The 72,089-nt window shown below is 38.3% G+C and overlaps 1 protein-coding gene across 1 annotated transcript; it reads left to right on the top strand.

The window, feature by feature from the left end:
* The first annotated feature begins 28,263 nt into the window (after positions 1-28,263).
* On the top strand, positions 28,264-62,374 carry RAB11FIP2 (RAB11 family interacting protein 2). Its single transcript, XM_080401040.1, has 5 exons — positions 28,264-28,765; positions 40,090-40,532; positions 41,232-41,694; positions 53,960-54,005; positions 57,718-62,374. Exons 1-5 carry the CDS (start codon positions 28,413-28,415, stop codon positions 57,943-57,945), a joined length of 1,533 nt encoding a protein of 510 aa, XP_080257166.1. The 5' UTR covers positions 28,264-28,412; the 3' UTR covers positions 57,946-62,374.
* The last annotated feature ends 9,715 nt before the right edge of the window (positions 62,375-72,089 follow it).

Raw genomic sequence — 72,089 nt, 5'->3', positions numbered from 1 at the left:
AGGCTATTCCTTTGCCAGGCAAAGTGCTTTGCTGTCTATGAAACAGAGAGTGCATGTACTTGTCTTTTAAGAAGCATCTAAAGTGATTTAACCTGCCACAGTGAAATGAAGACTTCCATGAGTCCCAGAGGAAAAATTAGTGACCCTGAATATACCTGGGACAAGCACATGTCCTCCAGGGGACAGGCAGGCCAGGCTCTGCATCTGCCCAAGAAGTCTGAATACAAATCCTTGAAAACTAAAATTAAAAAGTAATTACCTGAATAAGGGTCACAGAATCCATTACTTTGTAGACATGGTTTATTAGAACAAGAGAATATCAGACAGACACAATGACCTGCCACAATCCAAGTAAGCCACAGCTGCATATAAAAATGCACTATTTTATTCTGTGGAGCTGCCTGCTTTTCAGAGCATTGTTAGCGCTGGAGTATAGTTTTACTGTGGGGCAAACAAGTGATTGCCTACCTTCTTCATAACTGGCATATAATGGGGGCTATAAATGGGGGAGACTAAACAGTTGGGACTCAGACCATTTGCCTCGCTGCATTTGCCAGTTGAGGTTTGGAGAGGGGAGGTTTTAAATATATTTTAGCGCCACAATTTTTCCTATTCAGCCAGGACTTTTTTCCGTAATTGCTTGCAGGTTAGAAGAACGTTTGGACCCTGACCAGACAAGGCTCATGAGTATTTACAAGTCAAGAGCTTGCAAGTCAACAGGATTACTCACCTACTTGAGGGCTCGAAGGAGCAAGCAAGGCAAGGTTTGTAGGGAAAGGTAATGCAGTTTATGAAGAAAACTGATATCACTGGAAAAAATCAACAAGGTCTCATGGTCACAAGTTCTAAGCCCGAGCCCTGCCAAAGGCTTTCGTTTCTGGTGTAGATGAACTACTTGGTTCACACCTTCTGTTGCCCTGAAATACCTCAGGGCCAGTTCCCTCCCATTTTCAGGCACTTGGCTGCGGAGCCCTTTTCCCACAGACTCATCAATGAGATCTGAACTCTTCTCTAGACTTTCCAATCTTTTTCTTTTTTTTTCCCCAGGGCATCTAAGGCACCTCCTAAATTATGTGCCTATGATTCAGGGGGATTTAGGACACCTGACGTGTCATGTAATGTTACACAATTACATCCCAGATCCTGGCTTTCAACATCTAAAATCCAGCAAACCTAGACAAGGTGATTTCAGGCTGAGTTTCTTAGTAGTTCCATTACGGGTTGGTGGGTTTTTTTTGGAAAATGATTAGCTGCAACATAAAGCAAATCTAAAAAAACTGGCTCTGAATTCTCTATATGCTCAATCTTCTAATCCACCCCCACGGAGGCTGTTGTATCATCCAGCCCTTGGTGTGGGTGTGTAGTTCAGCTCTGATGACTGAACACCATTATGTGAACACCCACGCAGCACTAGCAGACGAAGCGATGCTGAAGCTCTTCCTCCTGCACAGCAGTCAAGCACCACCATCCTCACCCCCACAGCCACCCTCCACCCCACTGATCCACCCCATCTGTGCTCTCCGCTTCAGCATACTCCAGTGCCAGGGAGTCAGTTTCTACAGACTGGTGTCTGTGCTCCACTCCTGGCTCGGAATCTGCTTCAGAAAGATGGAAAAAAGGTGCTTAACTTGCGCTTGACGTCACCAGAGCAGCAGGATCCCGGCTCTACAGGTGAGGGTGGAAAATACAATGTATTGCGCTTCGTATTGCGCAAAGCAATGAGCTGACGGTTAGTTGTGTGAAGATAAGCCAGAGAAGAGGGCAGGGATAAGGATTTCAGCTGCATGTTCCCCAGATATTTCACTGTATTTGACGTACAAGGTCTTAATTTAGTTCGGCTCCTGTAGGGGAGACTGAAGCCCTGCTAGAAGCTGCACTGGCAAAATAGCTGCTCTGACAATAGATGTACATGAGCATATTCCCATTTCTTGCTTTTGAAAGAAAATCATGCTTTTTACTTGCTCATTGTGGACATTCTTAGTGCCTTCCTCCCTCTCCATATAGCATTTATTCTAGAACTGCAACTTTGAAACCAAATGACTTCTTATAGCCATTTATATTTGGCAGCACTCACAATATGTGCTGAATGCAGAGTTCCTGAAAAACAAAGGGCTGGTGAACAAGTGCTACTGCCTGACAACAAAACAAGTTATGCTACAGAAACTTCATAGGAAGCTGGTTGAATGTTAAAAAAAAAAAAAAAAAAAATTCCAACAACTTCCACCCACCCAAATACTAATTAAACAAATTGGCCAAAAGCCTCTTATTCTTGACATAAATCTACTTTATTATTAAGAAAAGATGTACTAAGGAAGGTTCAGTATCCAGCAGGATGCAGCTTAAGAAATGGGGAAGTAGTAAAAAGGGCTTAGAAAGAGCAATGTCAGAGAGATACAGGACAATGGCAATACATCTTATAGATGTTATTTGTCTAAAGGAGACCCTTCCGATTTTGAAATCTAATTAAAAAATGTTATATCCCATCAGCTGATTCCAAAATCTGTTTTATCAGCTCAAAACTTTTTCATATCACTGGGACTGCACAGATGTGTACAAAGGTATAATTTGAATTTATTTCCAATGAAACAGCTCATAAGTAAAAAATACCCTGTTTTAGCTATTATCAGACATATTTTTCTAGGTGTCCATAATGGCAAAACTAGCATAAGCCATTCACATCGTTAAAGCTTTGGGAGCTGACCAGGCTTGATACACAGGCTCTGTGAGACCATAAAGAAAATGTCTGCGAGCTAATTCCTATCAAGAATGAATCAAAACTCTGTGTGAAAGGTGATTTCAGCATCTCTGGCTGAGCAAAGTAATGCCAATTTAAGTATGTAAGATAGGTCGTTTTGCACCCCTGGCCTAGTTGAGTCAACGTGACTTCTTAGGCCAGACAGAGGGGCTCAGAGAAGGAGGCTGGGTGCTAGGGAAAGAACGAACCAACCTGTGCCAGAAATCAGCTTTATTCTTACAGGAGCCAACTGCCGACGTTCCTCTGTGAGCTCTGGAGGTAAAACCAAAGCAGTCAAGCCCCTGTTTAGGCAGGTCTTAATCAGGCTGGCATATTTTGTCCAAGGACACACCACTGACCCAGAATCCCAGACAAATGACCAATGCCTTTCCATTCAGGTTAGCATTTCCAAGCAGAAAAAAATAGCATATGTCGTAGGAAACCTAAATGGGTATTAGTCTCTTTATGAAGGTTTGTTTTTGGGTTTTTTTAGAGTAATAGCACAACCTCATTCTAAAATTCACAATCACATCACTTAACAGTTGTAGATTGTGTCAGCTCTCTGGATTAGTAAATAAAAATAATGAAATTGTGAAATATCTTCCCTCCATCAAGAAAATAAAAATATAAGTTTTAGGGTTTTCCCAAGCTTTTGCAGTGATGAGATTGCAAATCAATTCTTGTTGTCTAGTGAGCAGAAAAGAACTAATTGTGTGACTTTTTTTTTTTTTTTTAATTTCAGTACAAAGAACATATAATAATTGTTTGTCCTGGAAACTTAAATATAGAATATGCTATAATCCAGAGTTCATTATGACTTGAGGGACTGGTAATAATAATAAGGTATTATGCAGTCCTAAGGAGCTTCATATCTAGAAGGTAAATACTTAAAAGCCATGGTACAACAGCAAATCCAGAGACAGGAATAGAGATTATTATGGCTTTAGGTGGGGGAACATTATAATTCTTGTTTTTAAACCAGCTTTAAATCTGATTGCAGAAGAGCTTGATTTCAAAAGGGAGATTTGGTGTTCAACAACATGGGAGAAATCTACATTTCAGACACTTTTTACCACTTGTTGGTATTCCACAGTAAAAAAAGACATTGAAAATCATTAGGAATCAAAGAAACTGAAGTTAAAAGCATTGGTCATGTAGTGAAAATAGGAAGCAGATAAGTGTGTAGTGTTTTCCTTTGTTGTTTTGCCCTCAGACCGGGACAACTGAAATTTAAATTCACTGTTTGCTGATTTTTTTTGTTTACACTTTATATGTATAACATTTCGATTGTCTCCATTCAGATCTTCATACAGAAGGATCCTCACCACAAAAAAAACCCAACCACACAACTGCCCTTGTTTTTGACAAGCTGCAAAACTTGGGTGGCTAAAGTTATTAAATGACCTCCTTACCCTTAAAGCAATTAATAGCATCTGAGCCATAACTCTACATCAATAATAACGTATAATCCATACTATATAACTCTAGTTATAGGGTTTAACTATAGTTCCTTTGCAACTCTAGTAAATATACTATTGGTAACTAATCAAGGGTTGCAGTGGGGTGTCCCCTCTCCTGAAGGGCTGGGCTGCCTTCAGCCACCTAGCCTGTGCTTTGCTTTAACCCTGAGTATCGCAAGCCTTGTTGAGGACAAGAGAGGAGAGATCACCTTTGGGGCACTTTGGATTTATATATTGGAAGCATCAGTGGTTTCATAGTCCTTCTCCAAATAAAAGAGAGGACTTCAGTCACAGGCTACCCATATTCCACTTACATACGCCAGCCACTGGACTATGGCAGAGAGGGACTAGTGGAAGACTTCACTTTGAAATACACATTTTGGTTAGAGATGAATCCTAAACAACTGGTTTTGCTATTGGTTGTGTTTCTGAGCTGCTTTAGCTAGCTGGGCTGCTGTGAATCCTCTCGTTAGGGTGCTAACTCTCCACCACTCTCCATAAATACCAGGAGTAGCACAGGTTGCAAAGCCCGTTAGCATAAATATTCTGTTTCTATAATGCTTGACATTGGCTGTAGGGTGCTTTCTGGATTTAGCACCCACGAATGACCTGTCGTCTTCCAGAAACGAGCCCGGTCCTGCAGCAAGGGGCTCTTGGGCAAACGCACTGTAAAACTATGGGTGGGAAAGACAAGATGCGAAAAGCATCCCAAAGAAGCCTCAGAACTGAGGGAAAGGTAACAGCTGGATTAGTGTTCAACGGCTTCATTTTGGGGTTTGCCATGAATAATTAAGTGTAATTAATAAATAGTGCCCTGAAGATAGGATCAAACAGACTTTGGGTGTGGTGCTTAATCCTTCCTGAGTTGGGGAGTAAGGCCAGCAGCCTATAATGGATTTAACTAATTCTCTTAATTGCAGCTTCATTTGCCTGATCTTTCTAAATGGTATTAATCTAGTGATTTGCAGAATAAGCACTTGGAAAAGACTTACCAAAATCACGTTAGGATCTCAAATATATATTTCTCTTCTTAGACTTTTTTCAGTGGGAGAAGAGATTTCATAGACAATGCAAATTCTATTAATTTGGCTAAGCATTTACAGTCTTTGTTGGTATAAAAGAAGAATTCAAAATGTCATTAACAAATTCAAACTTTGGAATCAATGTTGATAATGACAAATTGTGCAAGGCTCCTAATTAGTTATTTATAGATGAAATGCTTTGTAAAACACATAACTGCAGCATTTCACTCTCACTCACATGCTGGGTACTGAAGCATGGCACAGATTTCTGTCTCACAGATGCATTCACAAGAATCACCTCCTGCATGTTGGTGACCACACTGGGAGGCAAAGAGATAATCACATTTCTTTATCAGCCTTTGCCTGGACAACAACAAATCTGCATGAGAAGCCTTTAGCTCTGAGGAAATTCCAGCTAACAGAAGTTATAGCTCATATCCTCAGGTTTTCCATATCGGATCTGCCCTCTGCTCCCTCCACACACCACCATGCAGGTGTTCAGTTCCCTTCTCTAAAGAGCTCACTAAGTTGAGCCCAGCAGAGCTAAAACATTTAACAAAATCTTGAGGTGCAGACTACCGCCAACAGTTTTCCTCCTTGGGCACAATGGAAAATTTCTTCTCTGACAGCAGTTTGTTAGAGGAAAAGCTAATGAACTGCAGCTCACGTGGAAGAAACGAAGCTGAGCAAATGCCGTTGACTTGCCATAGGTGACTGGCTGTGCCACTTTTGACTCTTGAACCGTTTTGAGTCGAATCCCGTTCATAAGGACTGCAGAGGTAACTTCTGTTCTGCTTGCCTGAAACTCAACAACATCATTTGTGCTTTCACCCACGCAAATGAACAGCAAAGCTCCCGCTGGTTCAGCGGTGCACCACCTACCAGCGAAGTCTGGTTCTGCCGTGCCTTTAGCTCATGGGAAGGATTCATCTATCTTTTAATTATAAGCTATGAATAAGCTATATTCAAAAACTTACTCAAACATGAGTCACGTGGCCTGTCTGACCATGCACACAGCTCTGCTGGCTTAATGTAGGCCCACACTTTGTGTGGACAATGTGGACAAATGTTTGTCCTTTTCCTTCCTATGGTTTGCTGCCTCCATTGCTTTTTGCCTTCAGTTTGGCTGCAAGTTTTTAGGAAATAAATTTTTATTTTTTTATTTTTCTTTTACCTGTGTTTGCACAGCGTCAAGCACAGTGAGACTCCAGAGGCCTCTCACCCTATTGTACCATTAATAATTAAGAATAGTCATTGTTTTATTCTCATTATCAAATCAAAGAATGCTGCTTTGAAGCTACACATGCTGTTGCAAGTAGCAAAGTGCTTCTGATATCCATGGCCCTTTTGCTGCTCTTAGCTAGCCACTAACTCACTTAATTTTGTGTAGTTTAGCACATTACAAGATTGTTCAAGAGTGCCATAAATGATGTCAGGCACCATCAGAAACCACTTCAGAAAATCATTGCCTGTAGCCAGATCAAAAGGTGAACACCTGGAAACTTGCAGTTCTGGGAAAGCAGAATAAATCTTTTTTTTTTTTTTTTTTTTTTTTTCTCTTCCTCTTGCAGATTTGTTTCTTTTTGCCTTAAAGAATTTGAAAGGTTTATTTACAGCTTTTCAAATGACCCCTAATCTATTTAGAAAAACATAGCATGGCAAATTCATCTCGGGTGTAACTCCATTTGTTGACTTAAGCAGACTTGTGCCAGAAGGGAGCCTGGCCCAGGAGTTTCTCTGCAGAGAAAAACAAAGCATTTGAATACAACCCTTAATTGACTTGTTGAGTCCCATCACAGACTGTCCTGGAATATATTTATTAAAGGTAATTCTCTTATTTTGGTAAGATGGTATCAGTAACTGAAATTCACGGTATTAGCATTACACTTTGTCTTGTTCCCCAGGCTTCAATGCTTGAGGCTGATAATTTTCACAGCACCTGACAGCATTTAAAGAGGCATTGTATTATGTAGTTTAGTGAAATCTAAGACCGTAAATAACTGGGAAAGTTGCTTATTTTGTCAGATATCAGCAATATAATTAATTAAACAATCCATCAGGCTCGACTTTTGGGAAGTAATATAAAACGTTATTTACTGTGGCGCTGTAGAATTTAGAAACATGCTGGGAGCCTGTTGCAAAGACACACGGAGTCCATAAGTAATATTCAAATGATGTCTGCTATAGATAATTTAATCAAAAGATAATTAGTTTGATTAAGCTTACAAATTGCTGGCATTCCTCTCTTGACCAGGTTTATTTATCAATTCATTATTTTTCGCAGTGAGTTCTGAATACTTTTATGAACACATAAACCCCAGAAGAAGAGTCTGGGGCACAAAGAGTCCGATCAAAAATGGTAGCTGCTGCTTATTGTGAGATACTGTGCTAAATTCACAGCATGAAGCTGGCTGCCAGGGCTCCCTCTGTATGCTGCATATGGAGCAGGGGCATGGCGGGGTGGGGTGGGGGTCAGGGATGGGGAGTGGAAGGACGTTGGGGGAAAGGATTGAGAAAAAAGGTAAGGAAAAAAGACAAAGCAAAAAGCAGGGAGAAAATTAGAAAGGGGGAAATACAGAGATGTTCTGCAAAGCAGAAATTGGCAAGTGAGACTGGGAGGTAGAGACAGGGCCAAAGCGTCAGTGGACAGCCAGCCCCCTCCCCTGCATGGCTGTTGAGTAGATATAACAGTTTGTAGTATGAATCCTCCCTGTCCTGTCTCCAGAAGAAAGCCTTTATTAACAAACCAATGATGAAGTCAATAGAAAACTAGTAAACAACTTGTGTATATTTTGGAAGAACCAGTTGCTTTGCTTTCATTTGGATTCTAATGACACGATTGCATCAGGGTAAGTTGGTTTTTGGTTCTCTGAAGTACAAAAAAATCTGTGCAGTCTTAATTATTTTACTATGAATGAGTTCACTTTAAAGAGTATCATGTTGTGTAGGTTTGTAGAAGATCTCCATCCCTTTTTTTCTGACTTTAATATACCAACATGAGATTTGTGCTCACTGTACTATTCTGGCCTTTCACCGTGACTTTGGTCACATAGTTTAACAATTTATAAGAAAATCCTGAGGCCACAGAGCATATGCAAATGTGTATCAAGCTGAATTGATGGAGACAGTACTAAGAGAGAAATGTATTTCAAAAATGAAAATTACCTTCCACGTGCAAGCAAACTGATTTGCAGAAAAAACTAATAAAACAGAGTCTTTTAATAAGACAGCCAAACAGGGGTTTTTTTTGCAAACCAACTTCTTGCTAAAGAAGCTGGCTGGGCATATGCACATGCATTACTGTTAAAACCAATTGGTTTACTATAAATGCTAATAATACATATGTATTATTAGCAAATATATATGCTAATAACTCAGCCAGGGCAAAAATATTAAAAAAAAAAAACAAAACCAGTATTCTGTAGAAAGCTGGTTTGATATATCCAAGAAACTTTTGAATTTATACACTGTGTGAGAGAAAAAGAACATTTTTTTCTTAAAATAAACAACAGCAGGTCATTTAAAAGCAAATTATAAACAGTATCAAACCCCATAAAATTATTTTGAGAAATGTAAATGAAATGCCAAAATTATTTCTGTTTATATATCTGATCCAGCATCATTGAGATTTGAAAATTGACTTAATGAGAGCAAGGTCAAGCTCTTTAGCAACAATGATATTATAGCCACTATTTTGATCTGGAATTGCATTCTGAAAACTTTCGGGTTTGTTCTGGTGAGCTCTCCTGTATGAAGCCCACTTACAATCCTTTCAGTGGCTCCAGGTTGCAAACAACAAACCTAATCCGAAGAGAAGCATTTATATGTTTGATGTTAACTGTAGTAGCAGCTATATTCAGTTAGACCTCTTAAACCTCTTAATAAAGCAGATACTTGACAATAGTTTTTATTTTATCTTTGTAATACATGTACCCCCCAAAAGTTCGAAGTGATAAATCTGAATATAGAGTAATATTTCTCAGTATGTGCCATGTAGTTTGTACGTATTACCATTGCATAATAAATAGATGTTTTAAATATTTGTTCGTAGAGGTCTTTCCTTGAACTTAAGCATAAGTTATCTAAACAGTTGAAAAAAGATTTATAGTTATGAAGAGGCCTATATGTCAAGCAAAGTTTTATGATATGTTCCATAATAAATTAGCAATAAATGGATACAGGTGACTATGGAATTTATGGCCTTTAATGTTTTAATGCTTCACTAAAGAAAAACCTATTATTAAGGTCCTAAAGGGTAATACAGGAATACCATCTACAAATTGTCAAATTAAATAGTTGTTGCCAGGTATTTGAACAGTGGAACATTTTGGCTTGACCAGCAGCAGGGGTAGACAGCAAAGAAAGTAACAGGGAACTCCATCATTTCAGAAGTGCAAATGAAGATTTCACCCTGCAAACCATTCTCACGCGTGTCACCTCTGCTCTGGTCATACGGAAAATGACAGCCCTGATCCTTAACAACCTTGCATTTGAAAAATCTGTAATTACCCAGGTGATCTAAGTCTACTCATAGGGCTCCAAATTACTGATACAGGTAAAGGCTGCAGGATTCACCCCAATTTAATCGATGGCCGCAACCCAGTGAGTGAAGTGCCGTGCCCAGCTTTACTTGGCAGAGACCTTTCCAAATCTTTTTATCCACATGAAGACTATTGCTTGAATCCAAGAAATACATTGTGAGAAAGAAACAAATTTCACTGTCCTACCACTGTGACCTCAGGTAATTGCCCAAAGACACATTGGGACAAATGCCAGAACACCACCAATGCCTGTGAACCCTTTCTGCTGACATCTCTTGGGTGGGTAAACTCCATCAAAAGCTAAAAATATGGATAAAGCCGATGAGAATCCAAGCAGAAGATCAATCAAACCTTTGGGTCAAACCAGGGATGGTATTTGGTGGGGTAAAGGGAGACAGATTTACCTTTGAAGGGAAATCAGACCTGGCAGTAAGGAGTTAAGATCCCGAAGCCACTTGGCAGCACCGGCTGCTCATGGGAAACAGCCTCCCCAGAGACATAACACAGACCCAAGCCAGCACTCGAGAAAAGCCTGGGTCAAAGTTACTTTTTAGGATTAGGCATATCCATGCCATTAGCAGGATGTCTGCACGTTAACACATCAGCACAAAGATAGGGCAAGGGGGAGGGGGAAAGAGTTATGCAAAAGTGCTCTGCGGCTGCCGTTGGGGCAGTTCATCTCTAAAAGGAAACACATGTTATCCAACCCTATGCCTAATAGGGTTGGACAATAATTAAAAAATATCTTTTTTTTTTTGAGAGCTGGGTCTTGAAACTACCAACTGGCACCATCAATCTTTTTGATCTACTGCAAAGCTCTGCAGCAAGGGTCAGCGAGCGGGATCTCTGCCATTTGTAGAGGGACGAGCACCCTGACAGGACAGCGAACTGTAAACCAGATAGAGTCATTACACCACGCTATCGATTAACAGTGGTTGGGAAAGGGATCGGGTGGTAACCGGGACCTGATCACATCCCCGTCTGCACTCATGTCGCTGAGCTGCCACTGGTAAATCAACTCTGAAACTAGCAGCAGCTCCTTAGAAATAAAATTCAGGTGAAGCAGTGGCTCAGGGAAATGGTTTGAAATGTATGGGAAGCAGGAAGAGGGCTCGGGAAGGTGTCATGGCCCTCCGGCTGCCTTGCTCTGCTCGTCAGAGGTGGCAGAGCAAAACCTACTGCTAGGCTGGAAATCTTGAGATTTGCTCAAGACATTTACACTGTCACATGTGCATGTGTAAACTGGTCATCTAAACTTCAGGCTGTACCATGTTAACTGTGCCACAAGAGTTAAAGCAGCAAACCCAACTCATCTGTCCCATGCTACACACTTTCCTCCCAGCATTAACACAGGTCTGCTCCACCGCGTGGTTACGCCGGTCCAGTTTGCCCCAGCTGGGGAACGCTTCTGTTCTAAAACGCCTTGACATCCTTTATGAATAAAACTAAATCCCCAGAAGGGCTGCTACTGGTATAACTAGGCACAGTTTGTGGTCAGAGGACAATCTGTCCATAACCAGAACAGTCACCACATACCAGTTTGCTAGCAGAGCCTGGAGGGCAGCAGTTTTAGCCAGCTTCTAACAACATCTCCAAAGAAGTGTCAGTTTAAGCCCTGTTGTCATTCAATTAATCTCCAGCACGGCTTCAGTAAAGAGAGAAGTTCTCCACTCCAGATAACCAGGATAATCGTTAATTAACCCATTAGTCTTGCTCACTTCACAGTTTCTTTCCTTTCTGTGCTCTACTGTCATGACACCACTAGATGTTTCACTGTATTTTGACAGGGCTAAGAATCCCTTTTTGGTGGGTGGGGGTTTTTTTTTAGATTTTGGGGTGGTTTTAAAAATAATTTGATGAACACCTGTGATTTCACCTGGAAGTTTTTACCCTCGTGCTGTGAAGAGCTGACTTTCAGATCACCTTCCCATCCATATGTCTATCAGATGTGGTCGTGTGGTGCTAGGTTGGGTGGGGGGTGGGGGGGTAGGGGGTGGGGGTTCACCATGAACTATGAGATTATTTGACCCTTAGTAATGACTGCTGCAGGTGAGCTGTAAAGCTATCTGCTGCTCAGATAAAACTCAAATGCTATGCTATAGGTACAACCTCTGTTCCCAAGAGCCTTCTGCTGTGTGCTGCCCAAAGGGTCCCCAGTTATTGCTCCCCAGGGAAGGCACCTTTGCCCCCAGGGAGCCTTACTGGCCACAGCGGAGTCAAATATTATGGAAACTCTAAATAACTGCTGTGTTTCCTCATGCTTTTATTTGTTTTTCATTGCTTGCCCTAGAAATTCTGTATCACTATAAAAGATAGGTTATTGAATAAAGATCCCCTGATTATTCCTTTGAATTCTTTCTCCCTCAGGACAGAACAAACTAAGATGACTGTGTGAGCAAAGGATTAGTTTAGCTTGAGCAAGTGTCCCCAGATCGGGCTCTAGGATAATATCACCTTTCAGTTGTCTCTGAAGTACATCCACCCAGGAAATATGGGGAGAAGGACACCCTCCGATATATTTTATTTTTCTCCTTAGACAACAGATTGTGATCCCTCTTAGGTTAATAGTGGGTTAGTGACAATCTTCAGTAGCTGTGGTGAAAAGTCCACATACCAAAGTGCTCTGGGAAAGTCAGTTCTCAAGAACACTCAGATTCTGGGGACAGGGCAAGCAAAACAACTCTTGTGTAAAGACAGCTCATATCTTCTTCTAAATAAAAAGTAAAAAAAAAAAAAATAGGAGAGAATTCCTGGTTCAAGCCAACATTTATTTAATTTACATATTTAGCTAGCATACTTGCACAAATAAAATAAAACCCCTACGCTATTACTTTACAGCAGGTAAGGTTCTTCATTATAACTACAGGCTTCTAAATACTGGTTTTCAGGCTATTCTGCCTCCATCTACTATTCCACCGTGATAAATCTTTAAACATATTATATAGCTATGTTTCTTGAGATTTCCAATGCATGGATATTTTAATGGCATCTACGATGGTGTTTAAATGGATATAAAAAAATTAAAATTTATGGATTTCAGATGCTTCAGAGTTTAAAAGCAGACTAAAAAATACGAAAGTGAGGAAGTGATGAGATATAATGAACCACAATTGCTTTGCATTTGGGATTTTCAAACATGTTTAAACCATTGGAATCTCTTCTTGCACTCAGATATATTTCAAAGACTTTTAAAGATTCTTTCCTCATATAGATGCTGTGCATTGGGAATTGGTGTGAACCAAAGCCCTACCCTGGACGCTCCTGTTCCAACCTGTGGCTCTGCATCACAACATGAATTCTGCAGCTGAAGTCCCTCCCTGTTATGTCCAGCATTGCCAATTCTTGTAACGCTTTGTGTAAGGCAACATTTCAAGTACTAAAATTATATGTGACCTCTGAGGGCTACAGCTGGGAAGGAAGGGATGTTAACCTTCAGCTGCAGCCTCCAAACTGCTGCTTGGAGACCGCAGGAGCAGATAATGTTTCCAGTGACTACCAGTGGAAACTGCAGCATCGCTTGTCACATCCTGAAAAACGTGATGGCTCTTCTGCCTGAGCAGTGTGTACTGAGCTAAAAACCAGTGTGTGCTGATGTGAGTAGAGATACAGGAGGTGTCTGTTTTTCGTGCCTGGGTTGCTGTAGCCACTGTCAGAGTGACTGGGACCAGAGGAAAATTGGAGCAAAGTCTGCTTCTAGACACAAATGTAAAGTGAGCTGGATGCAAGCCGGAGGTCTTCTGTCAGAACGAACGGAGAAGGTGATTGAAGAAGCACAAGACTGAGCCATGTCCAAGTAAAGACAAAGAAATTAAAATGGGGATTTTTCTTCTAGAAATATCAGAAATATCAAGAAGAGGTTAAGCCTACTCAAAAGACAGTGTTGCTGTTTGCAAGATGAGGAGGAAGATGCCGAGACCTGTGTTCAAAAGAGTTGCTGAAGATATGGTATATACCATACTGATGAAAAAGAAATAAAAGAAAAAAAGGGGTGTGTCAGTTCATAGGATTTTAGACATGTAGAGTCTGCACAGAAAAGTAAAAGGCAACAATGTTGAAAAAAAAGAAAAAGAAAACAAGACAGAAAAGTGAATGAATTAGGTTCGGGATCTGTGACATTGGTGATACCTTCCACATGCTCAACAGGGGCTTCCTAAAAAGCAGAGTGTCTTCTAACACTGAAAGAGAAACGTGTAAGAAAAGCACCAGTAATTATGAATATACCTCCATAAAATTTAAAGGTACACTTGCACATAAGATATAAACAGTCTAAAAGGCCTGGGTTACTGTCTGACTTCCTGGGTTAATTTATTTATAATCTATTGTTTCATATTAAATATTTCCGAGTCGGTGATAATGGAGCACGATGCTTTTTTTTCTTCTTCTCTCCTAAAGGTATGCAGCAAGCTGAGTTTTGTATCCAAATATGTGTGTCTTATTTGATAGTGGCTTAATGGCTACTTTCCCAAACACAACAACGCCTAGCCTCAACAGCATTGTTCCTGTGATTTATATAACAGCCAAGTTCAGGGCCATTCCTCTTTTTTTGCTTTCTCTGACAATATCTCTTTGTCCTTTTTGTTTGTTTGTTTGTTTATTTCAACTCAAGAGGGGCTCAGCAGAAAAAAAAAAATGAAGTGGAAGTTATGCTAATGAAATTCTGCATTTTCCTTTTAAAGATACAAGCATAACCCACTAACGTGCTTATTGCAAATTCAAGCCTGCAAGATCAAAATTCAAAATTATTCTCCCTCTGAAAAATAGAAAAAAATACATAAAAATCTCTAGAATGCAAATTTAAAACACAGCAAAGAATACCACACCTTGAGATCAACAGCCGGGTTCAAATATAAAGCTGAAATTCCACCACTACAGGCAGTGCACGGTGAACCTTGCCCCAGCTTTTGTCTGTTGATGCACTTTGTCAGACATCCCTGCCCTGGGACTGGGAGGATGCAGGGACAGCAGGGAGTCACCTCTCCAGGAACCACACCGACTGCAACTTGTCTGGTGTTGGCTGTCTGGTTCTGGTTTTACTGCTACAGGGCTGAAGTTAAACTATATATTCTTGCCCTCTGTCATTTGACAGAAGAATGTACTCAGCCCTCTAACATTTGCACTGCCTGTCTTGCTGCCATTGTTAAGAGAACCTACTGCCTTGTAAAAATGTAACTACACGTGTTTCATAAAAATCAATATAAAAACAACAACACTAGGGTACTTAGATCTTTGCGGAACAATTGAATTCTGAAACAAGCATCTCTGGTTCTTCCTCCTGCAAATGGATCACATTACATTTCACTAGGTAATAAAGCGTGGTACAATAGCCTGGCCAATCTGTTTTCATCTTGTCTTGTACAAAGTCTCAGATGTACTTACTCATTATTCAACCTAATGGGCCTGCATTTGGCATATATTGAACATTAGTGCTCTCCTTGGAAGTTGCAGAGGTTAACTGCTCCTAACAGTCTCTTTCCGTCCTTTCTGGGCATGTTTTCACCATGAATAATAGAAACAACAGAACCAAATGTCATAATACCCTAAAATGAAGGTGCTGGTAAAAACCACAGAGATGAAGTAATGGTAGCAATTTTTTTGTCCTAATCCCTGATCATCCCACTGGAATCTAGTCCATACCTGGAAATATTCTGAAATGTATCAGGGAAAGAATCTCCTCGTGCCAAAATGCTTGCAGATTTGAAGGTCCACATTATTAAGCATTGTTATCATTCTTTGCTCACTTTATTGGTAGTGTTTGCATGATTGTGGCTATGCATGACGGGGGGAAAAATGCTGTCAGAAGTGAAACTGGAGATGTTACACCCTTCATTCAATTATTATTTCAGAGGAGGAAAAAAAAATTTCTAAATACAAATGACCTAATTGAATGTTAACTTTGAACTCACGGTCATTGTAGTCCTGTCAGTGGTCCTGCTGCAGCAAGTTAAAAACAAAATTACTTTTGAAAACAGAAGATTGAAAAATGTTTGTATTTAATTCCTAAGCTCTATAGCAAGGAATTACACAGATTGTTAATCATGCACAAAAATGAATAAGCTGTTCATACAGTTGAAATATTTTCTTTGCTCTCCTTTTGTACTATAATATTTTTCCAGTCCCTGCACTCAAAGTAGATACATCCCATTTTGATGTAGTTAGGCTTTTTTCAAGGTGTGAAATTGGTAAGTACCAACACCAAAGGAAAAAACATTCCTTTAATACTGTGCTGTGCCACTTGAAGCAGTATTACCCTTTGGCTTTGAGCCAGCAAACTCCAGTGAGAACTATTTTATAGCACATGACTATAATAAAAGATACTTAAACATGGCCTAACAATGGATTAAACTAGTAAGACATAGTTTGTGTTAGATCCCAAGGATGAATATCAAAAATAGAGGCAATAGTTTTGAAACAACAGCCAGCAGTGAAAAGTTTACTTCTAATATAAACCAGACAGTCCCCAAAATAATTTGTGGTTTATTTAATTCTTACCGTTCATCTTGTGTTCTTTTGAGTAAGCTAAAGTAAGACACCCGCCTGAAAACACCAGCTGGTTTAGATTTTGATTCTGGATCTCTAGTGAGCTGAAAAACTGTAATCTGCATCTGCAAGGGTGGGGAGTCATTTCTGTAAACAGGAAAAATAAGGATTTGCTGGGGTGGGGGTGGGTGGCAGCTTATGAGAAGGTGCATTTTGGGAGAAGAGAGAAAAACCAACCTTGCTAAAATATTAGAATAAATTACTGTTTTGTCATTATCTTGTTATATTTCCAGAAACATCAATTGCATGAGCCCTGCAAAAGAATGTCTTATTGCCTTTAATATGTACTGCAGTGTGCACCCATACAAAATCATTACTGTAACAAAACCAGCTGCGTATAATAGAAAGCAAATGATTTACAATGTCACTATAAGAAACTACTTTATTTCATATTATCATAAAAAGAACAGCACTGAAAATTTGCATGACAAACACAGGAATCCAGGAAATTCCAAATCTAAATTCATTTTTAGGTTTTAATAGGTATTAACTTAGGGAGGTGAATTGTTAAGAACATTTCTTGAAGAATATTTCCAGACAGTTTAGCTGCAATATTGGAACTCATATTTAGTGAAATGCAAACTAGTCTGGTAGGTGAAGAGAATGCATAAGACTTAAATAGTGGATTCACTGCTGGACCTAGAAAAGCATATTTATTTTTATCACCATGCTATGGCTGAAGGTTTGGGTCTATCAAGGATCTCTCTAAGTCACTGGGACTGCACCTCTCGAATACAGACTGCTGGATTAAATGTTGTTCTTAAAATTTCAGTTCTGTTCTCAACCTACACAGTTACAGTTTTCAGCTATTGTGAAGTTATTGCAAATAGACATGAGCAGTTTCAGACCCATGTTCTGCCCAGTTGTACAGAGTAGTTGGGTTACTCAACCCATCTGGCAGATTATGAAGGATCAACTCCCAACTCTGTCTCACACCAGTCATCAAACAAGTTTCCATTGTAACCTGGCAGGTAAGCCTATTTTATGTAACTATCGAAGGAGATAACAGCTGTTACCAAAAAGGTGGCAGGCATGTAAAACAAAAACTAAAGTCTTGAACAAATGAAGCTTTATAAGACCCAGGCTGGACTCAAACAAATGTTCAATGAAAGTCACTTTTATGGCTTTACTTTGGTTTATCGCAAGGCAGTAATAAATGTGTCTCATTAAAAGCCAGTAAAAGAACACCACCTACACCACCAATTGCTGTAACTGCAGATACAGCAGATCTGGAATAGTTACCTAAAGACCCTCATTTCCTAGCATTTAATGCTTCCCTGTCCATATAAACTAGCCTTCTATGGATTTAAAGACTGTTGGATGCTAAAAACAGCAGCTGTTGCTGGGAAAACGACACTTTCAAAGCCCTGTTTGTTTCTCAAGGTGAAGTTAGAGGGAAGCTGAATGAACACGGAGCTCCCCTTCGCTAAAAAATTTGCCAGAGGAGAACATGCCAACAGAAAGACAAGCAATTCCCCCATTCCAGCTAGAGCGTAAGTGTTTTGCCTCAGCTTTATTGCTCAGCGGGTCAAATTCATTCCTGGTGAAATGGCAGTTCCCATGGTGAAGCCGCAAGAAAATTCTGAAACCTTCTGGCACCTGTCAAGAAATGGGGATGTGAAAGTGGGGGGAGAAGCTGGCATGTAGAAGCTGGGATTAAGGGTGGGAGCCACCACATAAAAGGTTATTCTTGTTCTAGTTGTTAGAACTTTTTTATTGCGTAGAATTTACATACATGCTTATTAAGTGGTTTAAAAAAGAAGCCTGACAGATATTAAACAGCATGCCACACTCTTTATGCTGCTGCCATACAGATGTGTCCAAAGCATAAACAGACTTACAGTCAGCATTCGGTTGCTCTGTGGGAGAGTATCTCTGCAGTAAATTTCTCCAAACTTTTCAGGACAATTAGCTTGAGAATTGGAAACTTTTTCCCCCCAGATCTGTTCCTTTGCTTGATCTCTCACTGCTTTCCAATTATGCAGGGAAAATATATAGCAAGTGTTTTAATACCCTAGATTGAATTTCCTAAACCTAAGCTAGCAGCAGAATTACTGGGCCAGGGATTCTGGCACAAGAAGTACAGCTGTGTGTGAGCTGGTGGGAAAACTACTGGAATATCATGACTAGTCTTGGTGTTCACACTTCAAAGAAGCCATGGAAAATTGAAAATAGATCAGAAAAGAATGATTTCAAGATCTGCAATATCTGCCTTGTAGGGATAGATGTATGCAGCGTAATCTGTTTACTTTATCAAAAGAAAGGTTAAGGGACTTGATCATGATATATTAATACCTACATGTGGAGAAGATTTGTAATGGCTCTGTGATTTAGCACATGAAACTGAATCAAGACCTAGAGGCTGAAAATGGTCAAATTTGGATTCTGGATAAAACAGGCAGGATTAACAGCGAGGTTAATTAGCCATCAGGAAAAATTCTACAAAAGGATTGTGGGTTCTTCACCCCAGAAGCTTTTCAGTCAAGACTGGATGGCTCTTTGACGTAAGGAGATCTGTGAACTGGGCTGGGTGCAGGATTCCCAGGTGAGGCACTCTGGCTGGGGCTTGTCTGTTAATCGTGATGATCCCTGGGACCAAGGATGTGCTGGGGAAGGTCAGTCTTATTCAGTTGAACTAGCTGGCAAAATCTACATATGAACCACAGAATAACCTACATCCTGAACAGCCCTCTCTTCACAGCAATGCTGATGCTCTTGGGAAGCCCTGTCACCTGCGCTTGGCTTGGTGTGCAGCTCCCTCTAAATACCCTCCATGACCAGACTTTTCTGTAGAAAATATAAAAATGGAACCCGATAATCTGCCTTGTCCAACCCCACCGGTGCCATGCACAGCCCAGCTGCTCTAATCTTTCCTCTACCTCTCTTCCTCCTTTCTCTCACAAACTCCTAAATTTCAGGTTTGCCACTGGATAGAAAAGTCTGGAAAAATGTCTTATATGGGAACATATATTGAATACGTAAATGTTGAAGTGAATCTCTGTTTCTGTAATTTAAGTAATTTCAGGGTTGAGTCTGAAAAGTGGTATCTTGGCTGGGATGATATTGAAGTTAGTACTTAAAACTGCCTGTGAGTTGTGCTGAGTAAAGGTTATTTGCACAGCAATGTTAGTCTTGTGCCTCTTTAGTCAGCACTCTCTAGGCATTCTCATTCTGCTCAAACCCAGCAATGGTGCAATTCTGAATGTCTTATCTAAAAATTTCCGTGACTTCTTGATATTGTCACTAGGGATGGAAGGACCCAGGTAGTGGCAGGACACTGTACAAAAGATGGTGAGATAAATTAATAAGCAAAAACATCTGATTGCCCAAGTAGAGCATATAGTTAGATAGCCTTTTCTATCACTGAAATTAAGGTGGACATGCTGTTGTGGTAGTATGGACGAGAGAAAAAAATAGATTGAGCAGCACCAAAGAAACAAAGGAGAAGCTGAAGGAAAACAAAATGTGGAGATGATTTAAAATCACTTATGAGACCTGTGCCTGCTAATGCATTTTTTCAAATGATTATGACTTACATAAAATACATTCAGACATCTTCTTCTCATTAGAAATACTGAGTTGAAAAAGATACAACCGGTATCCCAGTGTGTTCCTCTTACATGAGCTTTTCAACCACAGCTACGAAGTTGCATCCAACATTGGTATGCCTCAACATCATATGTTGCTTGATGATGAGACATCTGTGTTCTAATATGGACAGTCATATTTACTCCAATGTCAGTGAGAGTGTTTCTAGAGAAGAATTGCTGATGTGTTAGCATGGTTTCTATTTTTCTATTGAGACTAGTATCTTTGATTTCATATTTTTCTAGCAGAGGAAAGTTTCAGAAGTGCTGCTATAGAGATCTTTTACTGTTATTTGATGCTTTTTCACAGTTAGATGGACAATGCTGTCAAACATTAATGGAAAAGGAGGGAGCACCATTGGTTTAATCCATGAAGATACAGTGAAAACCCTATGGTAATGACCAAAGTAAGAAAACAAATCACTTTTGTTAGGTCCATTCAAAGCGGTGGGTGAAGAAGCTCTGAGAGTGACATCTATATCCTAACACTCCTAGGACTGACTTTTTTAGAGAGGCTCAACCAGACATGGCTCCAGTGGCAAATTTCCACAGCAGTTCCTCTTTTGGAAGTAAAGACGAAGGAGCGTGACAAAGCTATATATCCAACAAAAGATTGTAACACTAGGTAGCTGTTTTCATTTTTATTTACTCAGACTCCAAAATCAACTAAATCTGACTGCATTGCTTTATTTTCATAAGCAGGCACGTTTTCTGAGCACAATTCTAAAGTGATAGTGGACAAAGTGACAGAAGAGCCTCGGCAGATTTCTAGCATAGGGGAAAGGGCTTTAGAGCTGCAAATAATAATCAGAGGCTGAATTCTGCTCTGTAACACTGGAGAAAAGTCAAAGTAATTACCCCACTGACTTTGGTGGAGTGATCCTAGATTTATATTACTGTAAACGACAGCAAAATTTGGACCCAATATAGAAATAATTTATCTAAGGCCATAAGTATAGTTGCACAATTCAATCTGTAAATAATGCCACTAATGCACATATGGCTAATTTACATCCAGACTATGAGAACATACCCAGTGCTGATTTCCAGGATGCTTGAAGCACTAGGCAGTGCCAAAATAAATGTGCAGTATCCCCATAGCCCTCACAATCCTTCCAACTTTTGGTGTTGGGAAGATGCACTACAGATATTTTTGAAAACTGAAATTATATCTTAAATGACTGGGTATTGGATAATTCTTACAAAAAAAGGCATAGAAGGCTGTCAAGCAGCACTCCACATCTACTTGCATGAGCTCTGCAAGCTCTCTCCTCTCAATAAGTTGTTTTTATCTAATTTGTCTCTTACTGGGAGCAGAATTTGAGGAGCAGCTTGAGTTTTCTAAGAATAAGCCACGCTTCAAAGAAAGGAGGTTTTTAAGTAACATTGGAAAAGAGTGCTTGGAGTACATACATTTAACACACATAAAACTTAACTACAGCAATTTAATTTAGATTCCTTCTCTAATCACATATTTATATTAAGACCTTGCTGAAGCCAAATTGAAATTTATATTGCTAGGAGACAAAGTTGATATAAAATCTGAGTTATTTATCAACTCAAATAGAAAAAAAAAAAGTCCCAAAATATCAAATATTGTTCTGGCCTTTGTATCAGCTCTGCAATGTGGGGTAAAGACTTAGAAAATCCACGCCTTGGTTTACCAGGGCTTGAAAGAAGACATGTTAAGTCTAAGTGTAACAAATACATCAATCCTCCTTCCTTCCTTCCTAAAATATTTTATATTATGTTATTTTATTTTACTTTTTGTGTGTGCGTGTGCATGTGTGTCATCAGGGAAGAAGTGTTCTCCTGTTACCAACACACAGGAGGTGTTGAGACCCTGCAGTTAACTGCAGATTAATCACGGCTGACTCAGTGCTGCAGGTGGATTCCATTAGACCCTTCAACAACAGAAAAGACATGGGGTAGTCCTCTGGTAGAAGAAAATCCCTGGGAAGAAATTTTCAGGGCAGCTAAGCCTGGGAAAAAGTCTTGGGAATGAGCAGGAAGTTTAAATGTGTTGTTTTAGTTAAGAAGACCAAACTTCAAGGAGGACTTTTCACTCATTTCAGGGAGCACGCTATGTTTTAAGGTGGGTAGGTATTTCACCTGCTTGCTGCAACTGCTGACTTAGTACACAAAGGAATGATGTAAGTATAACAATTTGCTCTTCTTACAAATAATTCCCTTTTGTTTGCCCTCATATGGCAGCCTACTGATGTTAAATATGTAGGACCTGTAAAGCACTTTGAGGTCCCAGAGAGGGAAAAGAAGTAGAGAAGTTCAAAACTTCCATTGCTAAGAACTCTTCTTTCAGGACATAATTTTCTGGTATTTGCTGAGATTCTCCTTAAGAGAGTTGATAACTTCGCATAATTTCTGAGGTAACAGTCTCTGAGATCCTTAGAGACCTATAAAGAAAGAATAAATGCATGAATTATTTAAACCCAGGAGTAATACCTCTGAAGAAGCCTCATACTCAGACAATGATAAAAATCTTTTTTTTTTTTCCACTCTCCCAGTGCATTACAAAACCAGAAAGAAAGTTATAATTTTTAAGTTGCTTGTCTCCATTGCTAATGTTTCCTGGGTTCTGTCAAGCACGAGAAACACTGTTCTCTGCAGAGATGGCAAAATTATCCTTGACTCTCCTTATATTATTTATGTCCATTTCCAATGCATAAAAGTTGTTTGTGATCTTCAAGCATTGGACCTGTACTGAAAACACGAAAAGAATGCACATATTTAAGTCTAAAAATAGATGTCACACAGCCAATTTCCATTTCTAATATAACTCTTTAGTTTGAGCCCTGGTTTGTGTTTCTATGATTTTTGAACAGCTACTTCTCTAAGGGTCAGCTTGGAGGTTTCCATGAAGGTTTTGGAGAGCCAATGACAAATCTGAACCCAGCCCTCAGCGCTTAGTTCTAGAAGAGTTGCATGTGACTGGTTCTGTCCCCTGTGGAGCTATTGCTGAAGACAGTCTGAACCCTACCTAGGCTTAGGACAGGGCAATTGCCCTTCAGTGTGCTTGAGGTATCCCATGGCTATTTCAGATTAGAAGTGCCCAAGGATTTTGTGTGATGTGTGCCTTTGACATAAGAGTAAAATGGATTGCTTGCTTATAATTTGTGCGAAAGATGCCGAGAACCCAGAGTTTTCACATTTTTAAAAGACGGAATTGAAATCTAACCCAGACAGCTGACTGACGTCTTGAGACACAGGCAGTTTGGGTCAAGTCTGAATGACTGGCAAGTTTAATTATAGCATTTGATGACTGTTGTACAGCATTTAAGCCTCTTTGAACTTCACAATGGATGGCAGTGTTGAAAGGCTGTGAGACAAGTTCAGCTAAAAATGAATAAAAAAGATGATGTTTTCAACATTCTTAGTGGTACCTGGGGTTTATTTGAAGTCTGATATTGCATACAGTTCTACCGTATCTGTGACTCCAGGTTTCTGCTTGAAAAGTACCAGATTTGTATCAGAACAATGGACGATTCCATGGGCCTTTGCCTGATTTCAAACCCCTGCTCCCCTCTTTAGAAACACATTTCCTTTGCTGTCTTTTGTGTGATCTTGTTTATTACAGTAATGCAAGAAAAACAGTTGAGAATGAGGCAGAGGAGAGACTTTTTGCACCCCAAAATTGCACCCCAAGCAGAGGGTGGGATAAACCCATAGCTGGCTAGAGACAGCAACAGCACAGAAGCAATGAGAGTGGCGGTACCCAAGAGCTCAGTACCAGTGAGGTGTGTGTAAGGCTGTCAAGAGCTATCGGAGAAGATTCAACTCTTGTGTTGAGGCCAAATGCCACCTCGTTCTGAGGAGATATTCCGTAAAAGTGAATGCGAAAGGTAAAAGACAGCACATAGAGCAGGACAGTGCCTAACTCACCCACCCTCAGAAAACCTTGAACATTTTGCGATGCAAAATTTGGGTTCAGGAAAGAAATGTGATGAATATTCATCTAGCTTTTAATATTTACATCATAATACTTTCAGCTTAATGAATTCTTCTCAAACCAAGAGAGCAGACAAAAACAGTAGCTTGAGAAAAACCTTCCAATTCACAGTGGTGGGTTTGAGCCCAGCTATTTGATTTCTGCAGTCAATTAATTCCAGTGAATTCCTGAAGAAGTCACTAATTGAAAAAATAACAGCAGCTAAGATAAAGTTAACAGACAACAAAGTTCAGTCTCAAAATTTGCATAGTCTTTCCAGAAAATGTGCAATCTGGACAGTTGAAACAGCTACTGAAAGCTAGTCAAAGAGGCAGAAAGCAGAAGCTTGTTACGTGTCTAGACGAAACCAGCCTGTGCCTCACAATGACACAATGTTCAAAGCAAAGGCATCACCAGAGATCTGCCAAGGAAGAATTATTCAGCAAAAAATGTCAAAGAAGAGATGGCAATTTCAGAAAAAATAACAAAATGCTTCCTATTTCATAAACAGAAATCAGGGAGAAATTAAATCACCAAATTATCTCCTATAGTTTACCACTGTAAGCATAAATGCTCTGATCCTCTTTAGCAAGTATGCAACTGGAAATGAGAAGCAGAAGATGAAACTGTCTCAGCAGCAGAGGGAAAATACTTTCTTGCATTTTCTTTTGCAAGGGCAGCCAGAATATCAAGCCTGATGTTTAATCAGATGTACTGTTGGCTCAAGAGGGAGAATTGAGAGGGTATTTCAAATTACTGAAATCGGAAAAAAAATCCCCCATAATGCTTGGAATTCCCTCTTTAAAAAACAATGTAAGTCTCCTGGGCCAGAAATGCCTGGAAGAACATGTAATACAGATAGATGGCACACATGAGGATTAAGGTTCCGTATTAAATACACCATAGATCTGCACTGTTGTTCTGTGATAAACAATCATTTTTTAAACTCTCTCTCACCACTGCCTACAAGGAGAGGGGGTGCTGGAGCAGCCACCAGGAGCATAGCACAGATGCTGCAAATCAGAAATGTAGAAACGGTTTTCTGAGGCCAGAGGTTACAGCTCTAATGGCTTTTTCTTCAGCAGCAAGAATTCTGGACTTGTTTTTCTCAGATGTCTTTCTCCAACCCTACGTGGGTGGTGGGAGGACAGAGAAAAGGGACAAGGCAGAGCACATACAGGAGCTACCCACCATCCTCTGGGAGAAATCCTTTTATGACAATATAGCACTCAAGGGGAGCTACTTTTGATAGCAGACTCCAAATGTAATGTTCTGAGCTTAAAATCTTCTAAAAGAAACAAAACCAAGGACTGAAAAATTTGTGGTAGAACATCCTCGGAGTGAGTGGACTTGGACAGAAAGCACAATACAGTGACGAGAGTGAGTTTTAAAAAAATATTATCACAGAACAACAGTGCATATCTATGGTGCATTTAATATGGAACCTTAATTCTCATGTGTGCCATTCATCCGTATCACTTGTTATTCCAGGCTTTTCTGGCCCAGGAGACCTACATTGTTTTTAAAGAGTTTGTCCTGCATCTACAATGCTTGATCTCAACATGAGGAGGAAAAGGAAAAGTGAAGGAACAGTATGGCCTCATAACCAAAATGGTACACAGAAAACAAAATGGATTTTCTAATGTAATATTCACTAAATCACAGACAGCGATGAGCAAAACCTACAGTGCATGCAGCCACTGAGTGGTGGCTGTGGTTTAGTAAATGGGAATCTGAGTCGTTTCTGGATTAACACTCTAACACAGTGCCAGGGGACACTGTGCTGCTGGAGATACCATTATTTCTCTGAGATGTTTTGTCATTTATATCGCACATTACATTCAAGAAGATGACAATGTCCCTATTCCAAAGAGGACCAAATCAAAAGGCCAGATTGCATCTTGACTCTAGAGGGGTATGAGAGGGACTAAAATGTATCTGGTGCACCTTTGAGCAGAATTCACTTCAAGCACTGGGGTGGGCGAGTTGAGAGGGCATCTCCCCAGTGCCCACTCCACCAGCTAAGCAAAGAGAAGAGACGTGAGAAAGGCTCCTCTCTCCTCTTCTCACATGCCAGATTGTGCATAAGGGGTAGAGGACTAATAAGCTGCTTATTTTTGAAAGCAGGAAAGGCAGATTGGGTGTTGTATTGATGTACTGTATGCAGAGGTACAAAAGTTCTTCCACCTTCCCCTGTTCAGCTGTGTCCATATGTATTCCAGTCAGCCCCCGTTCAGAAAGAGAGAACAATAAATTATAGAATACCAATAAAAGGCAAGGAAAAAGCACAAATCCTGCCTGTTATAAGAACTCATAAAACTTTTCCTAAGACACAGCATGCAAGACATGATGTTTGACTCAAATTTCTGACTAAATAAATACATTCTGCCTACCTAAAATTCATTTCTTGTTTTGATTTGATGAGTGCATCATGCTTGGTTTCTATTTAGTGTAATCAAGAGTATTCTATTAAAACAGAATTTGCATGTGGTAAAATTCATTTAAGAAATAATGTGATGTACATATGTCTCCCTGGTTTCCAACAAGAACCCCGTGGCTTTCCCCCATGGCCTAAGTCCCCTGCAGAACACTGTCACCATAACGCTTCCCGGCTCTTCCAGCCTGAAATACTGCTACTCTTTTCCCAAGCACAGCAGTTCGCCCTGGGGGCTTCATTGACAGCTCATTGCGAAACATTTGGGAAAGATACCTGAGGATGTGGGACACTGGCAGCTGCAGAGGAGGGGAAGTGATTTTCAGGTGAGTGGGATGGTGATGCATCCCAAAGAATTGACACACAGCCTTAATTTGACCATTAGTATCTCACCAGTCCAAACTAAGGCGGATAATAATAGCATCAATAAATCTTGAAGAACTTATTACCCTAGATAATCATTTACATGCTTTTGTCTAAATATGATCCCAAGACACGTTCTGAAGTTATCGTTTCCAACCAGACCATCTACTTTCCAACGTCAACAAAATTCAGATACGATGTGAGAAAGAAGTGCCGGCACTGTGTTAATTATTGCAGCACACAGTCTTAGGGGGTCATTTAAGTAGTTACTTGTGTGCAGAGGTAACATGAACTGGGAATCAGACTAATGATTCTGCATGGACAGGTGATCCCCAACCTTCTCTGACCCTGGACAATAACTTGCTCAGCATTAAGTGTTGTGGGCAGTAGGATATTTAATGGCCTCCAGCTTTAATTTCCTCAGCAGTACAAGAGAAGGTCTCCCAAGCTTTTTGTTGCTCACTAACCCACGAGCTGTGGTGGATGCAGTATTATCTGACCTGGCTGCTGATTTCCCTGCCTGTGATGGTTCATGGGGGTGGGACACCCAGCCTTGCAACCCTCATTGCCCGTGGGCTTCCTTTAGTTTTTTGTGGAGGTGAAGTTAATACCTGCGCTTCTGCTTACAGGTGTGCACATACACACACATGCGAAGCCTCCAGGTGTACCATCAACAAAATTATGTATCCACAAAACACCTGACAATTATTTTCAGCCTCTCATTGAAATCCAACAGGATTGCCACGGGCGGGTGGATGAGGTGGAAAATAATTTCCCAAAGCAGCTCGCAGCAGGATGGGCCAAGCGGGGGCTTGATGTGGGGGGTCTACAGCCACCCTCTCAGGTACAACATAAAATAATGACGATACTAATAACAACAATAGGCGTCCATAGGAGATGCCTCCTCTCCACAGCTCCAGTAGAGATCTCTCGCCCCTCTACAAATAAAAATGAGCTAATTGCCCGTGAGGGGATTTCGGGGGGGAGGCCCGGCCTCTCCCCCCTACCCTCGGGCAGCCCCGCCAAGCGCGGGAGCCGGTGCCCTCGGCAGCGCCAGCGCCGGGTGACCGGCAAAGTGAGGTGGCCGCCCGCCCCGGCGGGGAGGGGGCGAACCCTGCCCTCTGCCCTCTGACCGCCGCGGAGGCCGCCGCCGCTGGCAGCATGGGGAAGGCGGAAGCGGCGGAGCCGGCCCGTCAGGCCGGGCGGCGGCGCGGGGGGAGCGCGGCGAGAGGCTGAGGCGGGCGGGAGGGAGGGCAGCGCCGTGACGGCCGCGCCGGCCGCGGCAGCCCGGCCCGACACCCCCGCGAGGAGCGGGGCGGCGGCGAGCCCACACCCCGCGCCGCCCCGCCGCCCTGAGGCACCGAGGCGTGCGGGGCAGGGAGGCGGCCTGCGGGGCCCGCGCCGGGCCGGGCCGCGCTGAGGGAGCCGCGGCGCTGCGGGCCGGGCCGGGCGGAGGGGCCCTGCCCGGGGGATGCCCTGGGGGCGGCGGGGAGCCGGGCCGGCGGCAGCGGCGGGAGGGGAGCGGGGCCGGCGGGCGGGGGCAGGCCGGGAGCAGGGGGAGTAGTGCCGGTGGTGCGGCGGGGGGGACGGCAGCCCCAGCCATGGAGCCGCAGGTAGGGCTGCGCGGGGAGGGGGGAACCTGAGGGGTGGGCAGTGCCACCCGCGGCGGGCAGCGCTGCAGGAAGGACCGCGCTGAGCCCCTGGCAGGTGTCTGCCCTAAGTGCCCTTAGACCGCAGCTCGACGACTTGCAGGCTTGGTGTTTGTTATTGCTGCCGCGATCTTCAAAGATGATGTTGGCAGAGCAAGCCCAGAAGTGGTTCCCAACTCACGTGCAAGTTACGGTCCTTCAAGCCAAAGGTCTGAAGCCAAAAGGTAAAAATGGCAGCAACGATGCCTACACCATCATACAGCTGGGCAAGGAGAAGTACTCCACCTCGGTGGCTGAGAAGACCCTGGATCCCGTCTGGAAAGAAGAGGCCTCCTTTGAGCTCCCTGGATTACTCATGCAGGAGAATCCAGAAAAATACATCCTGTACCTGATTGTCATGCACAGGTCGCTGGTGGGGCTGGACAAGTTTTTGGGACAGGTGGCGATAAGTCTGAATGATGTATTTGAAGACAAGGAAAGACGGAAAACAGAGTAAGTGGTGGTTGGTTTTTTTCACTATAATTTGCATTCCTTGTACACTTATACTTGGAGCGGGTGGGAAGCAGTAGCCTCACTATCAGCATACTTCGAAATGGAATTAGGATGTTTCTCTCTTCTGTGGTGTGTTCAAAGCCCTTAACATATGTCATTGTGGCCTGACCTTTTCCAGGGAGGTTTACTGTAATCACAGTGGTCACCCTGCACGGGGAAGGACTGTCAATAACATTAACGTTTTTTGACAAATTCTTGTGTGTAACATGAACTCATTACATCTGTTTTTCTAAAAATTTGTCTTTGTTCTGCTCAGGGACATATCCCCATTCAGCTCCTTCCTCAGCTTGAACCATGTATGAGACTCAGACCCCCTCGAAGCCTGGTGTCATTCTCTTTAAAAATGTTTTCCCTCTGTTGCTGCAACCAAGCATTTTAAAATATTTTATATTTATGTTTTCATGGTCAATGAACTGTGACTTAGTCAATGCTTACCACAACAGCACAGTGCTGTTCAGGTCCTGATTAGTCTTAGGCCGCAGTCCCGCAGGCTGCTCTGTACAGGAGGCCTCGGCAGAGAAGACTGAAAGTTCTGCTGTTGTAGTAGCCTCCGTCATTACCTACGTAAGCATTTGTCAAATAAAATTGCCATTTGCCAGCAAATTCTGGTACTGGAATATTGGGGGGGGAACAACCCAAAGGAAAAAAAATATAAGCATCACAGCAGTTTATTAGGCTGAATTGTAAATATTTCTAACTCTCTGGGTTTTTTCAACTAAATCAGAAAAAAAAAATGATTTCTGGTTTGGACATGGTTGCACAAAGATTTCTGGTACCAGTGTAATTTATCCTCCAAAATGTATGGGAATAAACTGTAGGTGTACTGTGTACTGCAGGCATGCCTGTGACTGTGTGATTTGTGTGTGTCTTACCTATGCTTGTCCCACGGAAGTAGTCCAAGAACAGCATGGAGACCTCCAAGCCAGCTGTATAATGTATAAGCGCTGACAAATCTTTCTGCAGTGGTTAAAAAGCCCCTGCCCCATGTGCCTTTCTTCCTCTAGTGTCTGTTCAGTAGAGTAGAAAGGTTCCTGTGCCCAAATCTCAGCTGTTAAAGTCTGATATTCTTTCCCTTAGTAATGGTGGGTCTGTGCTAACTTGCTGGACTAAAGTGACCAAGAGGCTGGTGGCATCGTTCGTCTGCTGCTGACTGTGCTGGGGAGGCGTGAACCTCCAGCAGACTCGCAGCAGGCAGCTGGAGGTGGGAACCAGTACAGCCACACCAGCCAGGTCTTGTTGGGCAGACAAGTGTTTCTGCACAGACCATCTCAAAACCTGGTCCTGCTTCTATGTGCAGTGGCTGAGGTTGAAGGAGCACCAAAGACAAGTCAAAACTGTCTTCGCCTCGGTGTTTTGTGTGCGTGTGTGTTTGGGGTTTTTTGTAAACTATTTTTTTTGCAAAACAGTATGTTTATTAACCGTATAATAGGAGAGAACATGTCCATGCAGAATCTGTTGTGTGTTCATGGTCTGAAGTATTATACTTTTTAACTGCTTACCTTTCTAAGGACAAACCAGTTATCTTGATGCAATACATGGTAGTGCCTGTAGCCTTAGGATCCCAATTTCTATTTACATTGATTCAGGAAGTTTCAGTGCTCTTTAGACATGCATCTTAAATATTCTTTAACCATCAGTTGTAATTATCTTGCAAGTCAGTAGCAGCTGCCTTGGTTTAAACACCTAGCTGCTCTACAGGAAAAAGGTGAATGAACGAAGTAGAAATGCTACTAACTGTAAGAACTTTGTAAATCTAGGTAGAAACGTGTATGCCGGAACTGGAGGAAATAATGTAAATTATTCATGTATTACTGTGAGTAACACCACCTCTTTCTCTTTGAGGAACCATATGCTTTTGCACCAATTTTAGCAAAGTAGTATTGGAGTCTTACAAAATTACTGCAAAAATTTGTAAGTGGGGTAATTAACGTAGTCCTTGTGCTACTTAAATAAACATTGAGATCTCTTCAGTATTTTCATATGAAGTTCTATTTAGCAGGGCTTCATAGGTGGTGTTTATTTTTCCATTGCTTTCCTCTGAAGTATGAGAGAGGAACTTTGGCGAAGCGTGCAGTGGTGCTTCCCTCCACCACTGCTGAAATTATCAGGGCTTCCCGAGGAAGCTGTGCTTTGCCTGCGAGCTGTACTGCGGAAGATGGGGGCCTGTGGGGAAATTTTTACACAAACAGTCTTAAGTCCTATTTTCAGAAGTTACTTGAGCATTTAAGATGCAAATCTTATTAAAAGTTGATGTGTGTTAGGCTTCTAGAGCTGAACGGACATACTTGTAAAAGTCTTATATAAGTGTAAAAGTCCAGATAGGTGGTTAGTGGGAGTTTTGGCAGCACATATTCACTTAATGCCGATTTAAATTCTTACAAGAGAGGAGCTACTAAAAGTCCAATTTTCCTGGCCATGTCTTTAGTGCTTAGAAACCTAGAAAATCTCCTTTTTGAAACTCAGTTTTGAAAAAATAATTCAGAGTCCTTAAGTGCTTAAATGCTTTTGAAAAGTTATTGTGGTTGTCTACTTGTGTGCCTTCATGCAATGTGGGTATGTCGTTGCTGTCTCCTTTAAGCGTTAGTTGGAGATGTGGATGCGGTTTTTTTATGTGTATGTACATACAAAGGGAGGAGGACAAACTTTCAAGAATATATTTGCAAATGCGATCTCAAACAAAACACTCCTTTTTTTTTTTTTTTTTTCCTTTTATTAAATCCTTTTTGATACTTAATATTCCTAGTCCTGTGTTGGCAGTAAAATAAGGGTAATATATTTGGACCCAAAGACCTTCTAGCCGTGACTATGGTGTGGGAACTGAGACACCCAATGCCTTTCAAGACCCAAGTCCAATGTCTTTATTACCAAAGCATTCTGATGGTTGAAAGCTATATTCATTGTTTCAGAAACACTAATCTGTTTTATTAAGCAATGTTTTTACTTTCAAATATGTTCAACAGGCTTGTGGTGTTATTAAATCCAGAGTTATTTTCTTATGTTGATGTAACCTTAACATTTCTTGCTTTGTTTGGGGATGAATGGGATCCAGTTATTTGATGAAGTGTCTATTGGTAATATTTCTACTTTTTAATATATTTAATAGCTTCCTCTTTCCAACACAGCTGTACATATGGTGCTGTAAGAGACAGACTCAAGAGTCACCAGGGTATTGCAAAAAAGATATTTAATATTCTGCACAATGCTGAACCCTGTCAGCAATTCCCTAGTGCTTTTTTAGTAAGGAGGTATGAGAAGTGAAGGCTACCAGCTGATTTTGAATTCCTAGGAAGACGGTGGGGTGTGTGACATTTGGCTTTTTGTGTATTTTTTTTTATTTAATAATTTACAATTTGGAAGAAATAAATTTAAAAATTTACTGCAGCTTCAGAAACATTATGTTAGGGAAAAATAATCCTTTCTGTATGGCTTTTTTTGTTACTTGTACATCTTAAGAAAAATACTCTCTGCAGTAAAGTTTTCAGGCAGAGGCCTCATGATAGGATTTGCGCATCTTGTGTTCTAATAAACTTCCTCTGGCACAAGACTTAATGAAATAAAGCAGTATATTTACTAAAATTTGATAATGAAAATTTTGTACGTACCATCATGCAGTCTCCTTTCTCTTTCTTTCTGAAACTGACATTTTTTTGAATTCTTAAAAATGAGAAGTCCTGGAACGGTTAGATCCAGATGTGGCTCAGATGGTCCATAACTAGGTCTCTTCCAGAGACTTCAGCCAAAGCATCTGTAGGATCGTAGTCCATTTTTTTTCTGTCTTAGTGCAAAAATGCCCATCACACTGTGCTAACTTTGTAAATTTGTGTCTCTGGCATCTCTGCTGTAGTTGGAAATGGACAGGCTCTTTTAACTTCTGCTCTTTTCTCCAGAGTTGAAAACCAGGCTCCAGATGCGGAGAGTTTTTACGGAGTTTTTTTAACAGTTCAAAAAGCTAGAGAGATACTGCTTTATTTGAAGTATATTTAGCATAACTTTTTATATCATAGATTTCTAACATGGTTTTTATTTTTTGCAGTATAATCATGTGGGTTTTTTTTGTAATTCATCCTGAGAAATACACGACAATTTTGGGGATCTGCTGTTGCAGAATAAATATACCTCTTTCGCTTTTGCAGTTTAAATGTAAATGATGGTAAATTATTGTGTTGTTTTAAAGCATAAATACATTTTTGTAATAATTTCAATTCAGTTTCAATTCATAGTTGCCTTAATCCTGCTGATAGTCTGACAAGGTGTAACATCAAAACAACTTTTTGAATTATAACAGAATAAAAAATACTCATTTACTGACTTTTCTTAATTTACTGAAGTATTTTTCAGTAGTTTTTCGTAATGACTTTGCTTAGGTTTTTTTCTCCTGTGTGCTAAATGAACACAGCAATAGAAGAACACGTTTCCGTTAGCTTTCTCCATGATGTTACTTATTTCATCAGCATTTGCTTTGTCCTTGTTGTTCTCTAATTCCAGTCTATTTATTGTCCATTCCTTTATTAGCTTTCCTGGAGAGCTAATTTTATTGTATGTTCAGCTGATTTAAGATGCAGCACTTGTCTGGAATGTTATAAATTTGAGGAGGGCAGGCGATGGTAGATGATTTTTTTCTTACAGAAATGTTGTTGGAGGAGATGTCTTTTATTTGTGACTTAATTCTCCTTCTCCCTGATTTCTATAATACATCAACAAACACAGGCACAAATTGCAGCAGTGTTGTAAAAAATGCTTATTTAAACATAATACAGTGAAGGAATCTTGCCCTTATCTAAGATACTTCTCTGCTTGCATCGATCATATAAAATAGTCAAAAACAGCTGCTCAGCAAATAAACAAAAAGAATTAACGATTGACCATGATCCATACCCCTGTGTTGTAAGCTCTAATTCTTCAGTGCTGCTGTGCTTCCTGAAAGATACGAAAATTGTGTGACTTCTTCCCAGTTAATGTGAATTCCTTCTTGGCAGCCTTCCTCTTGGATATGGACAGGTTCCGCCTTTGACTGCCTCTGCTCTGTCCCCTCTCTCATCCATAACAGCATAAGCAAGAGGCAGGCACTTGTGTAGGTGGCTTTAAATACAACTGGAATTATGAATTGGCAAACAACTAGTAAATAGATTGTATGTCATGGGCTCAGTGCTTGTTAATGAATAGTGCCTTCTTAAAAATAATTCTACAAAATGTAACACTTCATAAATATTATGTACTAATTTTGAGTCTTAAATTTAGTTTGAACCAGAAAAATGCATTTTAGGTGATAAAACTCAATAGTACTGGAAATGACGGGCTGTAACAGCAATTATCAAAATGTGTCTAAAGTAGAAGAAAAAACTCCTTCCGTTCTAGTCAAAAGTGGGAAGAGTAGTAACTTAGAAGTTTGTTAAAGGTGCAGAAATAATGAGCAGCCTAGAGGATCCATATGGATTTGTGCTGTTGCTTTTGTGGTACCACTCAGTAAAGGTAAAAAATAATGAAGGAAAGTTGGTAGTGAGGAACAGAAGAAAAAGATGGTTATGGGGGAAAAGAAAAAGTTGAGCCCAATTGTAGCTTTATGAGATTATGGCAGTATTTACATATTATCTAGTAATATACCCAGCATTTACATTTCGACAACAAATGCAAGCACATCCTCTGAGTAAGTCGTATTTCTGAGTCAAAGTCTGAGCACCATCTGGATTGAAATACTTCTCCATTTTCTGTGCACACACACATGGTTGCGCACACGCCCAACTTAAATAACTGGCCTTCATTCTCCTACCTTCAATTACTTTGTTTCTAAAATAAAAGTAGTCACACATAGTCTTTAGCCAAAATAGTAAGTAATCTAAGACCACTTTAATTACTTTGATTCCAGTTGATGTTAGCTAACCCCTTGGGATGGGTGTTGTGCTAGGTGTAAGTTCCCATATGTTTTGTGGTATTACAATGTGACTCTGTAGTATTTATTTTTAAACTCTGCTTTGTGTACCTCATTTTGGTTGGTAATAGTATTCAAGAATGTCATCAGTTATTTTAATCAATAATTTCTTTTCTTCTTCATTTCCCCTCATATATGATGTAGCCAGTGGTCAGCCCCTTGCCCTAATTTTCCTCCTTACTGACTTTTTGGGGCAGTATTTCAGTATGGTGTCTGAATGATTTATCACAAAGCATACTTCTGCATTTTTCAAAGTGCATTTGCTACTAATGAAAATGTTAGACAGTTCTGGGCTTTGGATGTTGTTTTTTATCCATTTGCTGTGGACATTTATGTTGATGGGATTTTGTGAAGCAAGTTTCTTCAGTGTATCTAGCTTGACCATAGTTATCTAAGATGAAGAACCACTTATTTCCCACAACAGCTGATGGACATGTTCTGTCACTGAGATTTTGAAGCTCTTCTACAGGGGTATTTTTAGAAGTACCTGCTGGTGTAGAAAATTCTCATTGCTGTGTGGCAGACTAAAATTGCGTAGCAGATTAGGATGCTGATTTTACCTGTAAAATCAAGGTTAGAAGCCTTGTGGATGCTGTGGTGATTATGTGGCCTTTTACAGAATTCCTAAAGAAATTTGTGAATTAAAATCAAGATTGTGCAGAAATCTTTAGATGCAATCTGATTATTTCAGCAAAGCAAAATCAGATCAGCTCAATAAATGTTTACTGGCAGAGTGATGTATTTGAGAGGCAGCAAAATGAGTGGGAAAATTCCTTTAGGCTTTCCATCTTCAGCACTGGCAAGAAGATGGAGTCATAAGGTCATCTGTCATGCACAAGTTGAATGTGCTGGCTAGAAGATTTCTAATTCCTGTTGAAATTGGTAGACAACTATCCCAGTGATTTTGGAGGCTGTTAAAAGTTTTAAGTCTATAATTAAAATGTAATTAAAATTACATAGGGGTTTTTCTTACCCATGTTGTCAATCTGTTCTACTCAATGTCACGTCGTGAACAGAATGGGTTGAGTGATGCTTCTTCAAAGAAGAGAGAGGGCTAAGACTTGGAACTGTCAAATTCTGTGGCTGATATGGAGGGTAAGACATGATGACATTGGCTTCCTGCTATTAGGCGAAGAGAAACAAGATACTGGTTTCAAAATATTTGTTGAATGCAGGACAAAGGATGCAATTAGAATAGTACAGATAAGCAAAAGTCAGTTGGAAAGCCAAGTTAATGGGGAAAAAAATGAAAACAGAAAAAGGGGAGGAAAGTAACGGTTGAAGAAATGGCTTTGAAAACATTAAGTATGTTTGTAGATTAGCTATTTAGATGGAATAGGCAGACCAGACTTTCGTAACTTGCTCATTTGTAGTAAATGCAGATTTTTTTCCTTCACTCTTCCTGTCAGACCTTTATAAAGGTAAAGGGTTCAGTACTGCTAACGCTACACAGTTTACCTTAACAGTATGCAGAAGATGGTTATTGTCTTTCTTAGAAATGAGGGAGTTGGCTTTTTGCACCCCTAATAGAGGCATGGCCAAAATTTTGTCATGGTTAGAAAATAGCCGTATTTCTTGAGAGAAGGGTTTAGTTTTACGGGGCTGACTGGTCAGCAAGAATTTTCCTATTCAACCTTGAATGTTGATCTTCTCTTGATGTGTTCAAAAACATTGTCAGCATACAGAGTGGCAATTTTATATAATACTTACAAAATAAAAATGATCAGAAACCTGTACAAGACAAGCAAAGCCCATTAGCACACTCAAAAACAGATGATAAAAAGAAGCAAGTGTTATTTCTGATGGAAACCATAGGGGAAAATTCAAAATTAGAGGGTGCATGGGGGTCGTTGTCCTACAGAACATTTGAAGGTGAGAGCAAGAAGTATGAATGTGATTCAGAAGGCAATAGAGCTTCCTTTGAAGTTGGGAAAATTTGCCAGACTTTGTACAAGGTCTGTTTAAATAAAGACTGTCTGCAAGACTGGATGTAATATTTGGTTATTAAATAAAAGGGCATCTGCTCTCATAAAAGCCACCCTGTTTTGTTCATGTATGTTATTGGCTATTTTCCTACTTTGTACAGGCTTTCTATAGAATAAGCTCATGGCAGCCTGACAAATGGAGCATTTATTGTGGCTAAAAGTACTGTAAACAAAACCAAAATAGCAAGTTTTATTGGCTTTTATAATACATTACAATTTTTTAAATTGGCAGTGGTATAGTGGAATTTAATATTTTAGTACCCAAACGTTGTTATCTGAAAACAGCGGACTTCATTTTCCAATTGTTTTTTCTATTATATACAGCACTGTTTTTCCTATTTGTTGCTCACGCCCATGTGTTGTAGAAACAGATTCTAATAAGAAACATTTATAGACTCAGTTGCTCATTCACGTGCAGCTCCACACAAATGCATTGCCTGCATTCGTTCTCATCTGTTTAAAAAAGTAATTATTTGCCTTTGAATTTGAAGAAAATCATGATTTGAGTCTGCTTCTCATATTGTCTTGTTATGAGCTGAAGCATATGGAACCTTCATTATAACTAAACCAAGATAAACTCTCCAAGGTAACAAAGAAACCTCCTTGAAAAGCATATGAAAATTAAATATCTTTCTTTTTTACAAAGATTTGATCCAGCAATCGTTATTCAAATAGATATTCCACTGAAGTCCAGAGGAATTTTGCTGGAGTAAAGAGTTTATGATTAAATTCTGTTGGAATCACTAGTAGCATTGAACCAGGTCCCAGCAGGTATGAGGTCTAGTCCCTTGTGCCATTCTGTTATCTTCCTAAGGTAAGGAGAGTTTTCTTTGTTTTCCCAGCTTAACTTATTTTTAGTGTCAAGTTCTTCAAGGTCTACTTTGAAAACAAATGTGCAAGCTACAAAGGCAATGTATTAGCTGTGTGCTGGAATTCTCTCCTTCAGACTTGGTGAATGTCAAAATAGCATGTGGAGGTACACAGTTAGCAGGTGAGTACTGGTAGTGACACAGAGCACTTGTTGATTCATGATAAGAATGTCACTAATTGGGTGAAAGTAACTTTTAGAAGAAAAGGCTTTCTTCCACACAGCAAAAGCTTAAGAATTTCTGTCTCTATACTGTTTTAAAACAAGTTAGCAAGTGTCATACATCAGTTTAAAGTTTTGGTAATTCCTAAGTAGAAACATGAAAATTCAGCAGTCTTATCAGACATGCAGTATTAGTGTTTGAGACCTGTGAGGGAAGGGAAAGAGGCAGAAGGGGAATAGTTTTTTTTTTTACAGTCTTAGAAGGAGCCCTTAAATCTGAATGTCAAAAAAGTGAGGTCCTTTCTGCCTGTTAAACCCCTGACAACACTCATAAGCCTTATTTATATTTATGTTTAGTGTCTGTCTAAAGGAGTCATGGGGAGGACTTTCTCAGTTTCAGGGTGGGTTTTGGTTTGGGATTTTTTTCTGCACAGGCAAGATCTATCTGTCTGAACAAGGATTTGCTCGTTATGGCTGTGTAGTGTTTTTATTTTTTTTAAGAAAATATATGAACATATTATATTTTAAAGAAGAGTTTTGGAAAAAGTAGGCTATCTTCCAGGTTTTGTGATATTATATATCACAAAAAAAGATTTGCTTTTGGTTCTGTTGTGTGTGTTTTCTGTAACGATCCTATAGATGACTTAAAGTATTTCTGGAACCAGTTACTAAGAAGTGAAACATTATTAACTAAAAGGAAAAACGATCCATCTTCTTCAAACACATAACATATTTCAGGTTTTGCATTTCATTTAAAATACATAAATGAAGTTACCTCACAACAGAAGAAAAACTTTCTTCCTAAAGGCTTAATTGTCCTCCTGCCAGTTCAAACTTCTTGATCTACTGGTCTAGATTCATGTTGTCCAGTGCCAGGACAGAGAAGGTCTGATATTTTTTAATATTCTGGTTTAGTATGGGATGTAAAACCTTTTGGACATCACAAAGCAACAAAAGTCATAATATTCTTTATAGTTTTGTTATTTCTTTGGCAGGTCACTTTTAGAAGTATTTTCTCAACTCAAAAATAGTATCTCTGCCTGAAAATTTGATTTCAGCTGTCACCTTTAAAAATACTTATGAAATCTGAAAGGAAATTGAGGGTTATTTTTCTCCTTTCCTGACCTTGTTTTCTATATTTGGCAGTATTGAATAATGTACTCATAACTGCATAATCAATTTTGCATCTGTGTTGATAGGCAATTTAATTTCTTAGTCTCCAGTTCAAAAGCTACTTTGTCATGATAACGCACTGTTGTGTTAGTATGTGTGCATGCATTTCTCCTGACAGTGGGTTTAGAGAACTTCAGCAGAGCTGGCAGATCTGAAATATGCCCTTCTGCCCTTTTTGAAATAGGAAAAGACTATTGAGGATGGGTGTGGAGAAGGATTGGCTGTTCTTTTAGGTGAAGCTGTGGAAGGAAGATTGAGCAGTAATTCTGGAGATGCTTCCATGGGACAATAGAGCACAGTAGAGAACAAATAAGACTCTTGATTAATGATAAAGCCTTTGTTGGACCTGGCAAAGACACACACTTGGGTTTTTGAAACATATGATCACACCTTTGACCTCTTTTCAAGGAGTGGGGGTTTATGTCAGTGTTCCAAAGCCTGTGGAAGTACTTCTGAAGTTAATCCTACTGGTGACCTGCAACAGAGGGGGTGGCTGTTAGATACACCTGGGTGTTCCTGTTCTGCCAATGGTGCTTGTGGAGTTACTATCAACATCGCTACCAGTTGCGGAACTGAAACGGTCGTTGACTGTTCAGGGCTCTCAGATATTTCTTTGCTAGGCTAGTGCAGTTGTCATAAATCTTAACCAGTGGTTAGAAGAAAGGGACAGGGGAAAAATATTTGCTAGCGTATAAACCTGGGCAAAATCAAAGGAGAAAAGATTACTCAATGAAATATTTGCCACACAGTATACATTCAGGTAATATACATAACTGCTAAATAAAGGCCACTTGAAAAATATTATGTTCTTTTTAATAGCAAAATAAGATGTATTTGTATTTTTAATCAACATTGGATACAAATTCTGCTGAGCCCAAGCTTTGATGAAGTTCAGTGAGTTTCCACAAAGTTGATTTTGGCTCTCAAAAGAGGTAAACACTGCAAAGAGCTTCACACTTGCTTAATTATTAAGTTTTCTCTTCAAAAACATATACAGACAAAAAAGTTTCTCAGTACAGGAATGTTTTAATTTTTTATATGGAATTTGGTTTTGATATTTTAAATTATACTTGTCAGATACGTTAAACAACTAACCAAAGTTTAATGACTAGCCTCTGGAAAACACATCTTGCTCTTTTTCTCCTTTCAGGTGGTTTCACCTTGAGTCCAGACAAGGGAAGAGAACTAAAGACAGAGGAGAAATAAAGGTCAATATTCAGTTTATGAGAAATAACATGACAGCAAGTATGTTTGATTTGTCAATGAAGGACAAAACCAAATCCCCTTTTGCTAAACTAAAAGACAAAATGAAGGGTCGAAAAACCGATGGAACATTTTTGGATACATCCTCTGCAATCATCCCAAGTACTCATATACCCGATGCAAACGTTGAGTTATGTAGTGGTGAAGTACAAATGAAGTCAAAACCAAAAAAACCTTTCCTTTTGGGACCTCAGCGGCTATCCTCAGCTCACTCAATGTCAGATTTAACGGGATCGCATGTCTCTTCAGAAAAAATGAAATCCAGTACTGTTGGCTACTCTCATCTTTTCAGGCGTCAGCTAGAATCTTTTGGTTCAGTTGATGAAGGTGGTAAGTAAAGCTCGTGACCATTATAGTTACAGTGTACTGCTATTAGAGCATTCAAAAGTCTGTTTCTTTAGTTTATGAAGCAATTACAAGGCCAAAAAGTTAAGAATTATTGCTGGCCCAGTTTTGGTGGTGGGTTTGCTTTTTTTTTTGGTTTTCACTTCCATTAGTTGGTGATAACTCATAAATTACTGGTTTTGAGCATATTGGTCATAATGTGGAGTATCTTACGTCCTCACTTGAGAGTATGTTGTAGTGAAGCACTGCATTCTAGAGGGAACTCTAGGCAAAATAACATCTTGTAAAAAATGAAAATCTATTTTAAAAGTTGAAAACTATCACCAAAGTTTTAAACTTGATTTATACAAAGAACTGAAAATACTTTACATTTTTCGAAGTTATTATGCAGTGATAGACTACTGTCGCTTTCTGGAATGGCACACTAGTCGTATCTATCTTCTTCATAGAATTTAAGTTTTCACATAGGAAATGACAATTTGCTGTAGTGTCTATCCATAATAATTTCTGAACTACGAAGTTAAGGCCACAGCGGTTCATTTTTTTTAAATAGCTACTCTGCAGCGTTTTGAACTGAGACTCAATTGCAGAGCTTCTAGACCTAAGCTAAAATGGGTTCTCTGCATGTCATAAACTATCATATAGTGTCTCATTGATAATATACTAATGACACATTGTTTGCAGGGAGTCTAAAATCTCCACATAGAAGAACATTAAGTGTTGATACTTCTAAAATGAACCAGCTTGACAGCACAGTTGATGAAACTGCACTTGAAGCACAGAATGACCCATTTACCAATGTGAGTGCTTCGTTACCCCAAAAATTTGCTACACTGCCAAGACAGAAGAATCCATTTGAAGAAAGCCCAGCAACATGGGATCAAAACATAAGTCTGTTTTCCAAACCTGTCGAAATCAGGAAAGAAATTAAAAAAGAGAAAAAAGAGAAAGTTAGTCTTTTTGAAAGAGTGACTGGAAAAAAAGATAGCAGGAGGTCAGATAAACTTAGCAATGGGGGATCAGACAGTTCTACTGACTTGAAATCACCTAGTGCGTTTGGTGAAACTCATCAGGAGAGTTTTGATTATGATTCGACTAATCCGTTTATGACAAACTTCAAGCCTTCAAGCATGTTGCCATCTTCAAGGTAGGTTTTTGCTGTATTTCAATCTGATATCTTGAACATGTTATATAAATGAAAATGTGAAGTGTTGAGGAACACAGCCTTTGTGATTTATATATGTTTATATCATTGCTTATCTTTCTAAGTAAAAGCTATGAACTTTATATATAGCTTGATCTTTTCTTTATTCATTTTGAAGTCACGTTTATATTATTAATATGTACTGTGAATGTTCTTGGGTACCTGCATTTGTGGAAGACCTTGTTCATGCTTCAGGATAGGTTCTTCCTGAAAGTTGTCCGCTTTCACTGAACACTCATTGCTAATTATTACACTGCCCTAAGTTGGGTTTTTAGAGGGAAAGGTTTCATGGCTGAAGAAAAATGAAATGGAATAAATAAAAGGGTGAAACAACTGTGAATAATAAGAACAAATCCTTTGGATATCACTATTTGGGAAAAAAAAAAAAAAACATTTAGAGTCTGTATGTTAGAGCACAAGAATTAAAAACCATTGTGTTTCTAAATGGGAGCACCCACATGGGCAGTTACCACACTTGAATTTGTTTGATTCACTGTAGCTTTGCTGAGTTGGTATGTATTCAAGTCAGCGTACAAGGCAGCAGTTTGTGTTAAGCAGAGTGAATTGGGTTACGGGGCTGATAAGAAACTTTGATTTAAATAATCCATTTTGTTCTTTGTTTGTCAAAGTATACTTGTCCTTCAAAAAAAAAAAATTGTATCCCACAGTTAGTTTCCTTTCTGGTTTTTGTTTGCTAGTCAGGAAGATACAGTATCTCTCTCTTTATATATATACATATGTGTGTGTGTATATATATATATATAAACATATACACACACCCCTTACGTATGGTGTTCCCAATAGATAAATGTTTAAGCAGTTAATTATTTAACGTTTATTGATTTGCATTTTTCCCCCTGTATATTAATGCCAGAAATTAACAGTCCATGTTTCTATTTAATGACTTAAGTTTGGTAGAAATTTAATTTAAAATCAAAATGCTTCAAACTTGAATTTTAAGGTTTTAAAATAAATCACAGTTTTAAATGGAAAACAGGATTCTAACAAATTTGCTTTTTCTGTCTGTTAATTCCTTAATGACACAGTAGTATTTTCTTTAAAAAAAAAAAAAGTTGCTTTTTGTTTTCTTGTTCTTTAAGATTTTAGAACAGTTTGATCTTATTGTATCCCAACCCAATTTTATTCCTAAGTTAAAATGCATGCACTCCTGATTTAAACTTATAATCATTTTCTCAACAAAACTAATCATGAATGTGAATTTGATAAATGAACTGAAATGGAACTGCTATAGAAAAGATTTTGTTGCTAGAAGCTCAAACAGACTTCAGTGAATTATCTTCTCAGAATCTTCTATGAGTCAAGTCATTTCCTAGTGTCTTAAATAACATGTTTACAGACAGAGTCTTAGAATATTATTTATTTAATAAATGATTTATCTAGATTAGAGTAAGGTTAGGATGTAGCTTGGTTTGTCAGAAGTTAAACTTCCATTTAAATAATCTCCTTTAAAGAGAAGCCATTTAAATAACAATTAAAATTACATAGCATTTATTTTATTTTAAATGAAAAAATATTCAGACAGATGCTAGATACAAGTAGTGAGATCTTTTGAAGTTCTTGCATGCAGCAGATCTTGATAAATATAAATCTTTAGTGGTAATCATGATGGACTTTTTTTTTCTTTATTTTGTAATTAAAAAGCTCATCACAGTGCCCATTCAGAAGGACTGTAGTCATTTGTTCCCTCTTTGTATGAGCCTCTTTTACTAGTTCTTGACTTTTATGTAAACATAAACTTTTGATAAGACAAACAGATATTCTGTTATTTTCACAAAGCCAAAAACAGTAAACATTTTGACCTTTTCTGTAAAACAACTATTATGGAATAATATCTAGCATGCAATAATTTAAGTTAGAAGCTCTTGATTTTTGTATGCTCCAGTATTATGTTCTGTGAGAACCTTTTAGAATAAGTTCACTTTCTTTCAAATACATCTTGTACAATGATTTTCTTTTGAAGTAGAAACTAATACAAAATGTGCATATTTAATAAGTTTACAGTTTAAGTTTACCTTTTATCTGTGGAGGATTTGTTGAATAGAATCCATTTTTAATTTTTCAAACTAGTAATGCTGTGAAGAAAGAATTGTATAAATCTGTGGGCACAAAATAAATGAGGTTGAGTAACAAATTCAGCATGCAGAAAGCATACACAGGGAATTTGGGTTTTGAGTTGTTTTTTATTTACTCAACATGCTATTAAGCTCTTTTGGATGGATACAGTTTCTAAAGTAAACCAGGCAGTATCTGTTTATTAATGTGTGTCCAAAATTAGTGTTCTGCTGTGGATGAGGAGTTTGCTTTGCAGGTGGTTCTCCCAGTTAACTCCACTTGGTTTGAGTGATGGAATGGTCCCGAGGCATGTGAACTGGATTACTTCCTGATGAAACTCAACTGGAAGATGTATTCCAGGAGCACATTGTAGCCACAAAAGGGCATTCAGTCTGTGGGAACAGGCTGGAGATAATGCAAAGTGGAAGAAAAGAAACCCCACATGAACCCTCTTCCCTACCCTCAAAAAGATTGACCAAACTCGGCTCCTCCGTGTGCGTAATGTGAAGGTCAGGTTCTTAGCACCAATGAACCTATGTCTGTAAAGTTAGTGGGAGTCTTTTCAGTGACTTTAGTGAGCTTTGGGTTAGCCTCAAGTCCATCCTAATTAATTGTTTGGTAATGTTGACTAAGCAGTAATGATTTGCAGGGCAGCAGCTCGTAACAACATCACTAACTCATGGCTAGGTGAGTTGCAGAATAGAGTTGCTGAAGAGCCCTTCACCCAACCAGTCATTAAGTGCTGACGGGCTGTATGCATACTCTGGCACTAATTACTCTTACTTATTAATTGAAAGAATGATAAATACCTCTTCCACGTGTTTCTCAGCTGCTGGTACAGAAAACGTAGAAGTGGTTCAGCAACAGTTGTCCCAGGATTATCTGAAAATTATTATTTTCATTAATATTATCTATTATTTTTACTTCAGGCAGGTTTAAAAAGTATTTTGGAAAAGCAAAACAAACCTGCCTGGTTTGTGTATAATACTAGTTGTCAGGAAATCACAAAATATGGCCCCCTAATTTCTATTAATCTCTGCTCTGGCAAAAGCTTGTCTATGGCTTTGGTTAAATCTCTTAGTCTCCCTGCTCTTGATCTGTAAAATGGGGATGATATTTTGTTACCTCTTACGAATGCTAAGTGGAGAAATTAGTGGTTTTTTAAGGGGTTTATAGAGATGGTATTTCAGTATTACATAAGTGTTAAGATTGGGGGGGTGTTATTGTCTGGTGTAGGAGTAATATAGATATTTATGAGCTGATTTCTTGACAATTTAAAAATGCTTCAGTCTCACAGTGAAACCAGAAATTTGCTGGTTTTGCAAATATTACAGAACCTGTTAGTTCCAGAGGATTTATATCATACAGCCAATGAAGAATTTTTAAGCACACAATATGTCTAGTATTTTAAACCAGCATTTACTAATAATAGTTTTGTCTTCGTACTTCTTAATCCACTGCTTTGAAAGTTTTAGCTAATATTATCTTAAATTGCATTAATTCTTACAATTACTGCTGTTGTCATGGCTCTCAAGGTTAATTTGCAATTAGGAGCCACGTGGATTTTTGTATTGAACACAGTTAGAGAAATTGAGGGTACTCCTGGAAAACAAAGATTGTTTTGTGCCACGACCAAACCTTGTGCATCATTTCTCTGAAATTGTTTGTGTTTAGGAAAATACACTACAGTAGGCTAATAAACTGATGTGAAAATTTCTCAATTTACACCACTTGACAAGTGCTAAAAGAAAAGCATCTTTAATTTTAATGTGTTATTAGGACCTTTTTAGAGAGATTGTACAAGTTATTAACAAGGTCCTCTGAGACAGGAGACGGGTAATTAACAAGACCTACAGAAAGAGAGTTTAGGTAATTAACAAGATCTTAGGCACTGGACACAGGGAAACAAATAGTCCAATATTTAAAGCTGACAGGTTGTTACTAGTCTGATCGAGTTCCAGATCTGGGAAACTGAATTGATAGATGTTTGGAGCTTTCTAAGAAACTTTATATGTAAGCGTGTGTCTGTGTATACATATATGTATAAATATACAGAGAAATGCATTTTAAAAACCCTTTAAAGTGGCACTTCCATGACCTAAGTACTGTTATACTTACAGAAAAGAAGATAAAGCTTGTGTCTACATACTAGTTATGCTTTTATCTCAAGATCTGGCAAAAAGTATGTTGCATTCTAAGCAGTGTGGAAGATGGAATAGTGGAGGAGAAAGTGACGTGTATCTTACTAGGATTCACTGTAACAATGTTTATTTATGTAACAATAGTATTTATTTTTTCTGTGCTCTTTTATTGCTTCAGCTTACTTTAAAAATTGCAACTAAAAAAAACCCAAACAAACACCAACACCACCCCAAAAACTCAATCCAACCCTTAAACTCATCTATTTTGGATCTTTCTGCTTTGTCTACAAATTCAGAAATACATTTCTGAATGTGGTTATTTTCTTCAGCCTCTCCCTCATACTGTCATCACACGTAGCTGTTAGAGCTGCCTGCCTCTCCAATGTTGCCTGTTCCAAACAAATTAGTATCTGCAGTTTCATTTTTCCCTATGGATGTAATGTTTGAAATAAGCAATGTCTCTGCATTTTGATATGTTCATTACTAGATTTGGAAAAAAACAAACAAGTGAGGTGCCATGAAAACATGAGGCTCTTGATAACCGCAATGTGTTCAGATCGTATTAAAGTTGAAAGAACAGCTGACATCTGTTAACATTTCAGCAAATACTAAAATCTTCTATGTGTGACAGTTAACTAGTTAGAAAAGCTTTTGCAAAATTACGGTTTTGCTCTGACTTTCTAGGTTACTGCTTGTCTGTTGAGCTGTTAGTAGAGCAGGTGCCTGTCTGTAGTCAACTGCCATTGTAAAGTAAAACCTGTTAGCTTAAACCACAGTGAAGAGAAGTTATTAGAGCAATAACTTCATCAAAGATAAATGACTGTTAAATGGTTTCAGTCTCACCTGTTCCATACAATGTGCCAGAGACATAGTTACTGGCCACGGCTACATTGGAGTGAACCCCAGCAGTTGCCTGGTCAGATCAAAGGGTTGGAATGACTGTGTATTTCTTTACCAAGTAGGTCATCCTTTTCCAGTTTACCGTGCAACTTGCTATTTTTAATTTTCATGTGCCTTGTTCAAAAATGTTGATCTCTAACATTTAATTGCTTGTTTGCTAGAGTAATAAAATCTGTTCTGACATTTTAACGTGTATTTATTTGTTAGTGAAAAAATGACATCAGGTGAACTGTGATATTTTCAGAATTTTGTTGCTCCTGTCAGTGTTAGCCTGTCTTTAAGAGCAGTGTACTTCTGCATTGCTTTTCCTGAAATGAATTTTTGTCAGTTCTCTGCTGAAATTTGACTAGACTTATGTCTAGTCAACTGTGATTATCTATAGTCTAGGTACAATATTGATAGGCTATGACAGTGCTTTAATTATACTGTAGACTGTTAAAATTTGTTAATTCAGTGTGGTAAAGCTGTCAGTAAAGCGTTATTTCAGCAAAATAAACACATTACCGGCATGTGAAAGGTAAGGGGGAACTACAGAACAAGCAGAAGTCATGAAAGGATTCTTAGTCTGTTCTGCCAGGACTGTTTTGATTCAATTTAGAAAGATCGCTGCATGTCACGAGAGAAGAATGAAATCTTTTGCAAAGCTACTACAAAGCAGTGGTCACAGTATTTGGGACATTACTGGAGTGCGTTGGAACAATCCATTCTTAGATAGCTATTATAGGAATACCTAGTATTAATCTTGACTTTTGCAGACTCTTCACCAGCAATCACTTACTCCTAATTAGTTGTCCGTTTCAGGAACGTTGTTTTCAAAGTTGCAAAGTTCATCCTGCTGGCTGCATGACAACATTTTTTTCAAGCTTTCATTGTCTGTTGGTGCACATTATGGCGTGTAAAATTTTTTTTGAGTGGATGCACAAAGCATATTATCTCTACCAATGCGAAGTGCACTGCCTGTTCTATTTTCTTAAAAGAAATAAAATATTAAATAGTTATATGCAGCCTCTTTGTTGATAAATGCAGAAGCTATGTAAAACCGATGCACTTTTTTTTTTTTCCCAATTTCATTATAAGAAGACAAAATTAATGCTATTTTTTTTAAGCATTTAAAAATGTTTCGGGAAATTTCAATATAAAATTTTACTTTAGGGTTGATTGATTGTCTTTTCCAACCTAAATGATTCTGTGATTTTTTTTTTTTGGTTGACTTACAGATCTCTAATACTAAGGTATTCTTATGGAAGTGCTGGCACAACTTTTAGTATAACAGTTCTTTAGTGGTCTCTTGAGAATAAAACTTCATTAGTTTTTTAACCACAGCACAACAGCCTAGTGAAAGGAGGAATATTTATATGCTTTAAAATATTAACATTTTATGTAAAACTGTTGTTGTTTGTTTCCAGAAACTTTAATTAAAATTCAGTTGAGTACACTGTGTGAGATCGGTTTTGATTTTAGAATGTCTTGTAAATCCTGAATAATAAAAGAATTTGCACAAGTAATGCGTCCAGCAGTGTGCAAGTACAAGTGCCATTATTTTAAGATACTTATATTTTTGGAAGGAAAAGGCTAGCATTCTGATAGAGCTCATGAATGCAGCCCTGTATGCCTCCACTTCCCTTGATCTGTCTCCGCTTCAGAACTGGTCACCAGCTTGTTGTGGATTCAGATTCATGTCTGTTTTCAAAATGAAGGTGTTCATACATAAAGCTAAAATTTTGTTAAATTCTTTTGAGTTGTTTTAACTCAAAGCTGCTGTGCTTCTAGGTAGTTGCATGGTTGTGTTTCTGCTGCGCTAAATTGAAATATATGTGAGCCACAAGAGAAAAGGCTGCTTCCTTGAAGTGTGTATTGTTCAGGACCATTATCAAGCCCTGTATTCTGAGACCGTACGTTCTTTATCTCACAGAAACGTCTGCCATCTTTAAAGGGCTCTGTAGAGTGCAGCAGTATACTCATGAACAGACCATTTCCAGAGAAGTCTGTGTAAAGAATATGTAGTTTGAGAAAATTATTTGCAAGGGAAGTGTGCCTTATGTTCAGAGTTCAGCAGGTTTGGTCCAGTTTCTTAACTCCTGGCATGAGACTTTATGGTAATATTAAGAAAATGGAGTGATAGCAACAAAACCTGATACTCCTTTTGTGTCCTCCTGGGGTTACACAAACTCCAGAAGGCCATGGAACATGGCTTGACAGCAGGACAATTTATATAGTGAAGTGTCTTAAGTGATGTTCCCCAGAATCTGATTGTGAAATAAATGGTAATATGCTTACTCCATACTTGCTTAGCTGCCAGACATGACAGTCATTCCTTCTCAGAGTATAAAGTGATGTCTGCATTGCCAGACACAGCAGGCTAATAATATTCTATGGAAAGCAAAGTTTCTGAATTTCATTAACTGTATCTGATTTTATTAATTTCTTTTGTTTTTCTAGTACATTGGTAATACCTCGAATTGCATCCTAATATTTTAAGGTTTTGATATGTGTTGTGAGAATTCAAAGAAAAATGCATAAGCACTGTAATAAGAATCAGTCCAAAGACTGAGAAATAGGAGTAATATTGCAACTCCGATGGAAAATGAACATGGTAGAGCTTTGCTAATTGCCTGTTCAGAGACATTCCATATTAAAGGAAAAAAAACTAAAAACTCACACTGAGCTTATTGATATAATGGATATTTTACAGGATGTCAAGTTAACATAGAAGATTTTAATACTTTGAATAGTAATGATTAATGCAAATATCCTAGATTTAATTTCTATTAGTATACGGTACAATGATCATATAACTGATATGAATAGCAAAAGATAAGTAAAATGCTTTTGCTCCTTAAGAAACTATGCTTTCCATACAGCATAATTTAGGAGTGTGACTCCCATTCATAATGTTGTCAGAGTAAATGGTTCAGGCACTAAAACATTTAAATCACTTAGAGCAGAGATTTTTTTAAACATTGTTTTAATCTCTGGGCATTTAGAAGCTAAATATTTAAGCAACCACTAGACCTAATGTTTGAATGTTGATAACTACCATTAAACTTCAAAAGACAAAATTACAAGCTGCATTCATAAACTTGAGCTTGTGATACATCCTATGCTCATCTCCACTGTGTTGAAGTTTCTATGCAAGCTGCAATTAATCGACACGTAATGGCAGTATTTAGCTGCCTCATAAAAAATAGGTGTTATGAAAAAAAAAAGTAAGTTTAATGTGGTTCTAATGAAATATATTTAAATAGGGAAAATAAGAAAGTATAAAATAATATGCTTGCTATGATTATGAAATAGTAATTCAAAACACTGTACAGAATCAGCATTGCAGTATGTTTGTCTCCATTATTCTTATACTATTTTTATTTCTCATCACTTTTTTCCCCATAGCAACATAGCCATAGGAAAGGGTTCTCATCTCAGATAACCTAAACTGAAATCCAAACTACTAAAACCCCAGAAATTCCAACAAACTTTATTTATTATTCAGTAAAAATGTAATATAAAGGAAGTTACTTCCCAAGCAACGAAGTAATGGATATAATTTAATCTGGTAAAAATATCTGATATAAAGTAACTGTTAAGGAAACCAATTGAATTTCCAGATGAGTGAAATGGGGGATGTGACTGTTTGCTGTACTAGATCGAAGGAGTCTGTTCTACCTATAGTGGGGTAGGGGGGCGATGTAGGAGTTGGTGGCTTGCATGGTCAGCGTCGCCTCCCTGGTTGTGCTGCAGCTGATTTTGAATCTGTGCTGGTGTGATTTACTTCCCTGTGGCTATTTCCTAACTTTCTCAAAGGTGATTGGAGTGAATGAACGTTTAGTAGTTGTAAGAGACAAAACTGTTAAAAATCATTATAGGACCTGGGATATCACCTTGAGGCATACAAGACTCGGTGGTGGTGGAGAGGGGGGCTGCTTGTGCTGTCTGGGTAAGTGGGAAAGGTAGAAGATGACTTGCTTTCTTGAGATGTGAGGGACACAGAAGCAGGAAGGTGGATGAACTCTTTTCAGTGAGCAGGAGGAGGAGTAGTCAGGCCAGTTTGTGTCGGTTGAAAGATATGTCCGTGGGAGGGTGTTAGACTCAGACATAACCACACCTGGGAGTTACACAGCGTTAATAACGATGAGCCAGAGAAACTCAGTTTGACTGTAGTTCTCAGAGTGAGTTGGCAGAAAGTCCATTTGTGAGAAAAGAAAAATCTTTTTACTTGTAAACTGAGCAAATTTAGTTTGGGCATAACTGAGAAACAATAATTATAGAATCCCACAGTGCCAGTTTTTTGCAATCACTGTTCACAGTAAACTGCACTCAAAAAAAAAAAAAAAAAAAAAAAAAACCACCCAAAAAGAGAAACACTTTTTCCCAAGCTATGAATAGTTTTTTTGCGCTTCCATAGCAAAAGTTCCCTGCCAATTTATCAAACCCTGGGGAAAAAACAGAGATGGGACTATAACTAGCACTATCAGTATGAACTGTGATTGTAACACAGTAAAAAAATGACATTATTTTTTATAATTGCTTAGATCAGTGATTTTGGAATGCTTTTATGAAGTCAAGAAAACGGCTGCTCAAAGGAGGCTTACGATGGTTGTACAGCATGTGGGCTGTAGTCCTAGAGGCATGTTTTCTGTAAGCTGTTACCAGTAATCAAGTGAGATGGTAGCTTTAGGGGTATATTATTGTGATGAAATTTAAATTAAAACATAAACACTTTCATGAATTTCAGTACACCAAACATGCAACTCCCCCAAATGTATGCATTCATAATTTTACAGTATTTTCTTTTGAGGTATTGCATGGTCCTTGGACAGTGAGTTATGGGTGCAACAGCGAGAGCCTGCATCTGCTCACGCTCACCTCGGTCTGGAAGCACTGGCAGGAAACCCTGCGGGGCTCAGTGGGGCCGCGGAGCTCCCACCTTACAGGCAGACAATCTGATTTTTAAAAATGTTATATGCAATCTCAGCACCTGTTTCTTCCCTGAGAAACAGTAAATTTTCCACGTATCTCTTTAAACTATAAGTAAAGGTATTCATGGGGTTTGGGTTTTTATTGGGGAATATTTGGTTTAATAGTTTTTCATTTTTTGCAAGTATATTCAAATTGCTTCGTGTAAAATACGCAGATGTGCGCTTTGGTAATTGCAGTTAAAATGTCCACAATGTTAGAGAAACAATTGCAGGTTTTTTAGCTGAAAAAAAAAAAAATTAGGCTGTATTGCCAGTGATTTATATTTCTAATTTTCAAACGTAACGTTTCATAGTCAGAACTGCTGCTTTTCTTTTAAGCTGCTGCTATGAAAAAAGAGGCCTAGAACTTATATCACAGAAACTATAAAGTCATTCAAGGCAATGAAAGTTCTTGCTTTTTTAACCTTTCAGAAAGTCACTCAGTTGAGCAGTCAGGCTGTATTATTCTATATCTTGTCTAACATGAGGAAACAGTCCCAAAAGAAAGATATCCCAAATTAACGCCACACTTCGTTAAATAGAGACATTCTTGGTTTTCATCAAGCTAATTCGATCCAGTTCAGTTAACTCTTTTTTTTTTTTTTTTTTTTTTTTTTTTTTGTACTCGGATCACGAAAGGCAGTCATGAATGAAGCAAGTTCATCATGTGTTTGACACATCAGTGTGAAACTAAAAGGCGGGCTGTGAGGGAGGGTTCCTGCCTTTAGCTTTTTAGACAATACCCGATGAAAGAGGCCCCTCATTCAAAACTGGTCTCCAGCAAACTAAGCAGGCTGCTGCGGATCACTGTTACAAACAGGTATAATGGGAATTAGCCAGAACTTGATTCGTCAGACACCTCTTGGTTTCTAGTTGTGACTGTTGGTGTAATCCAATCTTTATCCAATATCCTCAGTCCAGCAGATCGTTCCCAAGACTTTTCTATGAGCAAAAAAACTGCCTTCTTTGGAAATGAAAAATAATGTACAGAATAAAAATTCTAATGTAAAAAAAAAATTGTAAACATTTTTTATCAGGTTTTATATTTTATGTAATACGCATTTGTAAATTATGTCCTTTCCACTTCTATACCATGAAATATATGGCTTATAAATTCAGATAGCAGAGCGATGAACAGTCACAAAATACATGTTCCTTACTTTAAACTGCCTTTAAAATAATAAGAAAGTGTAAATATATTTTTGTAACTTTTTGCATTATTCTCAGTCAAATGCCACCCGTGACAGCCAGTACATGCAATCTGCCTAGTAGTTTCTGTCGTGTGAAAGAATGTCTGCTGTGATGCTACCAAGTGAATAGTATTTGTGGGAGATATCAAAATTCTAAACACATTTTGAGAGTTTGTTTTCTCTCCAAACTTGCTGTAGCAAGTACATAAGAGCATAGCAGCACTGATTTTTGAAGATACTTGCTAATAATTACAGCGACCTGAGAGACCAGTAGGCCTGACACGTAGACAATGGCTGTTTTTATCAATATCAGTTGCACTTTTGCAGTTGAGGAAGAAAAAAATCTCAACGCAACAACATCGTGAAACAGCTTTGGGTTTTGGATATGTGGGATAATTGCTAGGTTTATAAAATAATAGATTATTTACTCAGTTTGAAGTATGGAGCAAATGGTGCTGTCCTAAGATGGCTTTTGAGCTCTGGCTTGAGCTGATGGTCACACTGGAATTTCTAAAAAACCTTACTCCTCTAGCAGCTGCCATGAAAGCTGGGAATACATGCTAGTCTGCAGGGTTTTGTTAACAATCTCATCCCTGTTTCCAGTCTATTTCATTTAAAGTGCCACTTTTTGCTTAGAAGCTCAAGGTAAGTCCAGAGATAAGAGAAGAGCTAGGGAAGCCTAATCAGTAATACCTTTTCTTGCGTTTCTTAATTATTAAAATCTTATGACAAAAAGAATATGGAAAATACAAAAAAGTATGAACAACTAATATATTAAAATTTCCATTAACTTTGAATATTTCCCTACTTTTCCTGAATTCAACAAGTCAAGAAAACAATCATATTAAATATTTTACAGCTATGTGCCTCATTCAGTAGTGTCTTCTGGTAGATGTTTTCGTCAGCTAAGTATGCACTGCTAATATTTGGGGTTTTGGTTTTTTTTCCACAGTTTTAATACAAATCCTTCTGGCATTGAAGACCTCAGGAAAACAATGGTGAGTTATGAGGTATTATGGAAAGCCATCAGTAAATGCCAACTAATTGGCACTTGACACAGTATAAGCTATTAATCTTGTTTAACCTCTCATAAGGAAATGTTGGGGGTTTTGTTTTTTCTTTTGACATATCCAGAAAATCTAATTAGGAAATTACAGGCTTAATTTAAATTTGGAAGTAAAGGAGAGTTTTACACTCAATATCTAGTGTACTTCTGGTATGATGATGTAGAGAAGAAGGGAAATATCAGATGTTTGCACAGAAAGTAAAAAAGAGAACTGTTGCTTTGGGGTATTTCGGATGACTCTAGAGAAGTAGTAGTCAGGTGAGGAACTCTGCATTAGGCAGTGATGTATTAATTGACCTAACAGGAGTTTTCTGTCACTATAGTTGGAGACCTAAAGACAGTCTTTAAATGGCAAATCAAAATGTAAGTAATGAACTCATACATGATAGGAGTAATAATGCAAAATAATAAATGAACAGCCTCTCAGTAAACACTAAAAAAAGAAATACCTGAAGTTGTTACTCAAAATATTCTTTTGACTCTAAAAGAACCTAGAATAAATTGTGTACTAAGAAAAGACAAAAAAAATCCACAGATTTCCTATGCAGCATCTTTTGTTGGAGGAAAATACAGTCTTACTAGAATTTGTTCTGTGAATAGATAAAATCTTTAAAAGTGGGTTTGCTTTCAATCTTTAAAATATATAGAAAACAAGTTTCACAAGCAAATATGACTTTGTACTGTTTGGGTTTTTTTCTGGTTTATGTAAATGCATTGTAATAACATTTGATGTTATTGTAAATGCCCAAGTTTTTATAATGTAACTAACTGGTGGGAGATGTCAGAGTATATGAAGGCTGCCTTTGATCAGATAGTAAACTGAATTCTACCAGGCGGTTACTTAATCTCTGACAAAAAGCGACATCAAAAAAATTGATTCAACTTAGCAGCTATTGTCTGTAAAGTAACCATAATTACAGTTTCTATGTGCTTGCAAATACACTACCTCAAATCATGTAATTTATTGCTGGTAAAAGCATCTGTTTAATTCTTTTAAGAAATAAGATGTGAATTGTTTTATTTAAAGGATTTAAAGGTGATAAAAGAAATCCTTGATGATTTTTGTTTTGCAATACCAGCTATCCTAAATGTCAGTTGTAGGATTATGAGGTGGTGCTCATTTAATACAAAATACAAATTAGGTGGAGAAGAAAATATATCTCAACCATAGTTTTGAATTAAACCATTTGATTATTATTTTTTCAAATATTCAAGATTGCTTTCTAAGGTGTTCGAAGTAATTTATTATTAGGTTCTGCAATAATAGCCCTCACCAAGTTATTATATTTCTTCCTTGTGCATCACATTTAGTAATTATGTTTGTATGTCTTCTACTCTGGTGCCAACACCTGTCTCTGAAAGCAGTGTTTAAATGGGAGAAGTAGCCAGTTGAAAGGGCGGTGTGAGCTCTTTAAGGCCTAATTAAGAACTGAAAGGAAGATGAACTAAGTAGGACAAAAGATGTGAAAGTAGCTTAGATGGTATTCCCAGAGCAGAATTCCTCATTAGAACAATAAAGAGATGATCAGAAATTGCCAAGACTTCATTTTATCTAAGTCCGTTTCCTCTGGCTGTCAGCGTGTACCCCAGTAATATTCTGTAGCTGAGACAGTCGTTCTTCGCACAGCTTATGATTCAGAATTTTTTTCCCTTAATAATTCATTATAAGATTAATGTTTTGTATCAAAATTTTAGTATCTGTTTTTGTAAAGATATAGTTGTTCCTTGCACATTCAAGTATCGCTTATTTGCTCAAACGGAACATTTAAAATCTTCTTTAACAAGCTTTATTTCCAAGTCCTAACATCCTTTAACTGGAGTTTTCTTGTGTAATTAATGTGATAGGTTATTCCCCCCCCCCCCCCCCCCCCCCAAGATCTATATGGAGCATGTGTATGACAAAACATCTTTAAAGCATATGTATCACGCACAATTTTCCAGTAAAGTTTATATAATAATCAAAGACATCATTGCCTCTTAATTCCTGTTCCTTTGTCAAATCAGAAAATTAGGGAAACACTGTGTTTTAGACATGGAATTGTTAATAATCTTATTTAAAAATTTAGTACCATAAAGAGAAAATTTTATTTCCATCTTGTAGAAGAAAGTGTGCTAAAAATACAATGACCACAAAGTGAAGTATAGTTATCTCTTCTATACTTGTTGGAAATCAATTACCGATTTATAAATTTCAAGTTAACTGTTTTAATAAAGTGGGAGTTGTTATTGATCACTTACAGTCTTGTAACTTGGTAGGTTTCAAATACTGAATACAGGTACATAAATGTGACATTAAATATCTCAAATGTAGTGAGAAACCCTTAAAAGCACATATTTTTGAGACCTACTGTACTATAATTGATGGAGAGAGGCTGATTGAGGTGTCGTACTTCAGCCTATTGCACCATCATCTTTAATTAGGCTTATTTGAAAACTTTTCTCACGTGTATTTTAATGATTCAGCATATGCCAATGTGCAAATATGGAGCTGCATGGAAAGAAAAGGAATGGAGCATGGAAAGGGAATGAATATGACTTTACTATGTTGTTTGTGCTTGGTAGCTGTGCAAGCTTTATTATTTTTAATGACAAGTTTCTACTGTAAACAAAAGCTATCTTGTGTTCTTCTTCTGCCCTGTTAGAGGTGCAGAATTTGAAAGATTAGATTATTTTTCTTAATTAGAGGTTCTGTATCTTCCACATGTCTCCATTTCTGAATCAGATAAAACTTCTTGCTTAGCATGTCTAACTGTGCTAGTACTTTTATAACCCAAATCTCACAATCTTTTTCTCAATTAAGCATTTCCAAATTTTTCATAATCTGGTTACTTGAAGTCATAGCTAATCTTGACACAGAATAAGACATTGTCGTTTATAGTATTTTGGATCACTTGTTGCCTTTTGTTAAGGGGATTAATTTGTCCATCTCTGCTAATACCTGCATTTGCTGAGTTGTCAGAAATTTTTACAGAAACAATTGTTTTCCCTGCTGCTTAATTCTGGGCCCCTGCTGCATCCAAGCAGGCAAGCAGGCTCTTTCAGTAGTACACATTTCTGTCGTAAGTGCTCTGGTGCAAACAAGATGCAGCCTTTTAGTTTCACCTAAAATTTTAAATCGAAAAGTTTTGTTACATGATTTTGGCCAAGGCCTGGAGGACCACTGATGACTAAAAATACAATATGAAAGACAGATGAGGGCTGATGTCATTTAAAGCTAAGTAAATGTTTTGCTGTGATACGCTCAAAAGGCGAGAACTTGGGAGAGTTACAGCGGGACTTGAATTCTCAGGGCTCTTTCTCTTGTTCTTCTGTAATGAAGGTTTCCCAAAGTGAACCTGCTAATTGTTCTTGTGCTTACTGATCGGTACGGTCATTGACGGTGTATACATCTCACTGAGAACGGTATTTTTTTCTGAGATGACAGTTTGGGAAACTTCGAACTGGGCAACCTGTCTCCAGTTGTCTGCTCCAGTGGGGGAGTTGGAGGGAAAAGCTCTAGAGCAAATGGAGGTGTGTTGCCTAAGGAAAGTTGCCTCTGTCAAGAGGTGCATGTGAGAAACATATGAAAAGCGATAACCCATCAACTTGTCCAGAACACTGAACTATTTAATAAAATCTCTTGTTTTTCTTAAACTTACCTGTAGGATGGAAATCCTTTTGATGCCACTGCAGGATACCGTAACCTTACTTACGAAGAGGTTTTGCAGGAGCTGGTGAAGCATAAAGAGCAACTTAAGAAGAAGGACACCCATATTCGTGAACTTGAGGATTACATTGATAATCTTCTTGTACGAGTAATGGAAGAAACACCTAGTATTCTCAGAGTGCCATATGAACCTTCTCGAAAAGCTGGCAAATTTTCCAAAAGCTGAGACAGCAATACTTGATGGTACTTTCTGCTGAATACAGTAGTGGAAGGAAATCACACATTAACTTTTCAACTTCTGTTTATTTCTTTTCTCCTAAGAAATTTCAGGAATCAAGGGAGGACAGGACTGTGGCACGGGGCGGGGGGTTGTTTGTTTTTTACTCCAGACACTAGCAGGGACTGCCAAAATTAATATTCTGTTAGATTACCTGAATATTATTTTTTTTCCTTTTTGAGAACATCTTTAGGTACAGAATGGTTATGGTACAGTTAATAATGCACATTAAATATGTTCATGCAGTTTATGTAATAGCTTAGTGTTCACCATGTGGCAGTTTCAACTGGGAAGCCTGTGCTGTTATGAATGTTTTCTTGACTGATTATTGGTATTATGCAAATATATCGATTCTGATATTACAGCATGCCATCAAGACCACTGTTTTCAAGCCAGTGTAGTACACTTCACTAAACCTACATGTGGTTTGTTGCAATGGAATGTAGTTTGTTCTACACAGAGGAAAACAGTGATGCACAGTCCTTGCAGAGTAAATGCTGTGTTCTATACAATGTGCTTTTTGTATAACAGTGTAAAAAATACCATGCCATTCCAGTAATGGCACGTGCTGGAGTCAGTTATTTTACACTTAAATGCTGAATTTTGTGTATAATTATTGAACTTTGGTAGTGAGCTCATGACATAAGGTTGTTTTGAGGATCTTTTTTGTATGAAGTTATTGCATGCCTTTTTATATGTTAAAGTACTTTGAACAGTGTTAATAGAGTCGGAGGTAGGACTGGAGGAAAGTATGGAATAAAGATATGAATACTTTGTTCAATCAAAGTCTGCTACAGTGAAAATGTAGGAGAAATGAACAGAGTGACATAATTCAAAAAATACATAACTGACTCAATTTAAGGTTGAGTTTTACATGATACATATCTGTCTTAGTTTTTTTTAATCTTATGACAAGGAAGTATATGCCTTTAGAAATAGGCTATGTTGCTTAAAGACATACAGAGTACTTAGAAAGGCTTTTGATTTAAAAAAATCTATATGTGTGTAAGTACTTCTAAAAGTCAGTTTTCACTGAGCCAAGTGAAAGAATGTAGTAAATGTCTTCCTGATGATTTAATAATTGTAAAATGACATATGAAAAAGGTATCTGTTATTCAGTAAATTGACAAAATATAGTGATGAATGTATAATGGGAAAATACTATAGGAGAAGAATCCTCACAATATTAACATAAATAGATATTTTAATTTTCTTCCTGAGAGTCTCAAATGGATTCTCTGTTGCTGTGAAACAGTAAGATGATATTAAAATAAGGTACAGAGTATAGAGAACTGTCTGTCTTTTCCTCCTCTTATTTTTCTACACCTGATCTGCTTGGGTTTTTTTCTTATAACACCATGTAATCACTGTTGCTGGGCAGGAAGAAAATTCTAAAATTAAATTCCAATTTTTTGTTGTTGTAAAAGATCTAAATATGTTTTCATTTTTAAAACCACAAAAAACAGTAATATCTTGAATAATTATGACCTGGAGAAGTTGGAAAAGTTCTATTATCTGAATGCTTTTGATAATGTTAGTATTGTATGACAGCACAGAATTATTCCTGTTAGAAAAAAGTACATCTTTGTACAATTGTTCTCAGATTTCATTTACTCATACTTGGCTTTTTCTTCTTCTCTTCTTTCTTTCTTCTTTTTATTTTCTTTTTTTTTATTATTTTTTTAGCAACTACCTCCCATCTCCCTAGTGCTATGTCCCTAAAACATATGCAGTTTGAGTGTTCCCAGCCCACCGTTGGGATCCCTTAGCATAGATCATTGTGCCTGAATGGAGCCTGAGTGATTCAAGCCCCACCTAATTGTAGTGCTCTGCATTTAGACATTTGCAGCGCAGCAACGGGCCCACTTATCAGGTAATCTTTCTTTTGACAACCTAAGGATTTATCAAGTCCGGTACCTCATAAACCACGTGAATGTTCTTTTGACCCACTTAAGATCTAAATTACTGTAAATTTATTGTAATATATACAAAGTGCCAAAGGTTATGTACTACATTATGGTACGTTTACTGTTGGAAGTTAGGTTTTGCACTCAATTAGATTTTAATTTCCTAATTACACCAAGATGTATTTCAGTTACTCAGTATTTCCATAAAAGATCTTAAACATTTTCAAATGTTTGGCCAAAGCAAGTGGTTTTCTCATATCGTTAATGGGGAAGTGTTGTGCAATTGTTTTGAATTCCACAGTCATTTTCAAACTAAGTGGTATGAGACCATCTGTAGTATCTCTGATGATTGAATCATACACACCAATGGGGTTTAACAAATAAACTAACCAGAGAATATGCTCCAATGACTTTTCACTTGCGAGCCAACTTATAATTATTAAAATGAAACTCTACTATATTTAGCACCTCTGAAATCACTCCTTTTAGAATGTAAATGTAGAATATCAAACTGCATAATTGACTAAAAGCAGATCATTTGACATATTTGCATACCAGGAACGATAAGCAGATTAAAGGTAGCGAAAAGATCAATTTTTGTGCATTAGTGGAGAAATTTAGTGAAGCTTTGAATGTGCTATCTAGTCTTTATCTGATCTGTAAGTGAATAAAAGCACCTTTTGTTTCTAACTGTTTGTCAAGAAAAAGGGGAGAATGACAAATGCAATTTAGGACAAGGTAAAGTTACTAAGAGAGGCAGAATGGGACATTTACAACTATGAAAATATTTTTATAGAGTTCTTACAACTAAAGATACAGGCTACTTTTGGAGCAATTCTGGAAAGATTACATGCATGTAATTTTCTGCTTAGAAAGAAAATTTTCACATTTTTCTGTATTTTGAGATTATTTTTGCAAAGCATCTTCACCCCAAGTGTATTTTTTGAACCATGCAGCTTTTGAATGAAAACATTTCATACAGAGTGATTTATATGTTGCAAACAAAGGAAATTCTGTTTCTGCCATAGGATAAAATTGTAAACTTTCTTGTAGATCATTTTAAAACCACAATAACATGCCACTTACAGTCAGTCTTTCTTGCCCTTTGAAATGTAGGGATGAACCTTTTGGATATCTCTACATTATTTTGATTTCTTCTCTCAAAAATTAGCATTAAAGTTCATCCATGCACACACTATACTTTGAAGTTATCCTTTGAACACCTCTGCTCATAGCCATGTATTTTACTTACTTTAAAGAACAAATATCATGGCCATACTTTAATGTTGTAAGTAATATAAACTTTCTGCCATTCCAGAAGGATGTTTAATATTTATGTATGTTACCTCTTGCTGCTGTATTTTATGTTTAGCTTGGTTTTCCACCTACTAATGAATGTAGCATTCTCCCTAGATTATACATAACTACATTTATTGCTGCTGGCTCTGTATCAAGAACTATTTGTAATTTTCCAGCTGTGAAAATGTTGCCTTGCATTTAGGAAGGTTTCATGATTTGGGGACCTAATGAAAATCATGCTCATTAGGTACTAGGCTGCAATTCTTTCTGTACAGGATGCCCCTTTCTTACATGCATCTTAAAACAAACAGAACTGCTGTCTTAATATGTTTACTGCTGCACTGGAGGTTTGTTTACACTTCCAGCTTTAAAGAAAAATTATTGTCCTATATCAAGTATATAAAGCAAGCTCATGCTTTTTTGCTCTTTATGTATCCATTACTGTTGTAGATACAATAGGCGCATTAGCTGTGGGCTTTTAAAATGGTGATATTTAAAGCATGTTGACTAACTTCCTCTGTTTGAAGTCCACGGTGAAGGATTATAGCACTGCTGTGTTGATGATGCTAGATTTAAGGGTCTGTCAGCACTTTCAGTATGAAACCCTGTTTTCAGGGATTTATAACTTCTAAATGTAAATACAGTCACTGGAAGTATTTAATATGCAATAGGTAGCACTTTAATCTGTTTATGAAGGCTGTTGAGATCTGTTTCTGAAGTCATGGGTCTCCTAAGGCATGGTGGGCATTTGCTTTATCTTTCATAATTTGTACATGGAGGAAGCCACTGGATGCTACAAATGGTAGAGCCATTCCTATTCATCTTAGAAGCTTCCAGATGTCTTGTATTACAACATACTCCAAAAAGCTGAAGATCCAGGTTATATAGGAAGTCTGTAAAAGATATGAACATTACTTATAACTTAAGAGTTGATTTTCGTCTCGTGCAATCAATGGTAGTTTGTCTACATTTAATAATGGTACAGAATCACAACTATATGCACATGTGAAAACTATAAACTTAGAATGCATGAAAAACTTTTTTTGTTTCATTGTTGCAACTTCAACTCCTTTAATTTGATTAAAATGTTATCTTAATATTTTCATTTCTGTTCATTAAATAAATATTGCATGTCTAACACTAATAAAGCACCACAATGCACTACCGCAGTATTTCTCGAATTGTGATATTAATCTGTGTTATGCAAAGCATGTAACGCTTTAAGCTCCGCTTAAATATGTGTTTGAAAGAACCATGCTGTGAAGACTCTCAGACTCCAGAGAAGTGTATTTCCTTAGGAACAGCTCTAAATGAATATCCCAGCTGTTTGCAGGGTAGCCGTTAAGAGAAATCTCTTCAGTAGTGTCCAAAATGTATAATTAGTGAAAAAAATGGCATGTTCTTAAATGCACTAGTATGTGTGTCGTCTTTTGTGTGACAGCTGCAGTCCTTTTAAATGCACCATTCCTCTGATTCTGTGTTTGTGTAGATATTACTAGGAGTTCTTCGGCACTGCAGGCCAGAACTGCATTTAGCATGAGGACAAACACTGCAAAATTTTTATATGGAAAACATGATGCATATTTCTCTTCATGCTTGACAGAATAAAATGCAGCCAGAATGGCAGAAAACCAGGGCATTCTCCCTTGTCCATAGGTATTTTTTTCCAATGCTCACAGAAGTTTTTCAGCATGCTTTTCTCAGAAAAGGAATGCTTTCGCCTGTCATCTTTTCCTCTTCCTTGAGGCAGCAAGGCAGCAAAGTCTGTCCCCTGACAATAGTAGGTTTTCTGGGTGCTAAGAAGATATGCAGAGTGGTCCTGACCCAGGAAAAGAACGCCATGAGTAGTTCACCCCATTACTTGGAGGCTTGAATTTCCCTGGGATGCAATTCCCTTGCAGTTAACTTGCTCTGTGACTGGGTCCTTTGTTGTACAACTCTGAACTTGGGAGAATGAGAAAGGGTTCTTCTCTTTGAGGTATCCATGGAATGTGGTGGATATGGGAAAGCAGTGTAATTTTTTGAGGTGTGCCTGTACTTACACATGCTTTGTTGTGCAGGTTTCCATCAGCTGTTTCATGCCGTGTCTCACTGACTTTACAACTGTCCTGATGGGTGAGTAGATGAGGAGTGAGGACAGAGGAGGAAGGCAGGTTTCTGAAAGCACCACGCTGCATATTAAATACCAGTTTCCATCTGTAATTCACATTGGTAACTAATCTCAGTTCCTATGCCCATCTGAAAATGGAGCCAGCGCAATTTCCCTGCCTCAGAGGCATAATGTATGTTAGTTGATACCAACCGTAATTCTGTTGTCAATGTAAGAGCCCAGCTTGATTAAATAGTTTCCTGTTTCCTCAGCATGGAGTTGATTTTGGGGTTTTCATTATTTAACATCTCAACCCCATAATAAAAGTTATCAAGGATATTTTAAATATAGTTTAACAGTTAAAAGCTATTGAAACACTTAGATGTAAACTAGAAGGATTATTAAGGACAATTCTCTCTCCAGTTACATTTATTAAAGCTAATTCTTTATGGAACCATAGAGAGGAAGACCCGGGATTTCATTTCCATGTTTTAAATTGTTTTTATGGGAATGTTGTGCAAGCTCTGGCTGCAGCGCACTTGGGATGCATTGCCCTTTTGTGTAACACGGGGCACATTAGTAAAGTTATAAATAACGACAATGAAAAACAAATCCTGTCTCTTATCGTACATTAACAAAATGTTGGGTTATTTTGTTGGGTTATTCTGTAATAGTGCCATTTTATGAGAGAGAGGAGTAAGACTGTCTGCTAAAAGAAGCTATTTTCTCTTGCCTGCTCTGCTTACTGAGTAACGATGACAGAAGGCTACCACACTAAGTACAGCACAATTTGAAAACTGTGTGGCATTGGGCAATGTTTATATAAATAACAGTAAATTCAATGCTGGAAGCCAATGGCTATTACATGGAGATTATTGCAATGTATTTATAATGTGTTTTTACGTCATTTAGCAACGTAGATCAGTCTTTGATAAATGCACAATGATTTAGGACAGAAAAGTTACTCTCCGTGGCTACGTACTGACATGTTTGTACTATTAAAAGCAAGCAGCTGAAAAAGGTTTTAGGAGATGCACCATTAAAACGAAGCCAAACATTAAAAAGGGGGAAAACTTCATGGGATGGTCTTTTGTTTCAGCCTTAACTGTATCTGCTGTGTGGCACAGAGGGAGTGAGTAGAAACAACATTGGGGAGATTCCACTGTTGGGATCCAAAAAAACCCAACAACAAAAAGTTGGTAGGACTAGGGTTCAGATTTTAAGGGATCTGTTTGCCCAGCATGTGCCAGATCGGTTTTGTAATAGGAGGAGCTAACACGGCATCCTTCACTGGCGAGACCAGTGTGGGGGTGAATTCCCCCCCAAAAAAGTGGGAGTTTAGAAGGATTAGTTCCCAAGGTTGGTGTCAGGCAGGAGTGCAGGGCTTTAGGCTGCTGTCACCTCTCCTTTTTGGGGCCCTCTGACACTAGTATTAACTTTAGGGATTAAACAAACGACTTCCCTAGGAAAGCTGGGAAGCGCCTGAGGAAATCAGGTGTACACAGCACAGGGCTGGCCTCATTTGTTCCTTGAGGTAGGTGTCTGGCTCAGGGGCTCATGGACTCTAACAAATAACTGCCACCTCTAAATGATTCATCAGGGCCTTCTTGGACGGTGAATGTCTCCTTCTCCGATAACTTGCTGCTTACATTATGAATTCCTTGAAAATTGACTCCCTGGGACATCTTTACAGGAGACATCAAGGGTTTCCATTTAAATTTAATGAACATTATGTAATTTGTCAAGGACTTCTACAATGCATTAAGAAAATCTGCCTCTTTGAGGCCAGACCTCCGTCAAAATAGTGGCAGCTTCATGGGATCCTTTAAAAACACTGCTGACTCTCCAGCTATGTATATTTTCTAATTCCTAATCAAATATTTTCCCCATTAAAGCAGCTTATTTCGTTAACTTACAATTCATAGCTTAAATATGCTTATATTTTGCTATTATAGATTACCTTGTACTTATTTTTAAGGAACACGGAATCACAAAGTGTGAAATGTCATTTTTTTAAAAAGAAAAGTCTTGTCTTGTGCATAGCAATTTGGATGAGAGTTTTTCAATACACTGTTTTTAAGGAGTTTTTACATGCTGTTTTAAACTAAATCATTAAACGCGTATAAGAAGCAATTTAAGGTGTTCATACAATTTATAGTTGTAATTCCTTTATAGATATGTTCTCCGATATTTTATAGTTACTATCCAAAAGCTACTACAGTAACATATTTTAAACTGTAATATTGTGAAGAGTCTAAAAAATTCTTTTCCAACGTATACAGAGCCAAAGTATCTTATTTACTCTTTTGTGTATTGTAGAAGTTAAAAATGAGCTCTGGGAGAATTAAGGTTTTCTTTAAAAAATTGTACAAACTTGTGTGTTGCATTGCAGTGCCCCAGGACTTGGGTGTGTAGCCTCAGGCACTCCTTTATCCAGCAGAGCAGCATCAGATTTGCTTTATTGCTTTATAAACGGGAGGACAAGAGAAGAGCAATTGGTTTACAGCAGGTGCTAGGTACTGCTTTTACTGACCACGGGAAAAAATGTTGATGCTTTGTGAGGTGTGGTCTTGACTTTTTGATGTCTGTAAAGTATAATGAGTGTGAATACCAGGCTTATGTGTTTCCAGGATCAAATATAGAAAACTTCCTATATTCTTACATTTCCACAATTAAAAACTTGTATAAATAACAATTTCTTTATTGTTAGGGGCCAGATTATTGTTGGCTATAATACGTGTAAACAGTTTGCTTGGTTAGCATTACTGTCATTTAAGACTCTCTTGTAATTGGCCTCCTCATAATCCACACACAGAATCCTGTGAAACAGTCTGGATTTTAAGTTGAGAGACTCAATGAAAGGAACATCCAACAGCTGTGAGGAGAAATAAAGTAATCCTGCTTAAAAGCAAGAAAAATTGTGTTATCTGAATTAAGATTCAATTGGTGGGTACTGAAAAATATTTTTTATGGTAAGTAGTTTAATTATAAATCTCCAGTATAATTGCTTTGGAAAAACCTCATCCCTTGTGTTTGATGGTATAGAATTTACTAACTCTATACCATATAGATATATATATATCTACATATATATACTCTATAGTAAAACCAAATACTAAGTTAAGGACTTATGCTTGAACTTTGTTTCATCAGTCACACTATCAGAGGGTTCAAGCAGCATTTTATTGCTGGAGTTGATCACAACAGAGTTATATTTACTGATTATAGCTTTTTTTTTTTAATCTGTTTCAGTATTTTCTGTGTAGTTTTAAGTTCTGGACATTTCACCACATTCTATTTCCAGCATTATTTAGAACTTGTTCCAGTTCTCTTCATTCTTATGCATGCCGATGTGCTAAATGCCTCCCGAAAGCAGCTTAGCTCTCACCATATTTGGAGGCTGTTCCTCTTCTTTGCTCTTGAGCTGTTTTGGATGGGGACTTACGTCTAAAGTCACAAATGAAATATGTGACAAGAGCTGACTGCCAAAACCGGGATCAAAGCAAGTTTCTGAAGGGCTCATTGGAAAACTATCTTGAACTTTGGAAGGATGGCTCAAAGCTACAGTCTAAATAGAGCAAGACATCGTGAAATAAATGTCAAGGTGGGAACAGATTTCTTGCATACGGCGCATGGCCCCTAAGACTAGACAGTCACTTTGTTCTTAGGGGAAAGGAGGCTTATAAGCAGATGAATTTCCAAATGCCTATCGGTCAGAATGGGTTGGTCGGGGTGTTCTTCATCTGCAAGCCCACAGACCTTTGCATTTCCTGTTTGGGCTTACTACGGAAAAGTGTGTTAGCCAAAGAGCATTCTAAACAAAAGGTAATATTTGTTGATAGCATCATGTGGGGCATCATTAACTGGTTTGAAAAGTTGCCAAGTTTGGAGATGTGTTCTGTTAAATACATTCAATGTCTTCCTCATCTAACTTAAAATATGAGAAGGCTCAGCTTTGATATTTTAGTTTCAGCCAGTTCATCTGAATGAAGAAGCGACCACATTTTTCCCTGTATCCTTCAAAGAAATGTACATTCACAGAAGACAACTGCTGTAACTGAGTGATTGGCTGTACTTTGTGGTTCAGTATGTATGTTAAAAAAAAGCTGGCACTGGAGAAAAGAGAGTTCTGTGAAAAACGTACACCTCCCTCACAATCACAGCATCTCTCAAAGTCCCAAGACTTTAAGGTGTTCAGAAATAGTAGGAGAAAACCATCCAGCCGTGATGGTCTTTAGCAACTGGGAGTCGTGCATTTAGTTAAAAAAAGAGAAATGTTAATTTTACAAGGAAAGGAAATAAAACAGGTTTTAAATAGTGGCTGTATTGAAGGCTGATCCCATGCTAATATATAAGGTAGCTGTAGAAGGGAACAGCATCTCTCGCACAATGTAACAGGTGAGGAGTGAGCTTGTGGAGTTTTCCTGTGGTAGGTATGAGAAGCAGTAACTGCCTCCTTACAGGAGGCTATAACTGGCTAGCTGCAGTAAGCATCACACTTCAGGAGTGTGTTAGATGCTGTGAACACAAATAGTAACAGATTTCTCAGGTTTTCCTAGTGCCTGGAAAAAAACTACACCATTTTTTCCCCCAAAGTAAATTACTTGATTTACAAGCCCCTGCTTTCATTTTTTTTATTTATTTATTACCCAAGGGACAATTAGCAGATGCACAAAATGTTGAATATTTTACTGCTTTATTTGATTCTTCCTTTGACTTGCCTTTGAGAGAAAAATTATGGATTTTAGTCTGACTAAAGGCTAATGGGAGTCAATGCTTTGTTCGAAGACTGACATATAGACCAAGAGTGCTGCAGTTATAAAGGGGCAATGTCAGGCTAGTTGAGTTCTTTCAACAATTAAAATCTTTCTGTGATCTGGCAGGAGCTCTTTCTGCAATGGCCTGGGAAACATCCTTCCCTCGATAAATCCCCATACAAAGTAGCCATCGTTCTAGCTTGGGAAGAGTTACTAGCATGATACTGCCCAGTTAAAATAACCACTCTGCAATCCCAGATACAAAGGGATGCTTTTTCTGAAGTATGTTTGAAGGCAATGCTTTCTCATTAGAACACTTTCAAAGATACGAAAGGATAAGATCATCACATTACAAAATTTCCAGGATTTCATCTTTTTCTCATTGCTAACCTAAGACTTGTACTTGGACAGCTGAGTCATTGTCTGAACACCCTTGAGCAAGTTGGTTGTAGCCCTTGCAGTTTGCACAGTAGCAGGTCTCAGCATGACATCTGGATTATTGTTATCCCTTTGCTATAGTACCCAATGGCACCGCCGTATATTGTATCAGCTTGTATCTCTCAACTGCTGCTTATTAATTATTTAGACCATTGGAAAACTGAACCACTCTGCTTCCCGCAGGTATAAAATGTGTTTATTTAAGACGTGGCTCTGGAGTTTACACCACCTATTGCTGCCTGTGAGAAAAGCTGGCAGCATATCTGATAAAAAATAAGAATCTCATGTTCTCAGACGACTTCTCGTGAGCAGCAGAAGTCAGGAGGCTCACGGAGGCTCACTCCTATTTAAAACATTTTTTCCTTTTTTTTTTTTTTTCCCTCTTGATCCTTACTAAGTGGGAAGTTCTGCAATTCTCAATATGTGTATTTATTTTTTTTCAAACTTTGACATTAATGCCATATTTTGGCATTATACTATGTGCAAATGAGCTTAAAGGGCAACTGAATTAACAGTTATCCCCACTTTGGGCTGGTTTTAATGACTATCTTAGATTCAGGGCAGTGGACCCTTATACCTGTTTTCAAAGTAGCAATTGGCTTTGCTGACATAGAGGAAAACTTAGGGCTGAGTATAAATCCTGGTCCCTAGGAATGGAATATTTTGGCTTGTCTGATGGTAAAGTTACACAAAAAAATAATGTGTTAGTAGCCTAGGATTTTTGTGAGATGGCAGTAGCATCAGTCTGTTTCTGAAGCTTTTTCTCCCTCTGGCACACAGACAGCTAAGCGGTTGAAGCCAGTGATTTACACAGCTTCAGTTCTGAGTATGAGCTTTTTCTTTAGCTATTGAAATATTGTCACTCATGTTGGTGCACCTGTACTTTCAATTTGGCTTCAGATCAGTATAGAACATGCACTTTGGCAAGTTGTAAAAATTAGTTGAAGACTAATAATAAATAAAATGTCATCCTGCCCAAGCACGTTGTATTTTCTTTACTAATACAATTGCTCATTGAACCTATTTTCCAGATAGAGTTCTGTATATTTAAGTATGTATCTGAATAACTGCACTTTTAAATTCAAGAGTCAAGTAGCTACTTTGTATGCCGTGCTTATCTTAAATAGAGTTTGATTTAAAACATTTATCTTCCCGGTATCATCTCCCATGTCAAAGCACATTTAAATCATGCTCTGTTCCTAAATATCGCTCGTGTTTAAAATGGTATCCAAGTACGAAAAAGTTTGATGAGTGCTCTGTTATTTGCCCACTTTGTAGTTATTAGCTGCTGTGCCATTGTTTTGAATATCCCTGAAGCTGAGAAGGAGAAGCTTCAGCAAAGTAAACTTTTAAAAATTAAAGCCAAGGTCAGACTCCAGGGTTAGCAACACTAGAAGACTGCAATTTAAGATGTGTCCCATTATGCAAAATCATGTGCTGAGTTACAGCCTCAAGTCTCCATTGTGATCTGTGAGGTTTCCTACCTAAAAATATCAGAGGAATTTCAGGAGGGGGTACCTTTTGTTTCTCCCTTATATCTTGACAGAGAATGATGCAATTCTGGCAGTAGTCATTTTTTAGATCAGTAACTCAAAAGAAAAACTGTTATTCCAGGAATGTGTAGGAAGTGCATCCCTTCAGTGAAGGCAGCAGACTCAGCATGAGACTTGGGAGCCATTTGGCACCTTGTCACATTTTATGGGTTTGCACCAGTAGAACATTCAAGCAGCACCTCTGAATCTAGAAATAAATCCATTAAGGGACAGTAAGTGACCCACTATTTTACTGATTATGTGCTTCATATTTAAACTAAATACTGTCACAGCTAAGTGTTTTTTTCCAAGATCTTCACTTTTCCTTAACCTTATTCTGCATCTTTTCCTTCAGGCGATCAGAAAGCACAAGCACACAGTGGTGCCAAATGGTGGCTCCCAGAAAGGCTGGAACGGAGAGGTCAGGCTCAGTTTGCTTGGATGATTTGTGTGGAAGTTAGGATAATTAATTTACCAAAACAAAAATCTGTTTCTCCTTTCTGGGTGAAAGAACATCATGTGCTATGCTTTTAAAGTACTTGTCCCCAAGCCAAAACACTGTGGAGATATTTTGCAGTCCTCCTACTTCAGAAAACATCAAAGCCCACCACCATCACATTTCCTCAACTTCTGTGTGAATCTGAGGTATTATGGTTTCATAATTTGGATCGTTTGTGTGAAAACATTTTTAATAGGAGAAACAGACAGATTATGTTCAATAAAAACAGAAACACAGTTCTGAATATGTTTAAACAAGTTTTTGCATTGATAAACAAAACTACCGGGTATTTTTTTCAATCACACAGACACAAAAAAAGTCATCAGTACTTACTAAAGAATTTGTGCAGTGCTCAGGGCAAGCTGCAGCTGGATCCTCTTAAAAACCTCAATCTTTTCTAATAAATGACTCATAAAACTATTGTAGCTATGAAGCTTTTCAGAAAATTTATATAATTAAAAGGGATTTTCACCATTTGAACAAATGTTAAGTTATTGTAAATATCTTCTTTAAATATGAGGAGGAAAAAAACGCTTGTTGCTTTTGCAAAGTGTTTCTCTTTCAAACAGCCCACAAATGGAGTTTCAAAACTGGTAAGTTTGCTACAGTAATTGTTCCGATGTGTTGGAGTGACACTTCCTACTGGGCAGGGCTAAGGCACCTGGAAAGAGTCTTGTGCATCTCTGTGTAATTAGCTGAGTACATGGGAATTTGCTGTCCAATTAACTCTGTAACACTCTACTGAGCCAAACTGTCTTGTCTTTTCTTACATGAGATGTATGTGTTTGGAAATACTGCTCAAATTCCATTGGGTCATTGACAAAGTACATTATAAGCCCTAACTCCTTTCACCCCTGAGATCTGCTCCCACCTTTTGATGTTTAGCCCCCAAGACATCTCTTCTGCCTTCCACAGCTTGCAGATGAAATCCTGTTTTAAGATCTTCTTCCTCCCAGTAGCTTTTCCTCCCCTCCAGGGCCTGCCGCTTCACCAGCGCTTACCTCCGCTACCTGCATATCCATGTGGAGCCGGGAGACTCCCGGGTGAGGCGTTAGGAAAAGCTGCCACTGAGAAGACAGCGACACAGCCTTAGAGAGGAGAAAACGTTGAATTTAAACATCCATCTTCTTCAAGTCCATTCCAGAAGAAATAGTCTGTGCAATAAGGCCATTAGCAAGCATAACAAGAAGACTGAATTGTTTCTTCATGACCAAAGCACTAGCAGGAAAGAAATTCCTGGTCAATTTTTAAAATATCTAATGACTCACTGGGATCTCTTTTCACCAAGTGCTACAGGGACATTCATACAGTCATAGAATAACTCAGGTTGGAAGGGACCTCAGACTGGATCATCTAGTCCAGCTTCCCGGATCTTCAGGCAACGTTGCCTTTCCAGGAATTCTGTGGTAACTAAACGGTTTCTTCACAGGCACATAACCAACTCTTGTGGTTTTGTGTCTCGGAATGCAGAACTGAACTGGGTAACATCTTTTAAGATGCAAAAAAAAATAAAAATAAAAATCCCTTTGTAATCCATTATTCTTCTGTGTTGTCTTATTTATGTTAACAGGA

This window comes from Falco punctatus (genome assembly GCF_963210335.1).
Source record: "Falco punctatus genome assembly, chromosome: 9".
In the NCBI taxonomy this organism is placed as follows: Eukaryota; Metazoa; Chordata; class Aves; order Falconiformes; family Falconidae; genus Falco; species Falco punctatus.
This window is presented reverse-complemented; position numbering and strand designations above follow the sequence as displayed.

What these genes read in the sequence shown, in the direction of transcription:
- RAB11FIP2 (XM_080401040.1), top strand. Translation starts at nt 28,413, where the DNA reads ATGATGTTGGCAGAGCAAGCCCAGAAGTGGTTCCCAACTCACGTGCAA. An exon ending in AAGGAAAGACGGAAAACAGA is followed by an intron (nt 28,766 to 40,089) that starts GTAAGTGGTGGT and finishes TTCTCCTTTCAG; the next exon opens with GTGGTTTCACCTTGAGTCCA. An exon ending in AAGACCTCAGGAAAACAATG is followed by an intron (nt 54,006 to 57,717) that starts GTGAGTTATGAG and finishes ACTTACCTGTAG; the next exon opens with GATGGAAATCCTTTTGATGC.